General features: G+C 39.4%; 3 protein-coding genes across 3 annotated transcripts; 1 reads left to right on the forward strand and 2 right to left on the reverse strand.

The window, feature by feature from the left end:
• Window positions 1-9,865: 9,865 nt before the first annotated feature.
• sec63 (SEC63 homolog, protein translocation regulator) lies at window positions 9,866-29,935 on the reverse strand. Its single transcript, XM_037685401.1, has 20 exons — window positions 29,696-29,935; window positions 28,319-28,418; window positions 22,801-22,915; window positions 22,533-22,645; window positions 22,366-22,427; window positions 22,049-22,107; window positions 21,915-21,965; window positions 21,675-21,783; window positions 21,405-21,499; window positions 20,646-20,778; window positions 20,221-20,313; window positions 19,233-19,378; window positions 18,685-18,832; window positions 18,326-18,408; window positions 18,079-18,147; window positions 17,835-17,987; window positions 17,518-17,694; window positions 17,215-17,415; window positions 13,039-13,143; window positions 9,866-11,007 (listed from the first exon to the last, which is right to left on the reverse strand). Exons 1-20 carry the CDS (start codon window positions 29,817-29,819, stop codon window positions 10,870-10,872), a joined length of 2,274 nt encoding a protein of 757 aa, XP_037541329.1. The 5' UTR covers window positions 29,820-29,935; the 3' UTR covers window positions 9,866-10,869.
• Window positions 29,936-31,146: 1,211 nt separating this feature from the next.
• iyd (iodotyrosine deiodinase) lies at window positions 31,147-33,525 on the reverse strand. The gene is made up of 5 exons (XM_037685402.1): window positions 33,284-33,525; window positions 32,084-32,281; window positions 31,810-31,969; window positions 31,520-31,676; window positions 31,147-31,329 (listed from the first exon to the last, which is right to left on the reverse strand). The coding sequence occupies exons 1-5, from the start codon at window positions 33,480-33,482 to the stop codon at window positions 31,147-31,149; spliced, it is 897 nt and encodes a 298-aa protein (XP_037541330.1). The 5' UTR covers window positions 33,483-33,525.
• A 3,798-nt stretch (window positions 33,526-37,323) lies between these two features.
• ppp1r14c (protein phosphatase 1, regulatory (inhibitor) subunit 14C) lies at window positions 37,324-59,665 on the forward strand. Its single transcript, XM_037685403.1, has 4 exons — window positions 37,324-37,670; window positions 54,390-54,473; window positions 55,262-55,294; window positions 58,320-59,665. Exons 1-4 carry the CDS (start codon window positions 37,437-37,439, stop codon window positions 58,392-58,394), a joined length of 426 nt encoding a protein of 141 aa, XP_037541331.1. The 5' UTR covers window positions 37,324-37,436; the 3' UTR covers window positions 58,395-59,665.
• Window positions 59,666-64,671: the final 5,006 nt, after the last annotated feature.

The raw sequence follows: 64,671 nt of genomic DNA on the forward strand, positions 1-64,671 counted from the left end.
TGGTGCAGTGGTGTAGTCTACATTTTTGTAATAGGCGGTAAACTTAGTTTTACATTGGACATTGGACACCACTGAAGCCACGGAGCACGAATGTCCAACGTCCAACGTAAAACTAACTTTACTGTGGTTGGTGCATATACTGTGCTTAGAAACCAAAGTACACTGGTTAGTACAATGTAATCGTCAATTTATGTTGATTTGTAAGCATATTGAACATTTCCAAACTTCTCTAATGCTTATATTTGAATAAATGCACAACAGACTTTATACAACAGTTACCTTTGTATTAAAAACATGTTATAGAATGTATAAAACAGCATCAAAGCAAAACATGTTCAAATATTAAGTAGTAAGTACAGAAGTATTCATTATACAATAATTTGCTGGATAAGCAAATATAATAAACAAGCGCTGCATAGAGATAGATTGTTACGGAAGTGTTTAACTGCTGTTTAAATGTATCAATGACACGTATCTAATGATATGTCATGTATCACTGGGCGCTTTTAAGTGGGTATACTGAAATTCTTAAGCTTTTCTAGTGGATATACTCCGTATACCCATGTATCGTGTAGACTACACCACTGATATACAGTATATGTATATGCATTCACATGTAACCTTACTCCATGCTGTTTTAAATTACTCCTCATTACTGATGCAGAGAAATGAAACCAAATTTTTAAGAAAATACTTCTACCTGGCCCTACTCTTCCACTTGTTCACTTCCACTTCACTTCAGACTCGGGTCCTCTACCAGAGGCCTGGCGGTTTGAAGGTTCTACGCAGTATCTTAGTTGTTCCTAGGACTGTGCTCTTCTGGACAGAGATCTCTGAGGTTGTTCCATGGGATCTGTTGGGGTCACTCTTCCAGTTTGGGGGTCACAGCACCAACTGCTCCAGTGAGCACTGGGACTACTGACGCTTTGACTCTCCACAACTTCTGTTTCCTCTCAGCTCTTGGTATTTCTTGAACTTCTCGTGCTCCTTCTTTCAACCACCACTATCTATCACCACTGCCTTCTTCTCTTGCTTGTCAACCACCACAATGTCTGGTTGATTAACCGTCACCTGTTTGTCAGTCTGGATCAGGAAATCTCAAAGTATTTTAGTCCTGTTGGCTTGATAGTTTATCATTTTAAGTTTTTTCTGCTTCAGTGATACCTGCCACCATGAAAAGTATGTGATTGTGTAGTTGTCTTCATAAGTGCAAGTGTGTGTGTGAGAGAGGCCCATAAATCATGAGAGTAATTACACACTGAGATTAATCCTGATGTCTTTACTCTATCAGCCCTGTCCCATTGCAGCGCATCACATTACATGCAGAGGCAGACTTGGAGAGAACAGATAATCATCTCTTACTTAAAAAAATGGGATATTAGGTGTCTGGGGGTGGGGGTGGGAGGCATTTACATCAAGAGGCTGCCTCATCATTTGCTCCAGGAAAGATTTGCTCCACTGAACTGTATCCTTACACAAAGCATTTGGGGCCAAAGCCTCATTTGTTTACGGCTAATAAAGCAATTAGGTTATTGATGAACCTTTACACCCAATTTTTATTCTCCAACCTCAGAGACATTGCTTTGTTTTGTATAAAGCTGAGTGTTGGAGCGAGGTGTTTGAAAGCTGTTGGTGTTATAGTGACGGTAATGTAGCAGCAATCAGCAGTGATTAGCATAACTTAATCGCTGGCTTCAGGGATTGAAGATTTGTATCAGTTTCACCAATGCAGAGGGGAAACAGAAATGAGTTATGCTAATGCTTCACTGAACTGCACACCTACTCATACACAAAAGAATATTCACTTCCACTATCAGAAACAAAATCAAATGCTAGCATATACCGGTAATATTCTAATAAGAAAAACAATTGATTTTCCTCAATGAAACAGGTACTGTTGCTTGAAAACTGTTCACTAGTGTGTGGTTGTGTTTGAGGTCCCCCCCCCCCCACACACACACACACACACACACACACACACCATGTTATTTATTCAATGTAATAATGTAACAGCCCCCATGAATTTATTTACAACTCATTCAAAGGCATCACCGTGGTAACAGACAGTGAACTTGGATCCTATGCCAAAGTCACGTGATAAAAAGCGAATAAACAAATACATAAACAACTGCATGAGTAGTAAACAGCCAGGCTCAAATGCTCTGCCTCTCAGCATATGTGACATTAAAGCTACTGTTAAAATAAATTCCTAACTCTCAGGGTCCCAGCTCCTCAGTTTCTGCCCTACTGACTCTGACCCCACCCCCAAGAGGTGTCAGCAGGCCCAGCATCTTACGTCACGGCGCTCCAGACGAAGACACAAACCTACGTCCTTATTGAGGATGTCAGCAGACAGCCAGGTATCAGCTAGACAGTAAAAGTGAAACAAACAAAAACAACTTTATTGTTTTGCAGCTGCTGGTGTGAGTCAGAGTCCAGTTGTAGGAAACACGTCTTCTCAGGCAGGTGGCGTGAGAGCCACCTGTTGGAGCGAGAAGAGATGACGTCACAGTAACTGGTGGGAAGACAGCTGCAGAGGGAGGCCTTTAATACTGTGACAGAGGGGCAATTCAGGCTCGTGGTCCAGAAGGTGAAGCAGGGGTCATACACAGGGAGTCAGAAGTCCAAGAACAAATCCAGAGGGTGATCCTTAATCTAATATTCGTGAGGCAGACAACGTAGTCGTACCAGGGTCAGATGAGCAGAGCAGAATCAGATGAGGGGCAAGCAGAGCGGTAAATCCCAAAGACAAGGCGTGAAGTGAAATCCAAAGAACAAGGCTCGAGTGTCGGGCATGAATGAGAACAGGAACAAGATGGCTGGATATCTAACACCATAAAGTAGTGATGTGTCCTTCTGTGTCGAGGTTTTGAAGCGTATCAAGTAATCTAGGAGGATTTATGTGGAGCGTGTATCGAGGCGTGTATTGATGACGTATGTAGTGACGTTCGAGGCCTTGCTAGCGGGCTGTACCATGTGACCGATTCAGGAACTGACTCGTTTGTATTTGCGAAATTTAAAATATAAGGGGCAGAGAGAAAAATCCATCATCACCATCATCATAAAGACAAATTAAGATCATTTGCAGATCAAATTTAGACTTTATTTGAGGTCCTCAAATTATTTCTTTTATTCAACTTAAAGCTTCACAAACCAGTTATGTTACTATAATCCATCTACCTGTTTTACATTTATAGTTCACTTGATGGTGCAGTAGAGCAAATGAAGCATCATGGCGCGTCGGATCATAAGTCGAGCTATTTCATGGAAAGCCTCAGTGCTTCATGAAGCTTCATCTCACCATCACTACCATGAAGGGTGTGAAAATCTGGCAGGTTGGGAAGGTGAGAGGAATCCTTAAATAAGGGCAGGAAGAGGTGCAGTGAATCAGGGCTGATGAGTTGAAAGTGCAATGTGGCTGTGGCTGAGAGGCAAAGTTTGAGAGCAGAGCATGATGGGGCAGAAAAATGACATGGAGGAGCAGAAACAAGACACGAGGGGCTGTGAGTGAGGCAGGGGGCAGGGGGCAGGGGGCAGGGGGCAGAGGGCGTGATCATGACAATATATGTCAAATATTCCAACAAGATAGTGTGCCACAAGTTGCAGTCTGCAATGTTCAATGAGATGATCACTGAACATGATCACTGAGTTTACAATTTGCAGATTTTGAGGCTAAAGGTGGTATCTCACTGGGCTGGGATTGTTTGAAAACAAGTTATCAACTCAAATTACGCAGTCTTTGCATCCAACAAGCCATGTGATTTATTTGAACGCTGTCTAATTTTGTGTTCACTGCTTCTAAAACTGCATTTTTGGCTGTGCACATTATTTTGTTGTCCACCTCTGCCCACATCATACCCATCACAGCCAGTTTATACCTATCTAGGAAGCCACTCTAGATTTAATCTGCAGAAATACACTTTTAAAACGAAGATAGTCTTATTTGGACCAGTTTTTCAATGATTATTTGTTAGACCTGGACATTTGCCTACAATTATTTCTGTCAAAAGAGAACTCGGGGCGTCAAAATGCAGCTTTTGAGACGCAATTCGGGTGAGTTGGAAATGAGTTGGGGACACCCACAATGACTCAGTGACTATTTTGAGAGAAAAACTAATGCAAACTTTTTGTTGAACATGTTCCAACGCAAGTTACAGGACTGCACTCTTCTATGACTCAGGCGAGAAAACTGAGAACCCATCAATGTTGTGAGACATTCAGGAGACTCTCTGATGAATGCTGTCGGTCAACTAGTCTCAGCACAGTGAGAATCTACCGTAAGAAAACAAAGGTTGAGTCTTTTATCAATCTGTTTGACATGAGAAGAAAAGAAAGGATCAAACTTTGAGGTGAGGTGGTGACACAAGACAATTCTGTGTGCTACAATCCCTTACTCTCCTTTCAAACGCTTAAAATATAGTTTGTCATAACAAATACACGTGTGCAACTTTTCTATGGAACTATTCCAAACTTCCCACACAAGAGTCTCACACTAATCTACACCTCACTCTGTCCTGACAGTATGCACAACTCAAAGTCTAATTACAAACCACTGAAAATGTAACTGAGAAAAATATCAGGAACAATATGTGAGCCAAATGTGTGTCTGCTCAGATTTATTTATATCAATAACTTTTTTCAAAGTTAGAGTCAGAGTTTCTTTATTTGTCATTCGCATCACATGTGGTACATGTGGTGGAACTAAATTGTGTACACAGGGTCCCAGTTACAGTACATCCAACAATAAAATGTAAAAAGAAAAACAGTAATAAGATCTAAGACATGAACTAAGTAAAACACCAACTAAAAATACGCTAAGCACTAACAGCATAAAAACAATACGACGAACAGCAGCACAAACATGAGTCTGTGTGAGCAGATGAGTATGAACGAGCACAGCAACATGAAACAGATCAGCAGCAACATGAAACAGATCAGCAGCAGCATGATGTGATTTTTCACAGTGATTATTCTGGTTAGAGATTCATGAGTCTAACAGTTTCAGGGTAGAAGCTGTTCCTCAGTCTAGGGGTTCTACACTTAACTGCTCCTTAAACTCTTTCCTGAGGTGAGCGGGGCAAAAAGTGTGTGTGCTGGGTGAGTGGGGTCCTTCATGATGCAGGTGGCTCTTTTCCTGCATCTAGAGGTGTGGATGGCTTGTTAACTACTGTAATTTTAAGGTAAAATGTTAGTAGCAATGTGTCTGGATTTTAAGTGAAGGTTGATTTTTTTTTTAGCTGTTTTGATGGCCTGTGGTCAAGTATTTTATTAGAAACCAGTTAAAGAATTGTGAAACAAATGAAGACAAAAAAAAATAATAATAAAACCTGGGTTTTATTTTAAAATGTTCCATTAAACTCTGTTCTGACTTCATTGCATGAATAATTTAGAAGAAAAAAAATGTGAAGAGCATGGCATTTTATGTTTCCTTTTTCAAAAGTGTTGTCTCCTTGTGTGAAGATGAATTTGACACCCCTACATTTGAAGGTCACACAGCTTTAATGAAAAGGTAAACTAAAAGCCCCATTCTGAGATGTTCGAGAAGAAAAACAGGAGAGATGCTCATCAGCTGAGATTGTGGCAAAACCTTCTTGTCTCTTCCATCCTTCAGCTGCTCCCTTCTACAGGGTTTGCCACAGCAAGCAAACTCATGAAGGTTTGGTAAATGTTTTACACCGGTTAGCCTTCCTCACACAACCTAGGCTTGAACCTGCATCCTTGAGATTATGAGACCACAGAAATGACCACTGTGTTACTTGATCTACATAGTATACAGCAAAACTAGGGATGCGTGATATTGAATTCGTGGCCGATATCCGATATGCCGATATGTTAAAACTTATTAGGCCGATAACTGATACCAATACTGATAATTTTTTTCCTAGACCTACTTACAGAGACTACATAGCTTTCTCTGCTGTGGAATTAAAAAACTACATTATTCTGCATGGTCTTTGTCAATTTGGCCTGCTACCGAATGCAGATGTTAAAAAGGGGGCTGAAAATGGTGTAACACTTTGACTTGGATTATATTTAATGTCAAATTTGTTCATGACATTTACTCTCTCTAACACAATGACAACACTCGAACAGTGCAAGTTTGTAAATTTTAAACAAATCTAAACTCAATGGCGCTCGTGATGTCATAAGCGCATTTTATATTTGTGAGTTATTTTGATGGAATGGCCGATATCCAATATTTATCACTAATATCGGCCAATACTTATACCATGCTGATAATATTGTGCATCCCTAAGCAAAACCATCAAGAATGGTTCATAAAAACACATATTTTATCTGAAGCTTTATTTATTTAATTGTTTAAATCTATTGCTATCTCGGTCTCATACTATCAAGCGTACTACTTTCTACACCATTAGTTAATTTTAAATTATTTGTCAAATACTTCTGATAATCAGTTTTAAACCCTTCAACCCTTTGGCAAAAATAGGTGGATTAAAAAAAAAACTGGCAGAGTGATGGCTAGATGAAGAATAAAAGAAAAGGCATTAAAAGAGAAACAAAATGAGGGACGTGAGTGTGCAGAGGTCATGGAAATTGTGTCTAGGCTAATGGGAGACGATGGCTGTGCTAATGATAAAAGTGTTGGAAATAATGAGTCTTCTGTGCTGTAAAATGAATGACACTTGGCCTCAAGGGAGCTGGATGTAATGAAGTTCAGGCTCTTTGTATACGACCGAACAAAAAGAAGCCGAGGAAAGGAAGCTAGGAAACATGCAGGAGCTTTGACCCTGTAATATATCTTCCTTTCTGGTAATTATTGTTTACCAAAGGGTGGGCTTTATTTGTCACCTTCAGGCCCAGCGGGAACAGTTAGATTGGTTTGCTGTCTTCAAGGCAAAATTTTAATTTCCACCCTTATAGAAATGTTGATAAAGTTCTAAAGCGTTGTCTGATCACAAAACATTTTAATTACAAAGAGCCTATGTGCACACAAAGACTTCTAAACACAAAAGCTTTAGGGATTATCATTAAATACTGTTTGACGAAGAAGAATGGAAAGCCATATTGTTATAAGTTATTAGTTAGGTGATGAAATTAGTTTTATTTTAATTGCAATCAGAGATTACAGGGTGACTGTTTTCTAAATAGACACGTCTAAAACTGTCCTCCAGCAGCACAGCAGGGATCAGGAGAAAAGACGATGATGTCATTCAGCAGGAGAAACAAAGCAAGATAAGCTTAATTATCAAAAGTAGACAATTCTTGTCTTTACTATAGTGCACTCTGAGTTTTAGCTTAATTTTTTTTTCATCATAATAAAGACCAGGAATAGTTAAAGGGGTCAGACTGTGAGTGGTGCAAACATCATGTTGGGGATCTTGAGAAGCATCCTTTCATCCATTCACCCATCACCTGCTTCCTTTTCAGGTCGCGGGCGGTCACAGATGCCCATATCCAGCGGTCAATGTGCGAGAGGCGGGGGACACCCTGGACCAGGGATTTGCAACCTTTACAATCAAAAGAGCCATTTCTGCCCTTTCGTTCATTAAATTAAACGTGTCCAGAGTTACAAAACCTGTTACAACTGTGAACTGGTAGCCCGCGGACCACTTTAACATTGTTGGAGGGTGCTTTTCTAGCCAGTACGGGTGACATTATAAAGCTAAATATCTAATGATTTTTAACTTTTGTTGATATTTTTACATTTTAAGACAAAGTAAAAGACAAAATTCTTGTAAAGAAGGAAATATAATATGTTCTTGCCCAAATAAAACAATGCAGGTCTATGTGATTATTATTATTTTTTTTATTATTGTGGAAAAATTAAGTATTCTACTTCGAATAAATAAAGCATATTGTGAAAGTAAATATGTTTTACTCTGTATTAGTTCTAGTATTCACATATTTGCAAAGGAAATGACAAAAAAACCTGATAAACTAGCCTTTTTTGTTGCTATAAGAACCAATAAAATTCAGTTTAACGTTTGTTTTGATCACAGCTTGAAAGAGCCGCTGCAGAGGGACTACACAGACCCCTGCACTAGACCGTGTTGAATGCCAGTTCAAGCTGGCGCTGATTTTTGTGTCTTTGCTGATCGAGGAGGCAGTGAAGTTATACATGTTTTACAAATTGAAGAACTAGAAGAACAAACAGCACTCTGCTGTCCACCATCATTACTCTTGTGGCTCTGCACATGCAGAATAACTAATGACAGACTACAACCATAGTGCTCATGTGTGAACTCCTCTGCTTTCAGGTAAATTGTGGAATCCCATAAACAGATCCTGGAAGTTTTATAAAACTTTGTGAAGCTAGATTTAAAGTTTTATCCTCAGAGGATCTAGTCACTGTTGTTTAGTGGTACCCGACCCTGGTCCTCAATGAACACCATCCTGCATGCTTTAGTTGTTTCCCTGCACCAACACAGCTGATTCAGTGATTTAATTACTTCCATCAAGTTCTGCAGAAGCCTGTCAATCACCCATTTGTTCAAATCAGGTGTCAAAGCAAGAAAACAACAAAAACATAAAGGATAGTGTTCATCAAAGACCAGACTAACGGCCAAAAGCAACTAGGTCCCATTGACTCACCCAGCCCCCAATTTGAGGCACCACTGAAGGAGTGACACACCTTGAAGATATATGAGCTAACAAAGTATTCACCCAAACTGTTGACAGATATTCATATAAACAAACAAACAAAAATATATATATTAGAAACAGGTGATGTGAGGCTTCCAGGAACTGCACTAAAACAAATGCTCAATGGACAGCGCTTGCATTTAACCATCAACAACCATCCACAAATCATTTAAAAGATTTTATTTGAAATGATTTTAAATACAAATAATATATATTTTTTTCATTTACAATGACAGTTCTTTTGTAAACAAAAGTGGCAGATCGATAAGTCGTTTGTCTGGGATGAGACGGTCTGAGGATCGGTCATCCGGATCAGTTCTGTAATGGGAGGGATGGTGTCCTATCTAACCTTGCTGCAGTCCCTCCTTCCTTCCCCACTCAGCATTAATGCATTGATTACAGATGGCTAAATACTCAGAATACAATGAATAAGTGTTAGCAAACACCTGCTCTGAACCGTTACAGTAGTTTGTGCCTGAGCTGGTGGGAGAGCTGGCCCAGCAAGATTTAAATTCATCTCTTCCACACGAATATGACACTATGAACTATATATTAAAAAAAAAGTTAATGTACGGATATTTGTTGTGATTACACATTTCTGTAAAAACTAAAAACTGCTGAGACGCAGACAGTGAGAACCCAGAAAGTCAGAAAATTTTTCTCCCAACAATCTTAACACACAAACACAAAAGTTAGAACGCAACTAAACAAAACTTGTTACATCCGTTAGAAGAAAATCTTAACAAAAAATGCTTCAAATGAGTCATTTCCTTATTTATTTTTTGCTTTCCCTAATAAAAAAAATAAAAAAAGTCTTCCAGGTTTCCATCCTAAAAGCTTTCTGTGCTTTTGAATGGTTTGGAAGAAAAGGTGCTAGAGAAAGTAGGTCGTCTGAAAGTAAACGGTACTTTCAACGGGAGTTTGACCAGGGCAGGAACATCACACTGAAACCTCTACTCAACTGGAGGCCCGGGGGCCAAACCAGGCCCACAGGAGAACTCGGTTCATTTTTAAATAAAAGTAGATTTTAAACCATAAAACAAACTTCCTGAATGAATAACTGCAGGATGTCCGGCCCCTGAGCTCTTGGCTGCAGTAACTGTGGCCCCCTGAGCAGTTTAGTTGAATAGCCCTGCTCTACATCGTCACATTTCAAATAAAACTGCAAAGTAACTCCTCTTTGAAGGTTTTTAGATGGGAAGGTGAATGAAATAACTGAACAGAACACTAAGCAGACTCCAAACTGAAAAACACTACTAATTATGACAACGACAACAAAAAAGTCCCCAGAGGGCTTGTGGTGTTTTGAAGGTGGATTCATAAGGCCTTTATCAGACATGGATTATTCACTGGAATGTACAACAGACATGACAAAGGAAAATGAAGAAGAACCACATGTGTGCACACATCTGTACATCAGTATCTGTCCCTTTAAGGACTGAAGACACAACTTTCATGTGCTCTATGAAAACAAAGCTCGATCGTTTCTTAACACTGCAGGTTTCGTTCATTCTTCCACGCTATGAGCAGGTCAGGCTGAAAATCGTTCCTTCAGGGACAAAAAAACAAAAAGTCCAGGATCTTTCTGTAGACACCTCCTTGCACATACAGAGAATATACTGTTTGTACAAGTGAACAGCAGGTATAACGTTAAAACAAAGAATAAATTGTGCCCCCTATGCAGTGAAAGGAGAAAACATTTCTTTAATAGCTCCAAAGTTCCCAGACAAAAGGCTAAAGCTCACACCTCTGCAGATTAGGTTTACAAAGTATTATTGGTGAGGAAAACAGTGACGCTGAGTGACTTTAAAAACAGGAGCAAGAGTGATGATGTCATTTCCATACCAAGTCATGTTTGTATTAGTTTTGCAAATGGAATTAGCTGTTACATAATCCACTCTTCCCTTCAAGGAAAAGAAGAGCCCATAATATACTAATAGGTCCTCCAGTCCAAAGTGTGTTCATCTCTCGTATCTGTACAAACACATACTGTACACACTCACACTCACACTCAGGCCAGTTAGTATTCACAGGATTCACTCCCGCCAGCAGCGGACAGCGAATGACCGAGTCTCTGTAAAAAGGTGGAACTGGGGCAGGAGGGTTGGGTCGCAGTTTGTGGGAGGGTGGAGGGTTCTGTGTGTAGAAACTGTCCCAGGGACTTCTTGTGTTTGTGGCAGGCACAGCTTTGCTTCTCCTCGTCACTAGTGGATGGGTGGCCAGTCCTGGTGGGGGAGGGGCCCAGCGTGCTTGTCTACACATTCAGTCGTTGTCCTCGTCCTCGTCGTCGCTCTCCTCGATGCCGTCGCTGTCCTCCTGCTCATCGTCCTCCTCCTCCGTGTCGGGGATGTCCCACTGCGGGTGGTTGTCCATCACGGCCTTGGCTTCGTGGACCTCCAGCTAGCATAAAACAATAAGTTTATAAATACAAGAAACTAGTTTGTTGCATCACTGCGGGTCATGTCCTACTCAGCACTTCTCAGTCATGTGACTGAACAAACATTTCTGTTTTTACACTTTCCAAACTGAGCACATTTCAAAGAACTCTCTTAGTCTGCCCACAACTGCTCAGTGTATTCAACACGTGCTAAAAACCAGAACAATAATGGTGCCGTTTTGATCATTTCCTTTTTATTAAACATCTGGAAATGTTTGTCCTGACTCTGCTGTCAACAAACATTGGTCATGTAAATAAATAGATTTTCAAGTTGTGAAGCAAAGGCCGCCACAAAAACTGAAAACCTTACAAGTCAATGCAAGAAATTTGTTATTTTTAACTAACAATGTTCAGTCAGGTCATCTGGACGGTAGAGTTGCATTCGGGCCTAAAAAAAAAAATCAGGCCCTGTCCGAACCTGTCTCAATTTTTCCGAGCCTGAACTGAAACTGAAGGATTAAATGTAGGCCCAAACCCAAAAAACTTTTTTTTTATTAAGCTTTTACTGCTTTTGTAAGCAAATTAGTTTGACATGAAATTTTTAAAACGTATTTCAAAGAAAGGATGATGTAAGATTTCTTGTTTCACCAAATGGATATTAACATACAAAACAAATAGCCTAAAAAAAAAATCAACTCTAAAGATCGGCTATTATACAGATGAACAAAAATATTTTTAGAGTAAAATTATTTGGAAAAATATAGAACAAGGCTATTTTAATTGAACGCGCTGCTCGCTTCAGCTTTTGTAGATTCTGCAACTTCCTTCACCGCAGATGAGAGCAGGTGTGGAGATGCATGCGGCAGGTGATCAGCTGATCCATCTGAAGCTTAACTGGAAACTGTTTTTACCTTTTTCAATTGGCCAGTTGGACCTGCCTCCTCCTCAACAAGTACATTAACATAATTTTATATTGCGCATTCTTATTTTGTTTTATTTGTGCTGTATGATTCTTAAAATCACATCAAAGCCCGAGAGCGGCCCGGCCCACACGTTATTATGGCTCGGTCTGACCCGATTCGGGCTAGAAATGACAGCTCTACTGGACGGTTTCTTTTATTGCCGAGACGTTTCGTCCTTCATCCAAAGGACTTCTTCAATCTGAGGAGCTACCAAAAAAACTGATTCCCACAAACGGCATACTCCATAGTGGAAAAAACAGTTTGCTGGTGCTAAGATGGCCTCCAGGGCCCGCCCTCTCCCCCCTCAACTCCTCTGAGGCAGCCAAGCCAAAGTGGTTCAAAACACCAAAGTTCATGCTCAATAATCCAGGTATAAAATCCAGTAATGTTCAGTCAGGTCATCTGGACAGTTTATTTTGTTGGTTCCTCAGACTTAAGAAGTCCTTTGGATGAAGGACAAAACATCTCAGCAAAAAAAAGAAACCGTTCGATGACCTGACTGAACATTGTTGGATTTTATACCTGATTACTGAGAATAAACTTTGGTGTTATTTTTAACTAGCTAAAATAAAATTCACAACATAAATTTGTTTAGTGTTACAACCGAGGACGTCAAGACGGGAGCAAAAAGTTGTATTTTCCTTCACATTTTGATGTTAAATACTAAACTGCACTAAAAAATTAATTAATTAATAAGTGTTTGGTGTAATGTACATTAACCACCATTGATTTAACTTGAGAAATGATGTTTCCTCCTGAAACACATTCAACATGTGCTGGTATAGGAGGGACATCATTTTATGATCTTCAAACTAAACACGTTGAAGATTTTAAAACCATTATGAAGTTTTTATTTGAATGGCAGATGCCGGAGCAGAAAAAAACGGCTGTGGCAGTTGTGGATATTTTTCTAAATTGCATATTTAAACTAGACTTTACGTATTTAAAATCACTGGCCAACCAGCAACTGGTGAGTCTGTAGTCCAATGACTTAGAAAAAGAACCATTATTTGGATGAAGATTATTACTTTAAATCAGGAATGTAATGCAGAAAATCACTAAAAGTCACTTTGAAATCCCATCACTTGTTACCTTCAGAGGTTTGATCTGGTCCAGTCCCATGTACGAATCAGAACGGAGGATGACGGAGTACTGGTAGTTCCCTGTTTTAGAAGGGGCTGGAAACTTGAGCTCCACCTGGAAAACAACAACAAATACAGAACACCATGAAATTGCATCATTTTGTGAATTTATTTTTTATTTTTCATGCTTAAATTGTATTGCTTGTCAATGGTATAATACTACATATTAAAATTATTTCAAAATTTGAGTCAACACAAGATGTTATAACCAAAATAGAATTATTGTTTTTTTATTATAGTGCAAGATTCCCCATAGTATTTTCTTGAAACACATGTTATTCTTGAAATATGTTTTTTAAAATATTGGAGTAATAATTACTCAACCCTTGTTCAAAGATATATTTAAGAAGAAAAAAAAATCCATTGATATAACTTGGCCCAGTCAATAATTAAATTGAAAGCTTCCAATCTGATATGTAAAAATTAGGAGTTTGATTTGTTTAGTATATTAAATTTATACATATAATCTCAGGTTTTATGTTGAGTCACAAACAAGACTCAAAAAGTCAAACTCAAACTACTTCAATTGTCCAAACACAGACCAAAATAAGACAAACTCTGATGGATCAATTTTATATCAGCCGATAATGATTATCCACTTTTTAAACATCGTCCATGCCTGTGCATACTTAATCAATTACTAAATACAGCAGGAAAATAAAGCAGCTGCTACAACCAGCTTACAGTATATATATTTTTTTATCTTTCTTTAAGTGAGACTGCTTACTGAGCAGATCAAAAGTTATGGCCTGGGAAAACAAAGACCTTGTTTTAACTTTGACCTTTATTTGTGACCTTGACCTTGGTGCTGGGGTGATGAAAGGTGTACGGACACTCCGTCTAGTGATGATGACGCATATGTGTATGAAGTTTTGGTAACTTATCTTGAGCAGATCTTAAGTTCTGGATAGGGCAAGTGAAAGTTTACAGATGCACGGAGATTACACCCCATGTATAAAAATAATACTCATATCAATCAACCTGTAGCCAAAAGCCTGAAGACTTTCACCAAACTGATAGCACTGACGTGACAGCAGGCTTATACTAACTGAAGCAGTGAGAACAAAACAGACCAGAAAGTTTGCTTCTCATTAAAAAGTGAAAGCTGGCCAGCACAAGTGTTTTTACAACAAAACACCTAAAAGAGCAGGAGTACCATATCACCTTACAAATTAACCATCAGAAGGGCAAACTCAGGTGGGTAATTACAAATTAACCAACCCATGATGACAGGGCCCAAGTGTAAATATTGGACCTACGCCACCTCAGGCTGTGATTATTAGTTTGTTCAATTACATAGAGCAAACGTCTAACCATCAACACCGTGAGGCAATTACGCGAGCATAGAATAAACACAGAGCATGATGGCTGTTAACAGCCTGTCCTGTTGGTGAAAGCAGCCAATCTGCCACACACAAGTCACACAACAGGACCGCTCAGAGGAAGCTGTTGAGGTGACAGACTAATTGATTGCTAGCTGGTGACCTGTCATGCATGAAAGGGGCACCTCTTGTGATTAGTTCCTTCAGAGCGCTGACAGCCGGTCATCAGGCGTTACGGAGAGCCCTCATTAAGCGTTTACCTTGCTGTCAATCTGAGCTGTTGCTGGAGAATACTAGAGTCAAGAGGTGAAACTGTTCACAATAAACACACACCTCTCTGAGGAAATAATGACAAATACAAAAGGTTGCCTAGCAACAGAATAAATGAAGGGCTACATTGCTATGAAATATATAATGGTTTTAATGCAAAAAAAAACAAAAAAGAGCTGTAAAATAAAAAATAAAAAATAAATAAAAAAAACAATACCAATAATCCAATATTTTTCAGTCAGGTCATCTGGACGGTTTCTTTTTTTTGGTGCTGAAATGTTTCGCCTTCGATCCGGAAGGCTTCATCAGTCAAGGAAACACACAACACAAAACTGATTCTTCCCCCAACAGCTTAAGTGGAACAAACCAGTTATGTTGGTGCTAAGATGGTCTCTTTGACCTTGACTGATGAAGCCTTCCGGATCCAAGGTGAAACGTTTCAGCACAAAAAAAGAAACTGTCCAGATGGCCTGACTGAAAAATGTTGGATTGTATACCTGGATTATTGAGCATGGACTTTGTTGTTTTCAACCAGTTTGACATGACTGTCAACAAGGAAGAGGGCCGGCAATGGATGAGGGAGTGTGACAAAGAGACCATCTTAGCACCAACATAACTGGTTTGTTCCACTTTGGAGTAAGCTGTTGGGGGAAGAATCAGTTTGGTGTTGTGTGTTTCCTTGACTGATGAAGCCTTCTGGATCGAAGGCGAAACGTTTCAGCACAAAAAAAAGAAACTGTCCAGACGACCCAACTGAAAAATGTTAAAAGATTGTATACCTGGATTATTGAGCATGGACTTTGTTAATTTCAATAATTGTTTACCACCCCAGAACCCGCGCCCGCGTCCACCCCAAACCCACCCAGGGACAGCCAGGTCACCAGACCAGTAACCCATGTCTGCCGGTACAAACCGCCCAGAAGCCCGCATGCAGCCAGCACAGGCCATCACCCAGAACCACCAGAGCCACCTCCCCAGTCGGGTACCACCGCTCCAGGCCCATGACCCCCCCAATGTCCCCAGCCCCGACTCCCCACCCTTTCAGCATGTTTCTCGTTCCACAGTTTTCATGCTATTTCAACAAATCATATCAAAATGTTTAGCTCATTCAGGAGAAGGATGATATGACTTTTGGTATTGGTGCAACTTTAGCTTTTTGAAATATTTAGCCTTTTCTGCCACTTTTTTCCTCATAGGAAATCAACTGAGGTCATTTTACATCCTTCCGATCGTTAGATATGTTTGCAACCTTTTACTGCTCCTTTCACATTTTGTTCTGCTTCAGCTTCTTTCGGCTTCCTTCTGCAAATTTAAACTTTTTTCCAGCTACTTTCAGCTAATTTCGGCTGTTTCGTCAGGTGTTTTGTGATCCTTTTAGATTCTTTCCAACTACAACATGTTTGTGCTTCTTGTAACTTTTTTTTTGTTGCTAATTTCAGCTTGTTATGCTCCTTTCAACTAATTTATGCAAGTTTCAGCTTTTTCTGCTATTTCAGCTACTATTGGCTGTTTTAATGCCAATTTTAGCTTCTTTGGCTAATTCCACATATTTTTGCACTCATTTCAACATTCTTCTGCCTAACTCGACTAAAATGTGCTCTCTCTAGTCCACTTCCTCCTGGTAACTTAAGGTTTTTTTTCTGTTTTAGCTACTATTCAGCAGTTTTTCTTCCTTGCTAATTTTAGATTTTTTTCAGATAATGTCCACTTTTTGTGCTAATTTCTGCTTCTTTCAGTCTAATTGGGCAAACATGTTCTTTGTGTTTTCTTCTGTTAATTTAAGCTTGTTCTAACCTTTCAGGTAGCTTTTTAGCATTTTTCCATTTAATTTCAGCTGTTTTGAGATAAATTCAAGCTTCTCGTATTAATTTCTGTTACTTTCAGCTTTTTTCTGCTAATTTCAGCATCTTCTGTTCTTTCAGCTACTATTTAGCTTTTTTGATGCTAATTTTAGGTTTTTCAGCTAATTCTACATTTTTTCCACTTCCTTCTAGTAGTTTAAGCTTCTTTTTGCCTTTTCAGCTACTTTTCAGCTATTTTTTCTAATTTAAGCTTTATATTATATACAAAATTAGTAACTTGGCTAAGTTACTAATTTTGTATACTGTGTACTCATTTCTGCTAATTTACATCTAATTCAACAAATGTGTTCAATCTGCTTTCTTCTGCTAATTTAGGCTTATTCTTCCATTTCAGCTACATTTCAAAATGTTTTTTAGCTAATATAAACATCTCAATCTCAATCTTTTCTCAACAGAACACGTTTAATTGACCTTTTATTAGTTTAGCAGATTTCCAGTTTCTTATTTTATTTTTTGAGCTACTAAGAAATAAGTTGTCTATTTATATATTTCTGTGCTTAGTACAAGTTCTTTGAAGGTGTGGGTGGGTATTTTATTCAAATTCATGCAAATTTGATAATAAAAAAAAAAAAAAAAAAAAAAGCTATAGGTCATGCTGTAAAGGTATTTCACTTTCCACATTTTACTCTATAAATGCGTCCAACACAGAGAACCTTAGGAACATGATCCCACCTCTTCTGTGTCTTTTAGTGTGCAGACGTGGTACGGCATGGAGACGAGGGTCTGATCTCGGCGATCAGCGATGTACAGCCACCACCACTCTTGCTTCTCCTCGGGGAAGTAGAGGCTGTAGGCGGGATGCGTCACCTTTGATTTTGTTTCTAGCAGCGCTCTCTCTCGCCGTTGGATGCTTTGCTGTAAGGCCTCCCACTCCTGACAAGGTGAGATGAGTGGAGGATTATAAACCTATCACGGTTACTGAACACAACTGTTCTGTATAGCTCTTGTTTTAGGCACCAGTAAAAGTTTCCTGACCTCCTCGTCGTCTCCAGCCACCTCATCGACCTCCGTGTCGCTTTGTTTGTCGCTGTCTTCGTCTCTCTCGCTCGGAGAGTCCTTGTTGGCTTCTGCCTCATCTGACTCGCTGCCTTTGTCTGAAGCTTCATCCTCTTCTTCCTTTACTACCGCAGCTGATGGTAGAGCAGTGCCTTCCTGGGGCACCAGCACAACAAATAACATTTAATTTGCAAACAGTCATTTTCTTCTCTCCTCCATCACCTGGCAGTTAAAGATGTCTCAAAAGGTCAAGAAGCAGCTTGACTTCAGCTGTGATTTATGGGACTGATGCTTACGTTTCCTGTCAAGTTGCCATTGGCCTGCTTGGTTTTAGCAGGAGCAGGAGTGGCCTTCTTCTTGATTAATTTCTTTTTCTTGGACTTGGCCGTCTTCTTAGCTCCTTTATTTTTGTTCTGCCACACTTTGGTTTTAGCTTTACTCGAGTCTCCCTGTTATAGCAAACAAAACAGCAAGATTGTCAAAAACCACAAAATGTAACAAAAGCAGTAAAATCTCAACGTATCGTTGTGTTGCTCTTACTGTTTCCTCTGTACTGGCAGCCTCCTCTCCTTGACACGTGGACGGTTCCTGCTCTTTTTCAAACATATCCTACAAACAGCAAACAAATCGTTTGCCAATTTGGAAACTTGCAGACAGTAAACAGCACCCTCTAGTGGTCATCAACAGAAATGCATGCATCTAGTTGTATTGATTGGTTGCATACACGTTTCCTTTTGTTAATTTAATGCAGCGTTCAAGTTGAGGTTCAGCCAAATTAAACACCTACCACCATACGCTTTCTGGTTAAGGTAACTGTTACTGTGACAATAGAGCCTGCTGTGATGTTATTGCTGTCCTCATCATCAAGAACTGCAAAGACACAGAGGGAGAATAGTTGTTAACACTTCAAACTATATAAAGTATGACCACACACTGGGACAAATATAAAATAACTATATCACTTATTTTCCATCAGTTCACCAGGTAAACAAAGAGTATTAACTAAACTTAAATTAACCCATTTATGGTTTTCCTTCATCTCTAGTGATAAAACATTCATCCATCCTTCTTGCTGTAAGGCAGCAGCTCTAACCAATGTGCCCAACAGATTCTGTTACAAATGTTTTTTTTTCTTTTAGGACTGACCCTGCAGTTTGATGTCCATGATGATGTGAGGGAAGCTGCCCAGCACCACCATGACCTCATCATACTTCTCCTCCCCCAAGAAGCGCATCATGTTGCGTCTGTCAGAGTCCTTCAGGCTCACAAGGTCCTGCAGGGTTCGCACCTTATACTGAAGAGCAGAAGGACAGAGAGAAAAAGTTTAGTGTACTAGTTTACAACTTAAATATGAAGGAGTCAAATCTGAAATGGCTCACGGTTCTATGAAAAACGGTTTCTTAGAACATTTGGTGCGACTGTTACCTTCTCAGAAGGATCTTGTCCTACTAGTGTTTTTTGGTTATTAAACAAAATTAATAGCTTGTGGTGACTGAAGGCACATAAAACTCCAACAATTCACCTTTTAACCAAATAAGATACTTATTTACAACTTCAATCCAAGCTATTGAATTATAATTTCTTCGTTTATTTTATCACAAAAAAAAAGATAGCTGATAGTTTCTGTTATTGAATTGTTGTAAATATCTAAGTCAATCGAGTCAAAAATAAAATAAAACGTGTGTGATGCGTACCTTTTTAGAAATGCAGTAGCGGAGGTTCTCCTCTTCAAAATGAGGTAGCTGCAGCAGCGGCGACTTTGACTCCTGCAGACCCTGAACTATCATCTGGGTCAGCTTCATGCAGTTCTCGATGCTTACCAGTCGAGGAGCGTGGAAACCTGACGGGACGCATCATGTCGGCATGAAAGGGACAAAAAGCATCGGCATGTTTGACGTGTTGACGTGTGTGTAGGCCTGTCACAATAACAAATTTTGCTGGGCGATTAATTGTCTCAGAAATTATTGCGATAAACGATAATATTGTTTGAAATTTGACAATAATTAGTAACTGTAAAATCTAAGAAGAAATGTTGGTTCATTTTTGTGTGTAGTACATTTTTTGACCATTTGATGGCAGTATTAGACTGTCTGAACCGAAGGATGGATAGTGAGGGAGCAAGCAGAGTGCCTCTAAAAAAAATGGGAGGGAGGTACCTTGATGTGACACGGGCTGTCTCTTTCCTTTTTTTCCAGTTCTCAAAATGGCGGACGCTCGGTTTGGTTTGAGCACATTAGCATATCTTTTTTCACACAAAGCTTTTAATTAAAAAAAAAAAAATCAGTAAACAAGCTCTCAGCTTCTTTTTGCAGAAAAAAAACAACTTTTTACATGAAGGCACAGGTTTCAACCGTGAATTTTGGAGCTTTGACAAGACGGAGGTTTTTTCTTCGAGGTCGGCCTGTTAGCTTAGCTCGTAGCTTAGCTTCTCAGCTTAGTTGCTTTTAACGATCCAAAAACACGACTTTGGACGGTTAAAATTGATTTTAAAGAGAAAAGGAGGGGTCAGTGAAGAGCACCGGAGTTGAGCTTTTTGTCATCCAGTGTCTTCAGAAAGAGACAGACATGAACAAACGATAGAGCCGATAAATGAAAACGAGGTCGATAATTTTAATTTATCACGCGATTAATTGGTTTATTGTTTATCGCGACAGGCCTACGTGTGTGTTTGTGTGTGTGTACCTCCTCTGCTGTTGGCCATCATGGTCAGCTGACAGCCCACGTTGATCATTTCCTGAAGGAGAGCTGGACTCTTCCTCACCACAAATCTTTGATCTGGTGCAGAAACACACAACTTGTTCTAAGCAACTCACTGATGACTTGTTTAATGATCACAATGACTTTATCAATAACATGAACAAGAAAAGATCTTTTCCCCAACTTTTACCTCCACTGTGTCCTTTAAGTGAAATTAAAGCTCTTGAAAGCTTAATGCAAGTGTTTATTTTTTACGATTTTTTTTAGAACTCTGAGCAATCGTCACCATCTTCTGCTATTTTGGAAAAGACTTGTGTTGGCATAGGCTGACAAACACATTTCATATTAGAACATACAAAATTATTGCCAATACATTTGACACCTTAGTGAGGGGGTAACAACATGCCTACCTTCCTCCAACTCCTCCGACACTTCCATGCGGGCCAGGTGAGACAGCACCAACACTCTGGCCTTTAAGCTGTAAGGATAACAAAACGGAGGCTCCTTCTTCTTTACGTTGATATTTCCTAATTCACGGATCAACTGCAACACAGCCAGGATAAACTCTGTAGGATTATTCATATTCAAAGCCACAATAATTATATTCATTACATTTTCCACCCAATAAATCATAGTCATCTACAGAAGCAGCTAATTCTCGAGTTGTTTGTTGCTTTAATGTTAGCACGAAGACTGTTTACAGAGTCTGTTTGAGTTCGTCCTAAACGTTTCAGAAGAATCCCCTCAACAGGTTTCGCAACAAAAATGCAAAGCATTTCTTGCTAAATAAATCTGGAACAAAAACCTGTCAAACAACCAAGAACTGTGGTTGCCTAAAATGCTGCACTGGGGAGGGAACGAGTCTCTGAGCGATAAGTGATTGTAAACATTTTCAATTCTATGTTTTAATGAAAGGAAAGGGCTTAAATGACACCTTTTCATCTTGAGATTTAGTTTTTATATCAAATTTAGATCCAAGAACACTAAAGCAGACTTACTTTCAATCTTATTTTTAAGAAGAGATGCTGGAACAAAATGGTACAAATCTCCATATTTTATATTCTACATAAATATCATGACTCTTAAGAGTCTTAGCTTCACAAAACCATTTAGACATTTCATCTCTAATTAATTTAGCAGCTAAAGCAAATGGTCACTGCTGTTCATACCTGCGGCACTTCAATGTTGTCTGTGGGTCTGATGGTGGCTTCTTTATTGCTGCGGGGCTCAAACTCAAATGCTGCTGTTAATACCATGGTTAATCCTGGAGGAGGAGATTGGATCAAAATCAGTATAAAAACAACAAAACCTACATATCTGAGCCATTACTCTCGTAACAAAATGTTATCCATTAAACTGAAAAATGTCATCAGATTGTAGAATTGAATAAAACACTTTAGAGCAGCTTTAAAAATCATAAACAACTGAATAATGCTTACGCTTCATATTCATATTCGGTGTTTTGTACATAAAATGCATAAAGAGCTGGGTGGTGCTGATGAGGATCTGGTCTCCGCTGTATCTGATGGAGCGGTACCACCATGTGCCCTAAAGTACAGTTGCAAAATAAAACAATAAAAAGTAGGAACATTTTCAAACTGCTACATCACATGCCCTTCAAGTGATAGTCTGTATGAAAAAAAAAAAGGCCTTATAATAAATAATCGCTCAGCACGTACCACAACAACAGGAAGGATAACCATAAAGGCCAGTCCATACACCAACAGCACCTACAGAAACAGAACCAAAGTGTCAGAGCAGCGTCAGCATCTTGTAGTAAAAGTTAGAAATGCTTCAATCAGTAACTGTATACCAGCATTGAGTTCTTCTGGTCAACAATCCAGGCTGGAAGGGCGATACCAAAGCTGGTGGCTAAAAAGAGATCACAACAGATTTATTTTTATCATTTTTACTGCAACATAAAACAGCCAATCATTCAACACGAGTAGCACCAGTATGTGCGCTATAATCCACAACACAGCACAATGAGACTTATTTCTTATTCTTGTTAAAAACGAGTTCAAATCAGTTTTTTACTGTTTCGTGTCTGTTCTCGTTTACCACAAAACAATAAAACGTTGATCAGGGCCACAGAAGGTGAATTTATGCAAGCAGCTGTACGTTACTTACCTCCTGGACCGTCTGGGTTGCCATATGTTTCCCAGTTTTGTCGAGACTGTTCATTGGTTAAACTGCAGTGGGGGGAAATATTTGCAAGTTAATCCTATATTCTAGAACGCAGACAGTAATTTAATATTTGGCTACAATGAAATTAAAAAATTCTGATTGAAACTTACGCAGCGTAGGCTTTGGCAATTCTCATGAAGGTGGCCTCATCACCACCTTTGTCCGGGTGGTGCTTGAGAGATAATATACGGTATTGCTTCTTAATTTCTGACACTGATGCACCCTGGAGACAAAAACAGCAACGTGTTACCCCATCAACTGGTATAATTAAGTGTAATTTATAGCACGCTGTGTTGACTCAGAAGTCGAGAAAGATCACAGGTTTCGGATTTTGTGATCTTTCAGGATTTCGAGACTCTGTGCAAAACACAAGTTTACCGGGTCTAGGTTGAGAACTTCATATGGATTGTATTCCTGGTACTCCCGGTCCAGTTTGGAAACCTTGTAGGCTAGCAGCAGGAACACAGCCCACCCAAACAGCAAGGCTGCTTTCCTAAAAGGATTTGCATACAAACAGGAGAGGGGAGCAAACATCAGTCCAACAGATGGGTCTCTATTTTGAGGAAACTCTTCACAGTATGGCTTGCAAGTTGTTGTTTTAACCACAAACACTTCAGTCAGCTCACTTTTAAAGACCTATAAATATTTATTCCAGAATATAAATGGGTGTTGGCATTTAGACCTCATTCTCACTTCCTGTGAACCTGTTTTTTTTTTAAAGATTGTTGAGTTACTTTCAGCTCGAGAAAGCTGGAGTGATGAAAGTGAGAAAAAAACAAAACAAGTGCTGCAGAGTGGTAAAAATCAGCAAAGGTCGTGAACATATGACAAAAAGAACAGAAATCTTACAACTTTATTTTGCAGTGGATGTTGTTTCTGCAGTACACAGCAGTCAGCTTCATATGTTTTTTTTATTTTTTTTTTAATCAGGGAGCAAGTCAAGACAAGGTTACAACTAGTCCACCTTTGAACTAAGCTTTGTTACATGGTACTATTTCCATTTGTCCCTATGCTTTTTCTGAGGTTTGGTACCTCCAATTGAATCTGATTGTTTTAATCAATGTTTATGCTAAAACAAATTTTCTAAAATCCCTGGAAGAGCCAAATTTATTCTCAATTATTCCCATTAGAGTAGTCCCTCGTTTATAGTGGAGGATTCGTACCCTGAAGACCCGCGATAAGTGAAAAACCGCAAAGTAGGAATAGTAGTACAAGTAATAAGTAGTATTTATATATGTATACAGTAGTCCCTCGCTACATCGCGGTTCGTTTATCGCTGACTCGCTCTATCGCGGTTTCTCAAAATAAGATTGGATATGACACACAATTGGCTGATTGATGGATGAGCCACACGATCTGTATGAAATTTTTATTTAAAATAAATTATTTTAAATTATTTAACACCTTCTGCAGCTTTTTGCAGCCCTTACTGCAGGATAAACTTCCTGCTGCAGCTGATCAGCTGCAGAGCAGAGAAGTGGGCGTGGCTAAGAGTGCTTGCAGGTGGCAGAGGAGGCAGGGAACTGAAATCATGACATGCTGTGCTCTTTTAGAGCATTGAGAGTTTAAACACACTGTTTGGAATATTGAAAGAGTATGGGAAGGGTTAAAAAAAAATAAACTACTACTTACTACTATTCCTACTTGGCGGTTTTTCAATTATCGTGGGTCTTCAGGGATAGATCCCCCATGATAAACTAGGGATTACTGTATATATTAAGATTTTTAAACCCTTCCCACACTCTTGTAATATTCTAAACAATGTGTCTAAACTCTAAAGTCATGGTTGAAAAAGAAGATGGCGCCCGTGTACATGGCTTGCAATCCACCTCTGCTGATGGTGTTCGGATTATTTGTGTTTTGTTTGTTTTTCATCTGGGACATAAACTCACTGCTGGTGTATGACCGACAACAGCTTCTGGATCTTCGATTTTCTACCGCCGAGGTTGCTTATTTGGATCATTATGAGCGTACCGCTGGACAACCCCCCCCCCCCCCTTCCCCCGCTGCTGGCGGACATGCCCGTTTACCTCCTCTGCGTTCCTCACCTGCCTGCCCAGAGATATTGCTCCAGACGCCAGGGAAAACGTGCTGGGCGGCTGGTAAAGCTTAAAGCCCTGCGCGTTGCATCTTCCTCTCCAGCTGGTGGTCACGGTTTCCATAGCCAGCTTCCCGCGTGCCCGGACCAGGTAAACAACGGGAGTTGTCGGCTGGTACGCAGCATGGGCCAACCCGGAGGTGCCGTTATAGTAAATCTGCGGCCACTGGCGCGTGCTCCCTCCACCGCTGCTGGGTCCACTTTGGACAGTATCCGGATGTGTTTGGTCAACGCAAGATCTATTACCAACAAAACTTTTATCCTCAGGGATTCAAGAGCACGAGTTGGACTTTCTCTGCATCACAGAGACTTGGATGTCTCCGGGTGAGTCTAGCGCTTTGACGGAATTATTGCCACCAAACTGTCTGTATTTTAACGCACCGCGGCCATCAAAAAATCAAACCTTGACCCCTCAGTCGTATCCAACTTCCGGCCTGTCTCCAGACTCCCATTTGTTTCTAAACTACTAGAGAAAATAGTCGAGTCCCAGTTGAAGTGCTTCCTGGAGGATCATGCCATCTTAGAACAATTCCAATCTGGCTTTAAACCTCTCCACAGCACTGAAATTGCCCTGCTGAAGGTTTTTAATGACATCTTCAGATTCACAGATACCGGTGATTCTGTGCTGCTTGTCCTGTTGGACCTCACAGCCGCCTTTGACACCATCGACCATGAGATCCTCATTGCTAGGTTGGAGCAGTGGGTGGGCATCACATGATCAGCCCTCTATTGGTTCAGATCTTACCTCACTGACAGATCCTTTTGTGTCTTCATCAAGGATTTTAGTTCCGCAGAGGCAGAGCTTAAATGGGGGGTTCCGCAGGGGTCCATCCTGGGTCCCCTCCTATTCTCTTTATACCTGCTACCACTTGGTGCTATTTTCCGGAAACACAACATGCCCTTTCACTTCTACGCCGATGACTGTCAAATTTACTTCCCCCTAAGACACAATGGTACATACTCTATTCAACCTGTGCTCGACTGCCTGGCTGACATCAGGAACTGGATGGCTTTAAATTTCTCAAGTTTCAATGAAAAGAAGTCTGAAGTCATGTTGTTCCCTCCCAACGACACGATCACAAACCACTGCATCGTCCTCTCCACTCTAACCCTGTCAGAAAAACAAAGAGTCACTAATCTGGGCGTGATAATGGACCTTTCCCTGAAACTTAACAATCATGTAAACATGATTGTTAAATCATGCTTCTTCCAACTGAGGCGGCTGTCTAAACTGAAGCCCATATTGTCCAAAAAGAACCTGGAGACAGTAATACATGCATTCATTACATTCATAACATCTAGGCTTGATTACTGCAATTCGCTCCTGTTTGATATCAGTCAGACCTCTATAGCACGACTACAACTGGTCCAGAATGCAGCAGACCGATTTTTAACCAGTGCAGGCAAAAGAGAGCACATTACACCAGTTTTGGCCTCACTGCACTGGTTACCGGTTCACTTTCAAATCCAGTTCAAAATACTCATGTATGTCTACAAATCACTGAACAGCCCCCCCTCTGATCTGCTACAACCGTATGTCCCACCACGTTCCCTGAGGTCAGCGGACCAGTTGCTCCTCACAGTTCCAGGAACTCGTCTTAAGCGCAGAGGTGACAGGGCTTTCTCTGTAGCAGGACCAAGACTTTGGAACGAGTTACCTCTGCTTGTCAGACAGGCCCCCTCCCTCTCGTTTTTTAAATCCTGTTTAAAACCCCACTACTATTCAGTAGCTTTCAACACCAGATGATCTGTGTTTTGAACCTGTACGCTCCACACTGGTTAGTCGTCATATTTATTATCTGCATCGGTTTTATGTCTATATTCTGATTTACCTCATTTTGTATATTTCTTTGTGTGTTGCCTGTTTTCCTGTCTGTACAGCGCTGTGGTTGGCCTTGCCGCTGTTTTAAGTGCTCTATAAATAAAATGGTAAGGTAAAGTCATGATTTCTCTCTCTCCGCTGCTCTCAACCACCTGCAAGCGCTCTTGGCCATGCCCACATTTCCGCTCTGCATGGCTGTTCAGCTGCAGGAGGAAATTTATCCTGCAGTATGGGCTGCATAAAGCTGCAGGAGGAAGTTTTTTCAGATGCTCTGTGCTGCACAAATGTGCAGCAGGTGCTAAATAATTTTAAATTATTTATCTTATATAAAAATTCCATACCGATCGTGCACCTCATCTATCAACCAGACAATTGTGTGTCATGTCCAATCTTATTTGAAAAACCATGACAGAGCGAGTCTGCGATAAACAAACTGCGAAGTAGCGATGGACTACTGCAGTTCCTGTTAATTCTCATGAAAAGTTGGCTTGAAACACAACAATGAAGGCTACTTATATGACAGATCTGGTGGGCAGGCCACATACTGATGAAGTCTTCTGGATGGAAGATGAAACATTTCTCCCTTAAAAAAACTGGTCCAGATGAAATGATTTAACCGTTTTGTTATCTACCTGGATGATTGAGCCTACAAATGTTTTTTCCAATTTTAAAAATTCTCAGAACTTTGCAATCCTTATCACAACTCATTGTGACACAGAACTGAAATGTGCAGTAGATGAAGTGCAGCGACAAGGATAATGTTTGGTCTAGAAAGTGACAGAATTTTTTTTTAAACAACTAGTAGCAACAAAAATTACAACTGTAAGAGGCGCTCATGTAAATAAGCTGTTTTTAAATCCGAGTTATTTTAGATAGAGAAAATGTGCTCCTGATTCGAAGAGTCATTAAAAAAGCTTTACCAATTTTTTCTTTTATCTCCAAACATGAATGCAACTGGTACAACACACAACCCTACTTCAAGCAGGAGAAAAAAGGCAACTATGTGATAATAAAGTGCTCAGATTAGAAAGATGCAACATTTATTTGACAAGACAGGCTGAAGCTAATGTTGTTCAGTTGTTGTAAATTACACATCACATGTCAATTTCTGACATTTCTTATTTTATTTGTGCACAGATGCCAAGTTGTTTCCATGACAAAACCTAAGAAATTATAGCCTATGCACAGCAGCATCTGTTGCTATGCCAACAGCTCACCAGCCTTCGTCCTCCGAGTAGCTCAACCAGGAAGACAGTGTACATTTCTACAATAACTCCCATCACTATGATACAGGACTGGTGAGGAAACTGATACTGACACTTCAGAGAAACATGCTGTGCTATCTCACCATTTTGGCTCAAAAAACGCAACCGTGGGAGAGGATAATTTATAAACGTTGGAGGTTAAATGCTGGTGAGTAAACACAGGACGATGATGACGGAGCAAGAGTGCAAAGTGGGCGAATAAAGACTAACAGTCAAGAAGCTGCTATAAACCACAGGGTGAATAAATAACTGGGAAAACAGTGTGACGTTAACAGACATGTCAGGCATTGCAACAGATCACTAAAAGGTTTACATATAAAACAAGAAAACGGAAGATTTGGAGAAAAAAGGAGAGAGTAGTCAAAGCAATTTCATTGCCTACTTACACCATGTTAAACATGACTGAGCTTTGTTTTTACACAAGAATGGATGTCACTCTTGTAAACACACTGAATGAAACTAACTCCATCATAGAGAAGGCGTTAGACTTCATAAAGAAGACCATTTTAATCTGCACTTTGATAAGTGTAATCAAGACATTACCATACCAACTTAAAATGTTATTCATATCAAACTCCTACAATCCTCCAAGATATCAGCTGCAATAATAAAAATCTTGAAACGTTATCAGCTGATGAGTGATGACCTGTTTAAGCAGTTTATAAGCAGAACACAACGCAAAGTGGGACAAACACAACGTTATGGACTCACTTTAGTGTTGGGACAATGCTTTGCTGCGACTTCATCAGCCTGAGCCGATACCACAGGCACCTGCCGTGTACCCTCCGCAGGCTCTTCAGCCGCAGCTGTTCTGTTGAGACAACGGATAGGGTGAGGTTACTGACTCTCATCATGAGCTCTGCCAAAGCAGTTATGACTGATTAGGAAAGTACCACTGTAATCAAAAGATATACACGGTATTATCAATGGCAAGAAGATAAAAATACCTGAAAAGTTGAAAAAGTTATTAAACAAATTAAATATTTCAACTTTGTTGGTTTCAATTACATAAGAGCATATTATACTTGCAAATGTTATCTTGCGTAGTAATGCCTTTTGACTTTGACGATGAACTGTTGTTAATGTAATTTGTGTTTTCCTTCTTTGTTACAGTATTTTATTGTTTCCATTCCCATGACCCCACAAATGCCTGCTGGTGCATGCCAGGCCAGCACTGTAAATAAGAATTTATAATAATATGCTTTTTATGATGTGTTGCTGATAAAAGTATAACAGATAAGAACATATCACACTGAGGTAAATTAATGCAAACCTGCAATGTTTTTTGTGTGTTGTGCTTTAGTTTAAACAGGTAAGAACAAACTATCTCCAGCAGGTGGAATGTATTTGAATAATGTTTGAAAAAGAAAATCTGGCAAAGATCATGACACAGAATTTTAGATGCATCATACTTGAGTTGATCATCTACTGCGTGTCAAGTTTTCTACTCACAACTCTCTAGGAATCACATTGATGGCACTAAAACCCATAATAATGTATGTTGCCTTTAGAAGAGATGGGAACAACTGTAGCTGCTAGTGCCCAAAAATCCAGTTTTATATTGGTGATTTGCTAAGTTGTATCAACACTGATTCATCTACCGAGTTAAGCGACTTAAATGATTAACAGGTCAGAGTTAGTGGGCTTAAATAAAACAATATTCCTTTTAAAAGTTGCCATGTAACTGGACTGACAAACAGCAGCTAATGTCCAAAAGACAACAGTAAGATATTTCAGAAAGCCTGAAGAAATTCAAATTTACAACAAAGTCTGGCTCTGGGAAATAAACATGTACAGAAAATAAACAAGACTTTAAACAATACTGTATATTAGCATAACACAGTTTTAGGGCTAGATGAAAGACGTGGGCATCAACTTGCTGACATTTATTATCAGCTTTGCACATTATAGGGTTGGGCTGAATTAACTGTGCCCCAAAGTGAGCACTTGAATTAAATGGAGACTTGACAGAATTCCGGCTGCGGATCATTTTACACGCCAAGATGTTACATAAACATCTAAAACATCTGAGGTTAGTTAGTGAGCTAAGTTAGTTTGCACCGGCTGAGAAAGACTGTCAGGCCTTACCAGCATTCTGATCCCGCGGCCAGAGGTAATAGGTAGCCGGGATCACAATAAGTCCGACGAAGGACGTAAGAAAATAGAAAAAAGTGTTGCCGCTGTCATCGTACTGGAACTGCTGTCCGGCCATTTCGTAGCGGCGCAACAGTCGCCCTTCTTCTCCACCGCTGCGTGCCTCCCTTCAGACACAGAAAATGTGTGAGACCTGACAGACTGTGTTAGCTAGCTGTTAGCATCAAGCCTAGAGAGCTCGACGCATCGGTGTACGTGGTGTACGCATGCGCAATGTGGTTTCTCTTCTTCTATTACTCTTTTCTTTGTGATACTGACCTCTACAGGTAGCAATGGAAATGACACATGAGCCGTGTAAGAAAAACGTATTTAAGTTTAATTCGATGATAAACAGATTGTTTAACATATTTTTGCTGGAAATATAACATAAAAATGTATATAATAAAGTAGAAAAGTTTCATTGTTATTCAGTAAGCACAATTACTTCACATGCAGAAATACAGAAAAAAATGTGGGTTACATTTTACAACAGTGTTTTTGTTTTAAAAAAATAATAATTTCATTTTGATTTTTACATATTTTATACTTTGGTAGATACTGAATCAAACAAATTCTGCAGGTGAAATAAGAAAATTTGTTAAAATCTACAGTTTTCAACTTCAACAAAATGTAAAAAATATTTTTGAACCTTTCAAACCGGGATTTGTCGACGAGTCAAATTTGTGTTTTATATACAAACTGACTCTAGAATTATTAATGGCTTTTCAAGCCTAATTATTTTACAAGTCTCACTGTACAAAAACAATTGTGTGGACGGTACCTAAGTACAGTATATTATATAAAAAGCATCCATCAATTTCTTTCACTATTCTTTTTGTTGACATGTAGCCTCAAATATAATTAATATCAAAGCACAAATTTCAGAAAGAAAGAAGAAAAAAACAACAACACAGAGACAAGTTTGCATCTGTTGAAACTTGGTTTGAACTCTTTGACACATATCAGGTCTGAGAGTGTGAGTTCCAGCATGGCTGCTTTTTAATAAAATGACAATATCAATATTGTATATTTTGTATTTAGATCACAAGATTTTAAAGAGGTACCAGCTGTATCTTTCTGAAAAATACAACAAATAATAATTATTAAAAAAAAACTTCAAATCATGTCCACAATTAATTAAATGTTTTCAGACCTTGACCTCACTGAGCAAATAACAAGCTTCACATAATTTTATGTAACTCTGAAACATGAGGGTTTATGTAAAAAAAATTAAAAAAAAGTCTTTATTAATGCATTTCAAGGAGCAAAACAGTTTTCAGTGTCAGCGGGCCATTCTTATAACAAAATTAAAACACACAATAGCCTTCTAGTCTTGGCAGATAAGAGGAGTCCTTTTAGACGTTAAAAAAGGTTTGCTTTATAGACACTATTCCAAAATCATTTGTTTAGATGTGCACCATAATATCATCCAGATGTTTGCGTTTCAAGTCTGGCACGGTGGCGTCAGCAGCAGGATAACCCACAGGCAGCAGCAGCAGCAGCTTCTCGTTGGCGGGCCGTTTCAGAAGGAGCCTGAGCTGGGGGCCACAGTTGAGGGGTGTCGATGTGACGGTAACAAGTCCCGCGTTCTGACAGGAAAATGTAAAACAATTAAAAAAAACAGAAATTTAGCTCTCTTACCAGATGATAAACTTAATTTGATTACGCATGAAGGAAATTCAACTTGATTAATGCTGAGGCTGTTGGAGAGAGACACAAATAAACTCAACAATCTGGGATTTTTTAATCTACGTTTCACAGGATTAGGTTATTTCTCACCTGTAAGGCAGCCAGCAGTATTCCACAGGATATGGAGACACTGATTTCATTGTAATAATGTGTCTTTTTCTTGCCATTTGGTAGAATCCCATATGCTTGTTTAAAGATAAGGATCAGGTATGGAGCAACATCCAGATACTCTTTAATCCAGTTTGTCCTGCAGGAAGAAGAACAATGGCATTAGAAATTGCAGAACAAAATGAGCAGAATATGGGTTGGAAAACCATTTATTGTGTTTTTAGTGTATTGACACAAATGGGATTTTGTGTAAAGTAAAAACAACGTGTCACCTGAGTTTGGACAAATCATTGACCCACTTATCCCCCATCCTCTGATGGTAGTTCACCTCCTCCTCTTCCTCCACTATCAGTCTGATCTGATGCTTCGTCTTGGGATCTGACACCACAACAAACGACCACGGTTCTGTGTGGGCTCCGCTGGGTGCTGTTCCTAATCAGAGAAAGGCAGGCAGAGAAGCAAACAAACAAAAACAACAAAGATCAAGGTCAAGATCCTTTTTTTTCTTCTTAGCTTTAATCAAAGACTGTGAATTGATTTGCATGCCTGCAGTAAGAATGATGTTATCGATGACTTTTCTCGAGACCGGCTCAGAGCTGATGAATCGAACAGACCGCCGCTGGTTCATCAGGGAGTAAAAATTATCGGACCTCTGAAGCATCGTCTCCTCAGGGTAACGAGGATGTGAGTAGGGCACATGTGCAAACTCCTCATCATCATCTCCATCCACCCACTCATCCTCATCTAAAAGAATGACCAGTAAAAAAAAAAGAGTTAGTTTTTTTAAATGAAGGTATTTAAAAGAAAATGAAAAGAAAAAGAAAGAATAGTGCACTGTCTAGCACAGAGGTCTGCAACCTGCGACTCACATTCGGCTCTTTGGTTCCTCTGCAGCAGCTCTTACAAGCTTTGCCCAAAACTAACAGAAAACTGAATTTTATTGGTTGTTATACAAACAAAAAATACGAATTTTGGCAGTTTTCCTGTCATTTCTTTTGCAAATATGTACTGGAACAAGAACAAGGAGTAAAAATACTCACTTTTCCTTTATGCTTTATTTATATACTTAATTAATTTTTCCACAATTAAAAAGTTACATAGATTTGCATAGTTCATAGTTTTTACAAGAATTTGGTCTTTTTATTTGTCTTGAAAAAATATCAATAAGTGCAAGCCATTAGATATTTTTAGCTTTATAGTGTCACCCCTAGTGGCCACAAAAGCCCCCTCCAGCAAATCTGAAGTGGCCCACGGTCCACCAGTTGGTAACAGTTGTAGCATGTTGATGCGGCTCTGAACACTTTTAGTTTAGTGAACAAAGGTGTAAAAATGGCTCGTTTGATCGTAAAGGTTGCAGACCCCTGGTCCAGCATGAGCCATGAACAAAGCAACGTGATGTGCCAGAGTTATATCAACATAAAGAAAGATGGCAGAATATTTAAATAAGTATGTACCCTGGTAATAATTGTTAGTTTTCCCAACAAATTATGTCAGTAAACACTACTGATGTGTTATTTTTTAATACTAACAGTTAACTGAACAGCTGCTGGACTTGAATAAACCAATCACAACTAATCCCATACAACAAACACAGGCCACCACCTGCTCAGAAACCACAGCATATCTACCAGTTCAGACTGACCTTTCCAGGAATGATGAAATGAAATCAGTCGTTAAATTACGTCAGCCATGCAAAAATTGTACAATTCGGACAAAATAAGGAATTCTTCCTAGGTTTGTGCTCACCTCCTCCTGCTGCTGTAATTTCTGTATCATCCAGTAAGTCTTGGTCCACCCAGGGTCTAAAGTCTGTTTTGGAGGTCCCTTTGGTTTGTGCTGGGGCTCTGGAGGTGGTCTCTGCATCCCTAGATCTCAGAAACAAGAAGCCTATCACCAGGCACAGGACCAGAGCGAGGACAGGTGTGAGGACGGACAGGAGAGCCATGACTGAGGACCCGGCTCGCTTCAGCTGAGTCCTGATGTTATGACACTCCACTTCTCTTATCTGAAGTGGGTCCGTCTACGTCAGAAGCAGAATGACTCTTGAACCTCACATTCACCCGATCATCAGAAAATCAGGCCAGCCTGCAGAGTTTAAAATCTGTATTACAAAGTCCTGCGCTGAAGTTAATATTCCACCTCATTCTTTCTGAGATCAACTCTGTTTATAAAAGCAAACAATCAAAAAGCAAAACCTCGAATAAACCAGTTTAATTCTACAGTTCCATTAGAAAAACTAACTTAACTTTTTGCTGGAAAATAAACAAAATGTTGTGCCCATTTTACCTCGGCTCATGTAAACTTGTTCCACTTGAGCATTTAGACATTTGAAAAAGTTCCGTTTCAAGTTCTTGTTTGTTCAGATTATCTCTGAAACCCTGTGCATTTTTTCTTTTGTAAACAAACATCCTTTTGTTCCAAAGTTAAACATATGTGGCCATTTGGACACACGAACCAGTGATGAAACTGTAGGTAAAATTAAGAATGGGGATGCTCTGAGCATTATTTGAATCTATGTTTGCAGATGAATACTAGTTCTAGAAATTTTCTTCACTTACATGGCAGTTCCTATTGTACAATATGTTGTCCAAAATGCATTATGTTGCACAGGAACAGTTGTTAGTTTTTCTCTCTTCTGGAATAAAGCATGTACAAAGTACTAGAGCTGGAGGCCAGGGAACTACTGCGCACATTCATAAAAGTTGATGTGGTGGATTTCAATCTGGCAAAAGGTAGAAGGTGTTGAAGAAATAGCACTGGACAGAGAGTAACCATTGATGTCCCAGGCCAAGTAAGAGGGAATATTACAATGTGTGCAGTCATCTCAGAACACAGCCTCTTAACCTTAAAACTGTCTTGGTCCATTCAACACATGGCATCTGCTGTTTTTTTAAGACACACTTAAGGGACATGATCCTTGAGAATGAGAGGAGTCAAAATCACCTGAACAAGTATGTTGTTGTATGGGATAATGTGCATTTTCACCACTCACATCTGGTCAGACAGTGGTTTGCAGAACATGAAAGGATGCTAGTGGACTATCTCCCACTACTCCCCATTCCTTAATCCAATAGTGTAGTTTTTCTCTGCCTGGAGGTGGAAGGTATGACCACATGTCCAAATGGCCCTGCTAGTGGCCATGAATGCAGCATGTGATGACACAGCAGAGTCCTGCAGAGGGTGGATTCCCCACTTGAGGAGATACTTTCCTTGCTGCAGTGCCAGGGATGATATTCGCTGCGATGTTGATGAAAATATGTGGCCAGACAGACAGGAACATCTGGATGTGCAAGAATGATTCACAGTACTGTGCATGTTGTATGGTCCAATTCAGTTCCAACGGGCTGCATTGTTGTTTATAGTTTATAGTTGTGCGCAGCTCAACTCAAGGGCATTTCTTATGTTTGTTGTAAGGAAGTTTGTACTTTGCTTTTACTCAATGCTGTGAACAAGTTAGGATTGTAAAGATCATATGCCATAAAAATGTGAAACATGCATGTTTAGTGTCTTGAACTCATTTACAGCACTAAATACTTTAATGTTTAACTTAACTGTAGATATCAAATGGCTATGCAAATCGTGTATAGTGCTGTCTTGAACATTTTCAGGTAGCAACACAAAGATCTGACTTTTATTTGCCTTGGAAAACTTTTACAGAGTGAACTGTCAACGTGAAAACATAAAGCCATTGTGGTGTCAGGACTTGTCATTTTGAGAACACTGACACTTTCATTGACATGAATACTTGCTTTTGAGGAATGAACTATTCGTCTCGAGCTAGTGACACACTTTTGCATGTTATCAACTAGGTTTTGCAATTTGTACTAACTGTTTAGAGAAATGCACCAACTGCTGAGCAAATTTAAAATCATGTGAGAAATGCACCAGAGCAACTGAGAAAAAGAGTAAATGTCACTGAGAGGGGTGCGTTATTTGATGATGAATTAAAATTTGTTTTTATAATGCATTCTAATGTGGCCATTCCCCCCCCCCCCCACCCCCCCCCCCCCCCTCGCAAAAGTACCTGTAAAACCGGGTTAAAATTAAATCTCAGGAAGTCCCACATTTCACTGATCACATCAACTCTGTGGATAAATGCATCAAGTTCACACAAAAAGATGTAAACGATGACAGGTTGGCTTTTTGGATTGGGAGGTCTCAGTTTCTGATGGATGACAACTGACCGCAAACCCACCCACACAGAGCAGTACTTGAGGTTTGACTCCCATCACCCTCTGGAGCACAAGTTAGGAGTCATCAGGACTCTGTACCACAGAGCAGACAGCGTCCCCACTAGCTCAGGAGCCAGGCAGAAGGAGAAATCCTACACACGACAGGTCCTGGAGCAATATAGATATCCTAACTGGGCCTTCCTGAAAGCAGAGAAGAAACCCAAACAGGACTCCAACCAGGTGAAAAGGAAGAACCCAGACCAGTGGTCATCCCTTATGTTGCAGGAGTATCAGAGAAATTGAGACTTTTTTTTCTAAACATAACGTCCCAGTGGCTTTTAAACCCCAAAATACATTACGGCAAAGACTGGTTCATCCCAAAGATCCAGTCCCCCGGCACAAACAGAGTAATGTTGTGTATGCTGTTCAGTGTCAGGAGGGCTGTGATCAGTCTTACATCGGGGAAACTAAACAACCACTGGCCAAAAGGATGGACCAGCACAGAAGATCAACATCATCAGGCCAGGACTCTGCGGTCTACACTCATCTCCAGGCCAGCGGTCACTCTTTCAGGGATGAAGATGTTCATATCCTGGATGGAGAGGAACGATGGTTTGAGAGAGGAGTAAAGGAGGCCATCTTTGTGAAAAGAAATCGTCCATCGTTAAACAGGGGTGGAGGCCTCCGGGTTCAACTGTCCCCCTCTTACAATGCTGTGAATGCTAGTATCACTCAGCCCTCTGTGAACAGCACGTGGTAATCAGAGCACTTACAATCGGTCGTTAGGCTGATGATCCTCCTTTTACATGTGCTCGGCTGCACCAGCATCCATATGAGGAGGTGCTGTTTATAAGACTGAGTTTGTTGCAGCTCCTCAGACTGAAGACGTCTTTTGACTAAAAGACAAAAAGTTTCAACAAAGAAGAATCCGTTCTTTTTTACTCACATGAGTAAAAAATGCAGAAGTTATTAAATGAAAGTGTTTGAGAATTTTAAAGTATAAAATTGTCAGTTAAAATAGGGCTTACAGATAAAATGTGTGCACGTTTACTCAAAAATATTGGTCGTAAACAACCCAAATAAAACAAACCTACACCAAATATATTGGACTAACAGTAACAGCTCGTTTTTACAGTGCACACAAACAGAAAATGAGTGGAGAAATCACATGGAATTAAAAATAACTGTTGATCCAAACCCAGTTTAAAGAAAATTGGGAAGTTCAAGACTTTTGCACAATTCTTTAAATTAATTTGCCTGCTGTGTTCAAGCACAAGGTGGCAGGAGAGAGGAATTAATCCACCCCAACACATCAACTGCTGGTGCGCATGGAAGCCCATTGAGGGAAATCAGCTAACACGCTGCAAATAATAAACTAACCCCCACTTTGAAATCAACATTTGTGATAAAACTTGCCATACCAAAGTAAATTTAAAGAGTTTAAATAAAGTATTGGCAGATTCTGTGCAGGTTCCTCCTCCAATCATCCATCAGCAGAAGAGCAGAGTTGGATTTCATCCTCCAAACAGCTCCGTCCATCGTCGTTTCTTGCAGCGCGCGCTCCTCCTCCTCCTCTCTGCTGCTTTAAATAGCAGCTGTTTAAAAGCTCCTCACATTCTCCTCCTGCCTGCAGTCCAGCTCCGCAGTGCGCCTCCTCTTCATTCACACTTTTTATTTAGTCAAGGAACCCCCTACCACCACCAAAGCACCCTCTTATCCCTGCCAACATGTCGGCCGCCAGTACCGAGACCACCGCCTCTCCTCTGCCCCCCGACGGCAGCCGCGTCTTCTTCCAGGGCGCACCTCCGCGAGTGGGCTGCGAGGGGTCCATCACCGAGGAGGACCAGAACCACAGGAGGCAGGGCAAAGTGACGGTGCGCTACGACAGGAAGGAGCTCCGGAAGAGGCTGCAGCTGGAGGAGTGGATCATTGAGCAGCTCGTTTACCTGTATAACTGTGAGGTGAGTGTGTGTGTGTGTGTGTGTGTGTGGGGGGGGGGGGGGGTGGTCCTTGGCACCTGCATGACCACATGGAGATAGGGGGATGCAGAATAATGTGGTTTCTCTTTGTGCCTTAATAATAATAATAATAATAATAATGATGATGATGATGATGACCATGATGATGATGATGATGATGATGATGATGATAATTCATTTGTCGATGAGGGCAGAAATGTTGATGTGAAGGGACAGAGAAGCTCTCATTTCACGTTTTTACGCACCAAACGCGTCTTTTTTTTTCCCCAAGCGTGCAAATATTAATCCACCTCCTCCATCAAACACCACCAAAAGCCAATTCCTAATTCCAGATGATTTATGAGAGGACCTGCTGAGATTAGCATTTGTGACTTTTCTGTTCCAATTATCTTACCCTTAAAATAAATGTTTGTTTGTTTTTCTCTCGGGTGCATCTGCGCGTTATTGGCTGCCCAATTACTGTGCGCCGTCACGTCCACGCAGGACTCTTTAACATTTATTTTAAACAAGTGTGTATGTGTGTGTGAGGGGTGGGGGCGTGGGAGGTTACACTACAGTATGCTGCCATGCAGATAGCCGTGAAGCAGGGGGAGGGGGCTGAATAAGGGCAGTAGGTTAAAGGATGTGCTGATGCTGTGACTCTCCTCCAAAACCAAGCACCTCCTCTGACTCTTGGTTCTGATGAGGTTTGTGCACATCTAATAATTCTGATTATCAGAGCGGGTGGGCTGTGCTTGTTTGCAAAGCATGCAAACCTGCAGAAATCACAGTGGGACACTGAGCATTACAGCATCTGTTTCAGTCATTTCTCCCTCTGCTGCACAGCACCGTACTGCAAATGTATCTCCCTCAGCTAACAGACTCTGCATGTGTGGATACAGTTTTTATGGTTTCCTGCAGCTCCACGCATCTACCTCCCCTCTGCTAAAGAGAAAGGTGCTAAAATGGCATCTGTTCGGTTGTTGTCTCTTCACCAGTCCCCCTGTGGTTCGTGTAGCCCCGACAGAGAAAGTGGACTGGATTAGCATTTTGAAGCCAGCTGAGCTCAGATGTCAGGTTTGTCTGAAGCTTCTTCCTGCAGACAGGCTGAATGTTTCAGCGTCGGAAACATGTCATGCTAAATTTACTTTTATCTTCCTGCGTGGAGGTTTTCAGGTGGGGCTTCATTTGTGAATGCAAATGAAGAGTGCAAGTAAATCAGTGCAGGACGCAAGACTCTGAGATCATCTTTTATTGAGCTGTTTTTAACTCGTTTTTGTTGTTGTTGTTGTTGTTAAAAGGGAATGTTATTTTGAAATAAGGATCTGTGGAAAGGTTATGAATAATTAATATCTTACCTGTTGTAGATAGCTCTTTAAACGATGCATGTTTCTAAAATGAAGCCGTTCAAAGAGCTATCTACAACATGTAAGATATTAATAACATTTCTGCAGAGCCCAGTTTCAAATGATCTGGACTTGCCTCAGATCTTCCAAGCACCATGAAACCTCAAATATTTCCACAGGATGATCCCCTGACTCTCTCAGCTTTCCTGTATTATGTGTCCGCTGTTCGAAACGCAGGTGGGAAAGCAGAAACTGACACCAGTGTATGATTCTATCAACATTGTTTCAGTGCATCAAGGCTTTCTTACAGCGGCTCATCATCACTTTCAACAATTAGCAGGAATGTTGTGCAGGTGGTTTTTACAGCTTTGCTGGTAATATTTGCTCACATGATCATAAACAGGAAGTCCCACTCTCTCCATGTCTGGAGATACCTCCACACTGAAAGCCATGGGAGTGCAGTTTGTGTGTGAGAGAGAGAAATGGTGGAGGTGGGGCTGCTGATTTGACCATGCTGGTCCGGCTTAAAGGTCACCCTCTATATCAGTTTCATAAGAAAACCTGATACTGCATTACAGAGTAGTTCAAAGGTTCGTGTGTGTGTTTGTGTAGGAGCAGGTTGTGTCCTGCAGCACAAAAAGAGGCTCAAATACAGAAAATGTTAACTAAATAATAATAGCTACAAGGTTTTGAGCCTTCGAGAATCCCCAGCAAACTGTTTTGTTTGAAACTGAAAATTGAGCTCTGACAGAAACAGTAAGTTGTGTGAGTTACTGGTAAATTTCCATATGAATTATTGAAATTATATGTTCAACTTGAACACAACAGACTGGGTGCTGGGTAGTTTTAGAACAGAAATGGGTGGACTTTTTTGTTTTTTGTGTACAAATGCACTAACCTTGCTTTAACGGTTTAGTGATGAATTGGCATTTATGTTTGTTGTTTGTCCAGTTTTAAGATTTTTGATAAATCCTTTAATTAGGGTTGGCTTGTTATAGGCTTAGACTACTAGAAGACAAACTGACCTAATTTCCTTCAATGAATTGTTAAAATTGAATATTTTTCATTTGATACTATTTCTATCTTAACATGTGATTCTTGACCTGCCATTGTGTATCCGTTCCTCTCAAACCCAGCCGGACTAAGAAGATGGATGCTTGTCCTGAGTCTGGTTCTGCTAAAGGTTTCTTCCTCATGAGGGAGTTTTTCCTTTCCACTGTCGCATTCATGCTTGCTCAAGATGAGAGTTCTGTGATGGAGGTAAACTCAAAGCAGTCTGCTCCTCAGATAAATAGTGTTAAATTATGATTTTTACATATTAATGTTTCTGTTCAGTGCCCTGAGACGACTTCTGTTGTGACTTGGCGCTATATAAATAAACTGAATTGAATTGTTAGTGACTATAAAAAATTAAATTAGTAAAGTAAGTTCACAAATTTGTAAGGATTTTGACGTTAGGTTGTTACAATATTATACCCCAGCTGAAGGCCCAGCTCTTATAGCCATGGTTCATCACTGTTTTATAATAAATTGACAAATGGAAAGAGGCATTATTTTTTTTTATTTTTATAAGAAAATGTATTGATGATTGATCAATTTAAAAGTCATCATTGACCAAAACAAAGGAGGGATATTGCATTTTTAATGGAAAACTATATATTCTGTGCAAATTAGCCATTTTTAATAGTTAATTTACTTATTTTTGTGTATCTTTTGTGTCCATAGCTCTCTAGCTTATTGAAAAACAAAATGTGAGCTCTGTCAGAGATAGATGCCCTCCTGCTCTCCAGAGATATGTTGCCTTTTTTTATTTTGCTGTTCAAAGGATGGAGAGAAGAGAGGGGAAAAGGTAGAGGACGAAGAGCGTAAAGAGGAAGTCAGGCCTGATGACAGTGTAGCTCCTAATAAAGTGGAAACCTTGACATTATCATGCTTACCTTGAGCAGACACTGGTGGAGGTTATTTATACCCTGTTTACTGGATGGGTTTTCAAAACCAGTGTCAAGAGCTGACAATATAATGAAGATGCACTAACATACATCTGTTCTACTGTAAAGAAGGGGCAGTTCATAATTAATTTATCCTAATGATAAAGTTAAAAGGCTCATCAAAGATGATTGATAAGTTAACATTTTTACCTTGCAGTAATAAATTCTCTGTATGTTTGCACACGTTATTTTGTATTTCTGTTGGGGTGCATGCTGCAGAAAAAGTGAAGGTTAAAGATTGCACATGATTTTTAGAGTTTCTCAGAAGATAATGCCAGTTGTCAGTAATGGAAGGGAATTTGTAAATCCAGTTAGTTTGTTTCTTAATTAAATGTTGATAGTCAATAGCAGGAATGGCTTAATGTTGAAAGCACTTGGGTTCTAAGAAATTGAAAAAAGCAACATTTTTGTGTTTTTACACAGCCTGCTCTTCTATACAACACTGCACAGGCCACTAGTGATGACATCACAGAAACATTGGTGAAATCCCACAAACTGTAAACATGTTTATTCAGTAAAGAGTAGGCACAGTTACCTTAATGTTTACTCAATTTCTTTTAGATACACCCTTGCTTGTTGTTGCAGAAAGTGGCCATTTTGTGGAGTGGCCACACTGTTCTAATCACAGATATTTCTTTATTTATTTGTCATACACAGCACATGTGGTACATGTGGTGGAACGAAATTGTGTACACAGGGTCCCAGTTACATCCATCAATAAAATGTAAACGAAAAACAGTAATAAGATCTAAGATCTCAGGACATTATTACCTGCAAAGTTCCATCAATGAGGACTGAACTAGGCAAAAGGGTCTTCTCCTACTCTGCTCCTGTTTCCTGGAATATCTTACAAAAAGATCTGAAGCTCTCGACCTTGTCCTCTTTAAGTGGCTTTAAGAATCTGTTGGACTCCTGGCAGGGACCAATGCAGACATGATCCTGTTTTTAGTTTTCTACATTCGCCTTAGAATCTAGCTGTTTTTTGTTGTTGTTACCTTTTCCTTTTAGCCATCCTATTTGTAAAAAAAACCAAAAAAAAAACCTGCAGTATGACTTTTTATAACTGTTTATTGTTGTTGCTGTTGTCCATTGTTGTCATCATTCTTTGTTGAAATCAGGTCTCTCTTGTAAATGAGTCCTCGAGGCTCAATGGGATTTACCTGTCTAAATAAAGGTTGATTGATTGATTGAAGATATGAACTAAGAAAAACATTAACTAAAAATACGCTTAGCACTAATAGCATAAAAACAATAAACACAATACGCCGAACTGCAGCACGAACATGAGTCTGTGTGAGCAGATGAGCGCGAATGAGCACAGCAACATGAAACAGATCAGCAGCAACATTGAAACAGATCAGCAGCAACATGAAACAGATCAGCAGCAACATGATGTGATTTTTCACAGTGATTATTCTGGTTAGAGATTCATGAGTCTAACAGCCTCAGGGTAGAAGCTGTTCCTCAGTCTAGAGGTTCTACACTTAATGCTCCTTAACCTCCTTCCTGAGAGGAGCGGGGCAAAAAGTGTGTGTGTGTGTGTGCTGGGTGAGTGGGGTCCTTCATGATGCAGGTGGCCCTCTTCCTGCATCTGGAGGTGTAAATGTCTGTGATGGTGGGGAGGCTGACTCCAACATCTTCTATGCAGCCTTCACCACTCTCTGCAAAGCTTTTCTTTCTGCAGCTGTGCAGCCTCCATGCCACACATTGATGCTGGAGCACAGGATGCTCTCCACTGCACACCTGTAGAAGGAGGTGAGGACTGAGCTTCCCAGACCAGTTCGCCTCAGCCTCCTGAGGAAGTAGAGTCTCTGATGCGCTTTCTTGATCAGGCTGAGGTTGTCATTCAGGTGCACACCCAAGGACTTACAGCTGGAGACCTCCGGAGACAATTTTTTGAGCTGGAGACAATTTTTTGATGGACTAAGTACTCAGGTAGTCCTTTAAAAATAAAAAAATAATAACTAATGAATGACACAGCCAGTCAGTCAGCTTTTAATCATAATGCCCTACTTTTGTTAGCCTCATCTTCAGTAAAACAGTAAGTCAAAGATATCAGACACTCTTGGTGCATGATGTGTTGCCCTCAGGTCTTCGGTGTCTGTGGTTTTGTTTGGAGCCACACAGTCGGTGGTTCGACAATATCACTCTGGTCATCGGCAGACTAACGTTGGTGAGCACCTGGGGGTATGTTTCCACAAACAGATGAGAATGAGACAAATCTTACAGGTCAGTCTGCATATTCAGAACAAATGGAGCAAGAGAAGTCAGAGATAAAGCATCTTTTTAGACGATACAGATGATTCAGCTGCTTTCGTTTTCTGCGGATCATCTCCACTTCAATTAAATGGGTTGATCGTTTGCATAATGTTTTGTATAAGAATTGCTTCAAGGCAGGGTGTGTGTGTTTGTCAGGTCGACCAAGAAATCTGGGTTGTGTTACTGAATTCTGCCCTCTGACTGTCAACACGAACGATTAAAAGCTTAACGTCCTTCATTCCTCCTCCTCTTCATCATTAATATTTTGTCTTCTGCTTCACCTATGACACTGTCAGAAAGATTTTCCCCTAGCTTTTCGTTCATGTGGTTCTTGTGAAACAGGAACAACCACTTACATAGGAACATCTCAAGTCACTGAACATTCAGTAGCATGCCAAGGTAAACTCACGCATCAGAGCTCATGTCCAGGAGCGTTATTTTACAGTCAAAGCTACTCAAACGAACAAGAAATCCTTCTCAAAAAACAATTTACACAGTCTAGTTGTGTCATAACAATCATTAGTTTAATTATTATAAGCTGACAGATCTACATGCTGGGAGATTAAACCAGTCGTTTGCTTTTAATGAATGACCCTGATGTGTTCATGGAGCTGGCGAGGACGGACACCATGTTTACTGTATACAGCATGTGCTTGGAAAGGCAGACAGATGCTTTGCTTTTATTCAGCTGACATTTAAATCGCACAGACAAAAATAGATCCCCGCCGAGTGTCCGTCAACACAGTTCACACCGTGGACGTGCATGTGCTGCGAAACGAATCAGAGGCGTTGACAAGGAGGCCTCTCGGCTGGCAGATACTCACCAGCTGCTGAGACTTTCTGGCAGCACAGAGAGTCAATTTCAGAAAATCAACACCGACTACAAAGTTTGCTGTGTGTTTAGTTCACCCCATATTTAAGCCATGCTACTCTTTTCATTTGTCTTTCATTGTCTACACCCATCCTCCTCTTTTTTGACCTAACTCTTAAGTCTCTGGGAGCATCCGCCCACCTGCTTTACATCCTCCTCCTTCCAGGATTAATGCCGCTGAAATCCCTGTAGCGTTTACAGAGACGAGCCACATTAGCTATGCAGGCGACCTTTAACACATGCCTCGGGTTTAATTAAGTCCACGACCAGAAACTTGCAAGCCACCACAGAATATATCTTCATCTTTACCTGATCCAACCAAGATCAGTTAAATTCATTTACATTAATTCAATACTTTGAATTAATGTTTACGGAACAGAAATAAATGGCAACCAAAGATGACAAAGCCTTCAAGTAAAAGTCAACAAGAGCCTGACTAAAAGACTGGGTGTACCTTTTTCACACATGCACAATGACTTTCTTGTCTTTCTGCCATCCCAGGAAGATCCAGCTAATTACTGGTTTCATAGTCAGCAAGCTGTGACAATTTTTAAACTGCATGGCCGCATTCGAGCCCTGACTCAGTCGTTAGGCTCGGAGCTTTGAGGAGATGCAAAGCAGCATCAGCATTCACAGAGGGAAGAAGGCAGAGAGAGATGGAGAGAAGGCGGTAAAGGAATGAGTATGAGGTTGTTTTGACTCTCAAAGTCAGACATTTGTGTTCTGATATGGGCGTGTTAGCCACCTTTGCATGCATCAAGTGACATGCAAAAGAAATAAAGACAACCCAGCATTTCCCCTGTTTCTAGACTTTGTAAGACAAAGGGTGTAAGTGTCAATGAGATTAATAATTTTTTTTTTTTGACATGCATAAAACAAATCTTTAGTACGCTTAAAACATAATAAGTGTTATACCTATTTAAAAAGTATGCTGCTTTTTTTCTTCAGGGCTTCCCAAAGACCATTTCCAGGGCTTACATGTTAAAAACAAAAAAAAGCATATTTTCTTTAACTACTGTACATACAAATTGAAATATTAAGGAGCTGTGGTAGCTCAGTGGTCAATACCACAGTCTTGTTATCCCAAGGTTGCAGGTTTGAGCCCAGGTTGCATCAGGAAGGGCATCCGGTGTGAAACAACTGCCAAACCTTTTGTGCGAGTTCACTCGCTGTGGAAGAGAGCAGCTGAAAGAAAACTAACATGAGCTGAGGTGTTGCACAAGCGAACGAAATGTTTAATGCACAGATAACTAAACTTCACTAGGTTTAACATTTGTTTTTAACGTGGACATACTTTTTTGGGGTATTTTTTAACATTTAACAGTCAAACCAATCAAAGCTTTATTTAAATATCTGGTGTAATAAGACTATGTTTTATATATGGAGGAGTTTAGTACGTTAAAATATAATTAAAGTGCTGCGGTCAGAATGAAAGTGTCTTAAATCTGTCGGAAAGTCAGAATCTTTGTGTCTTTCTGCTTTTTATGATAGCTTTTCTGATTTTCCTCTGATTTACATAAATCTGTGAACGCTTCGATGATCAGGCTTTCTAACTGGTTGGCTGCTTTGACCTTGCAGTATTGATGTTTTTTTTAAGCCCAGTTTTCCTGGAAGCGTTCGGCTTGCAGTGAGGACAAAGGTCTGGTTGGGTCTCAGCTGTCAAATAATCAGCCTCCGGCAAGAACTGTCTGGCTACTACTACAGCAAAACAAATCCTGTGTTCAAAAGACAAATGCTGCCATTTTTAAAGTTGCCTCTTACATTCATACAAGGACATTTTTTCTTAAAGGAAAAAGTTAATTTGATTTTGTGTAGCAATACCTTAAGATTTTAAGCGTTGGGGGCAGAAGCAGATTATACAGAAATCTGAGGAGATTACTCCTAACAAAGAGGATATAGAAACGTATAAAGATTAATTAACTGTAGGTTTATAATGCCCATGAAACTGACTCTTAGATCAATTTCAAACTTAAAGAGATAGTTCAGATTTTTTGAAACGGGGTAAGGTTATGAACCTTTACATCACAATCAATTTGGCATTATGTGGTTATTTTGGCAGAAATGTTATATTTCTATTGCAAGTACAATGAGCAGCTACTGATATTTCAAACGACCCTATATGCTATGCAAATTACCATGTATTTCAAAAATCTAAAGGTTTATAACATGAAAGCTTCTTAGCACTGTTATCTCACAGCAAGAAGGTCCTGGGTTCAATCCCCAGTTTGGAACTGGGGTCTTTTTTGTGTGAAGTTTGCATGTTCTCCTTGTGTTTTGAGTTTTCTCCGAGTACTCCGGTTTCCATCCAAAGTCCATAAACGTCAAGGTCAAGGTCAAGGTCAAGGTTTCTTTATTGTCATTTGCATCATATGTGGTACATGAGGTGGAATTAAATTGTGCACACAGGGTCCCAGTTACATCCAACAAAAGTATGATCTAAGATATGAATTAAGAATAGGCTAAGCACTAGTAGTACAAAAACAAAATGCCGAACATGAGTCTGTGTGAGCAGATGAGTAAGACATGCATGTTACGCCGCCTTCAGGCCCAGGCCTCCCTTACAAAATAAGATATTTGGTCTCAGTGGGATTTGCCTGGTTAAATAAAAGTTAATAAATATAAAATACAGAAACCTTTATAAAATCTGTGAGATTCACAGATTAGGGAGACAGTAATCTCCTTCAGGTACCATCTCTGGCAAACAGCATTTGTGAGGGAATCTCCAGAATGTCACGAAATGTTCCCAAATGTTCTGTTTCCCTGCTTGAGTCACACAGACTCCCAGTTTTGTTGACTGAATATCCATCTATTTATTTTTACCCACTTCGTCCTTTTAGGGTCATAGGGGTCACTGCTGCCCATGTTCAGCCATCACTGTATGAGAGGCAGGGTTCACCCTGGACAGGTCTCCAGTCCATCACAGGGACACATAGAGACAAATGAGACAAACAACCATTCATTCTCTCACTCACACCTAGGGACAATTGAGAGTTAGCAATCAGCCTAACATGCATGTTTTTGGTCTGTGGGAGGAAACTGGAGTAACTGGAGAAAATTCACGCATGCACAGAGAGAACATGCAAACTCCACCCAGAAAGGCCCCCGGACCGGGATTTAAACTGGCAACTTTCTCGCTGAGAGGAAGCAGCTCTACCAACTGTGCCACCATGCTGCCCAGTATCCAACATGTTCAAATATATTTTATCTCAAAAATAGTCAGAATTGTCGTGGGGATCTTAAGTTTGTGTCTTTCTTGATTTTGTCGATGGCGTCTCCAATTCATCTTAAGAACACAAGAGCTGACACCTGCACGAGAACCCTCCTCTGACACAAAACATGTCTGCAAAACACGCCAGTGATGAATAATAATAACTGTAATAACTGGTCTAAATGTGCCTATTTTCATTTGAAAAGTGTTCTCAGTGGATTAAATCAAAAACGTGAGCTGAGGTGGCTACAATGTGGTTAAATGAGGATTCAAAAACTGGTTGTGCAAAATGCGGCCATATGTCCTGCTGACTTGGTTGTAAATGCTCCAAATTCTGATACTTCAACTGAAAAGTTGCGTATTTTCTCACAATAGAGTAGAGCTGTCATTTCTAACCCGAAACCTGACCCGGCCCGGACCAACCCGGATTAGGGCCAGGCCAGGCCAGGCCGTTATAATATGATCAATGGGCGGGCCAGTCTCGGGCTTTTAATTAGGCCAGGATCAGCCGCAATCCAATTATATGATAACATGGCCTGCCATACTTCATCCATCAGTCGCACATAGTCATTTCACCATGAGCTGACTGGCTTTGAAAGAGGTAAAAAGTTAAGTTAAGCTTCAGATGGGACTGGACTGCCAGGCAGCGACCCATCGCCCAAATGGACGTTCATCCTGCCGCTGCACTCAGCGGACGCGCGCGGCCGATGACCCAAACAGGTGAGATCCCAAAGCAGACGTGTGTGTCAGAACTGTCCGCGTGTCTCAGTAATTCAGAAGAAAGCAGTCAGAAACAGGGTTTAAATGTTTTTTTACGGCCATGAAAGGACAAACACCGTCAGCTTAGAATCTTCTGCATCTTTAATTCAGCTGCGCGTCCCTGACCGTTAATAACTAATTAAAAATGTTGGAGGTATTTTCGGGTTTGGACCTGTAATTACTGTTAATTCGTCGGGTCAGGTGGGGTTTGGAAATTATGACTGAGTGCTGGGGCCGGGTCGGATCAGATTTTCTGGGCCTGAATGCAACTCTACAATAGAGTCAAATTTGACTCACCAACTATTCTCTAACAGTTGCAGCCCAGTGAGATACTAGCTTTTGGTTTTGGTCCCAATTGAGCTAGCTGCTCCAGTCAGAATTAAACTCTTATTTCAGCAATCGGAGGTTGTTCAAAAGTCTATCTGCAACAGGTAAGGTATTGCTTGTTTATAATAAACATTCCCCAGGATCTGACTTAATTAAAATACCAGCTGAAACATTTCTTTATGTGAAAAATTAAAGCATGACTAAATAAAAACAACTAATGCAGAAACATTTTGGGATCATCAAATGTAACATTTGACACCAGTAATGGGCGTTCACAAAAGTTTCTACTAGAAATTCTCTTCTAAGCAAAGTTTATGAAATACATTCTGCCTAATGGAGGCTTGTTGTGAAGCAAATGACTTATTTTTAGCTGAAACTTTCCCTTGAACATTTCCTCCCTCCACCTCTCCTGTTTCTGGCAGCTCTCCTTTTTGATGCGTCTCCTCTGGAGTTCACCTGAATCAGCGTGGGAAAGAGATTTTGCTGCAGCTGCTGGCTTTATCCTCTGAAGTCACATCACCTGTGTTTTTTTAAAATGGGTTCAGCAAACTGTTTTGCTGGAGGGCAACGGGGAGGAGTGTGAGGAAGGGACAATAAATTTGTTAGACATATTACTAGAGTTAACAGAACCCACAGCAAGGTTCGCCCCCCTTATATACTCACTTGTCTTTGTTTTTTCCTGGACAGTTTTTAGTCGTTGTTCCGTTTGACTCTTCATCTCTTCCTCCCCCTCCTGTAAATTCTCTATAGTATTTCTTTAATTAACTTGGTCTCAGAGGATAATGTCATCCCACCTTGAGCTTCCAGTCACTTTGATGTGCCACAGTGTGAGAGAAGGATGCTGAGCTGGAAGGTTTTTGACAGTGATGCACAATCCTCCTCTTCCTCTGCATCATCTTCATCATCAGTGACCCACTTACGTATCTGTGCACTCTCCATCGCACTGCATTTTATTTTGTGTGTTTTGTTTCCCAGTGACTCCTCTGTTCATTTATCACTTACCCCCTTTTTTTGTTAGTTGCATACTTTCAATTGTGAGCACTATGACTGCAGACACACAAAAATGTTTTTGCCCATGCGTGTGTGTGCACGTGTGTCTGTTGGCACAATACTCCATAAACCACAGGAAAAAATCTTTTATAAAACTTGCAGAAAGTAATTAGTGGATGCACATCTGGAACTGATCAAATTCTGGAGTCAATCTAAATCATATCTAATTTAAAATTAGCCTTCACAAACATGGCTACAGCTCAGTCAGCTTTACAGATACGGAACTAAAATCTGATGAGGTAGTTGCTGGGAGTCATTCACATCAAGTATTCTGAGTGTGAGACAGTGGTGATTTTAGCCTCTTTTGGGGGGTGCTCAAGCACCCTTAAATTATGACTCAGTACCCATGAAAGTTAAGGAACGACCATTACGATTTTATAAGGAAACTCAGTTGTTAAATCTTAGATTCACCAAATTATGTAATAAATCTTTGTGAGAGAAGAGGAGCGCTGCGTCTGTAGCATCTTAGCTAGCGCGTCTAGCATAGTATTGTAATATTGTGTGTATAGTATATATAGTAGTATAGTATTGTGCATCTAGCATAGCATTGTAGTATTTAGTATTGTGCACTGCAATACAGTTGTCGGCATTTGTCAACCGGGGTGTGGTTGGGGGTGGGGGTGGGGGGTTAGGATGTGTGAGAGAAGCAGTGTGTGCCCTATTCACACAAGGAGAGCTGTTGGTCAGGCTACTTCTTGTGGCATGCTCTCTAAAATAGTTATTGAATCAAGTGTTTACTTATGTAGGTAAACGAAGATGTTTAACAACCTGTTAAAATACACCAGAATTCAGGAAATTACAATCAAGGATTCAAGGTTCTTTATTTGTCATACACATATATACATGTGGTGGAAAGAAATTGTTTACACAGGGTCCCAGTTACATCCAACAAAATCTATTTTACATCTATTTTATTCAAAATTTTATGGGGTGGACACCCAGACCCCGTCACTCCATCAATGTGTCCCCCCTCCCACATTGCAAATGCTTCTGGCGCCAATGGCCACCATGTTATTCAAGTCAAGAGCCATTGTCAGCACTGGGGGCTGAGCACCCCTAAAGGTCAGATTCTAGAATCGCCCCTGGCATGAGCGCTTGTGATATTACATGAAATCACACATATTTTTATGTTTTGATCAGAACAGCAACAACTTGATCATTTTCTCCATACGAGATGATCTTAGTATGAACATGATAAACATTATTTTAAGGAATGCTCGGCCTTTATTTTTGTATCCGTTTTGGTGCTTTGTGAGTATTTTACAAATTACTTATGCCGTTATGTATCGCTTGGCCGAGGTTTCGCTTCCCACCCTGGCTAACTTCGTATTTAAACCATACATTTGCACGTGTTGCTTCTTTTTGTTTACATTTATATTTTAAGTTTGGGTTCATATTTTTTAGGTGATAGCAAATTATAGAAGCCTTAAGAACTACAAGGTTAAACTATTTCAGTACTGATAAAATTTTTACCTGTTAGCCAGTTAGTCTTATCCAGCCCAACAGAGTACAAAGTATTTTATGCCTATATTTACTTTTGTGATGTCTTTGCTACTGCCGTCTCGAGATCTGATTCATGTAATCTTATTTGTTTGTGCTAATAAGTACTGCTGCAAACAAGCTGCAACCAGAGAGAAAATGTTTGTTTTATATTATATTCATATATAGTGTGATGTATCAATATAATGTATCAATATATCATATAGTGTGATGGTGTCATCGCAAATTATTCTGGAATATTGTGATATGAATTTGAGGCTATATTGCCCATCTCTAAAGGACACAAAACAGAAAAAAAATTCAGTTCCCATTGAATTATTAATGGTTTTCTTATCTTTTTAAATGTGTTTCAATACCATAAGGATGGTTGGAGAAGACACTGTAAATTGTTTTTATGTTTTTCTGTTAAATTTTAAATTTAAATAGAAATCAAATTCATATAATCAAATATAAATCAAAAATAAATCAGAATACACACAAAAAATCAAGTTAAATAATAAATCAGGGAATCGTTTTTTTTATTTTTTATTTCTCAGTTGCAGCATTAAATAGACAGTTGTGTGTCATTTCTCCGCTGCCATTATGGATCATCAATAAGACATTATTTTAATTTTGAACAACTATTATTTTAAGCATCTTTCTTAGCAGCCAAGCAATTACCTCCTTAGCGGCTATTAAAAAAGCTGGTTGTTCAAGTTCATTTAAACGCACCATGAGTGTAAAGGAGTGTGACGCAGAGGCAGGTGGAGTGACCGGTTCACTTCTTCAAACTATTTAAATAGAACTTGTGTTGAGTCACTTAAATGAGCTTTGATTCACCTCATGACGGATGAAGCAGACTGAAAGTGCTGCTGAGCTGTCAGGGAAAAACAAGTGCATCCTTCACACACACGCTTCACTGCTTCATGCTTCTCTTTCACACACACACACAATCTTCACAAAGTTGCCTTCAGCACAACAAACACTTGCTCCTTGTTTTTTCTTTTGCACACAGTCTTCTTTACATCAGTCACACACCAAGTCTTTCATCGACGCCTCTTTAGCATGTGCAACAATAAGCCCGTGTCTATAATAACATACTGCCTTTTATATGTAACTTACACAGATGTGCACTTTGGTTTGTTGCTTCCAGGCTGGCTGATTTAAACTATTTTAGTCATCCCCGCTCCACCAGGACAGTAATACCTGCTTGCTTTAAATGTGTACTTGATGTTTTTTTTCACATGCATAAGTGCAGGGCATGCACACCAACAAGTTTCTCTAAGGAGAACATTGACAACTCGTCAGCACAAGCGAAAATTTGATTGTAGTTGGAGGTTTGCCTGCAGTCATGCTTCACACCTCGGCCATGTTTGCAGTCGTCACGGATCACAGAGTGGAGGGTGACAGATGGCGTGCTGACAAGTGACACACACATATATACACACACACGCAGGAGTCAAAGTGATTGAAAACCCAGACAGACTAAGAGATTGATTGATAGTTTATCTGCCGTTTGCCCTCAAACCCTCCAGGAAGTAACTCTTGTGGATTAGTCCGCACGAATCACAGCTTTTAACTGTTCCAAACAGCAGACTGGTTACCAGTTTGTCCCTGGCAGACCGGTTTGGATGTTTGACGAGTTTCATTTGACCTAAGGCCATTAAACTCGCTCAGATTCATCTGCAGACTTTTACGCTGTTAGTGCTCGACAGAGTTAGAGTTTGGCAAGAAGGCTGATAAAATGGTGGAGAGGATACCAGTAACCTGAAAGAAAAAAAAACATGCTTGGATGATTTAAAAAAAAATATGTAGCACTTTGATTTTGGGAAGACAGTAAAGAAAATATAACGGGGCTGTTCAACTGGTGGTCCGGGGGCCAAATCAGGCTCATGGTGAGCTCAGTTCGGCCCACCAATGGGCTCATTTTTAAATAAAACTAGATTTTAAATTGTAAAACAAACTGACTTAGTGACAATAACGGATGCATTTCTGGACCCTGAGCTCTTGGCTTTCAGTAACTGTGCCCCCCTGAGCAATTTAGTTGAATAACCCTTGGATATACTGTAATGTAGGATTTTTTTTTTTGTATGTTTGAAACTGATAAATGACAATTTCCATTACTTTTTGCATAAATTTGATGTTTAAATAAAAATATATACAAACTTTATAAGAAATCACATGAATTTTACCAGTTACCTTGAGAGTTTTTATTTCCATTTTGCATAAATATAAGAAACTATACAAGTGTAAGTTAATTATTTTTCAACTACTGTTTGGTTTTTCTCCAATACTTGTGTTTTTATCCCCAAAATTAGAGCGGTGACACAAAAATGTTCTATCTACCGGTAAACGCCATGACAAAACTACTTTGTATTTGGAAAAAGAAGCAGTTAATATATTGAGATGTATGCATTATATTCTGAGTTTTTATCAAAATGGCTGTTTTTGATAATTTTGACTAATTCACGGGGGGAAGGGGGGGGGAATCAAAATTATTTAAGTTATCCAAGATTTCAGGGAAAGGATTTTCTGTCTGTCGTTTCACAGCAGAAGGTTTCATCCCGCAAAGTCAAATGTAGATGTTTCTATTCAAACATTTAGTTCCTGTTTTATAATTGTTAATACTGTTCTTCCAACTTTGAACACATTGGACCAAAATATGGTAACTAAAGTCTTGTTCTTAGCTTATTCGCAGAGCTTTGGGTACACTGTATTTGTCTTAAACACAGAATGTTTGGGGAAGAATTGTTTAAAGCCACTTTGACTTAACTAAATGATGGGAACAATGAGAAGAAGAAGACAAAAAAAAAAAAAAGACAGCCGAAGGAGCAGGATGCAGGTTATAATTTCCACAAGACTTGTCAAAACATCTCATTTTGTGGAGCTTTGCATAATTTTATGCCAAAATCTGACTTCAAAGTTGAAAGCTGATGAACGGTGGGTTTGAATGGGTCTTACCGGAGACATCTGATAACAACACTGTTGTTTCGCACAGTGCCTTGCAGAACATTCAGGATGAAACATTTAGGTTAACGTTTGCAGAAGAAACAGACTGAAGATAATTATTTCTGGTCTAGTGGTGATGCAAAGTCTCCGAGGCTGCTTTTTTTCAGCTTTCCTGCCTCTAAAAAGGAAAACATTTGGAAGAGGCATCATGCGGTAGATGGGAGGGAGTGGTTGATCCTCCCTGTATGTTTCCACGGCACAAACCTTGTGGTGAAATAAAGCGAAGCATTGAAGCGGGACCTTTTGAAGTGGTGCTGATTTGGACACACCTCTAACCACTAAACAGCCCAACCCCGGTGCAATGACATATCCATATGAAGAGGCCAGCAGACTGTATGATCAGCAACAAAAGACACATTTTAGGAGGCAAAACAAATAATCTTGTCTAATTCGTTAGTTCCCTAACAAAGTGTGTTTGTGTTTCAGGAAGATGAGATGCCAGAGGTGGAGATTGACATTGATGAGTTGTTGGAGGTCAGCAGTGAAGAGGAGAGAATCAGCAAACTGCAGGTACAGTATTGTTCAGCTGCTGTTCAGTGACGTACGGCACATTTAACAACATGCAGCAGCTAAATATCTGAGATACTAGTTTTATTTTATTGTTTTAGTTGGTTTTTTTTTGTTTGTTTAAATCTATCATCATGGATAAAAACAGCTTTTTTTTTTTGCTAAACATAAGATCGATCTTATCTTAAATTTACTCACATATCACTAAGTAAGGTCATCGTAAAGCTTTATTTATCTCACCAACTACCCAAACTTCTGGATGAACAAACTTACAGAAAGCAAACGCAGCAATTTATATGACTATTTTCAATTCCAGATATTTTATGGTTGATTTGCAGCTGTTTCATTTACAAAGTAAAAGAAATGCCTTCTTTTTTGGATTATAAGGCGCATTAAGTGAAACAAAACAGTCAGATGAGTCAATCTTTATTCAACTCATTCACAATAACCACATAAAATTGGTTTGAGATCATTGAGCACAACCAGAATTAATACATAAGTTGCACCGGATTATAAGTCTCACTGTCGATTTTTGAGAAAGTTAAAGGATTTTAAGTGTGCCTTATAGTCCGACAAATACGGTACTAGCAGAAGTGTACCTGCTTGTGATAACCATTCTCAGGAATACCTAGCAATACTAGTCCTGCATAGTTTACATCCTTATAAATAAATACAGGCCATACTTGAAATACACCTGTAGATGTAGCTGTGAGTGAAAATTACAAAGTAATGTTTTGAAAACTTGGATGCAACAAGTCTAAGCCCTGAACTGTCTGCCTTTCTTTATACAGGAAGCACTAACAGACTGCTACAAACCCATAGAGGTGAGTTCAGTTAAGGTGGCATTAATCATATCTGATCAAATGTTCAAGATCAAATGTGTGAATTGTATTTTATTTTGTGTATGGTATCATCGTTCATCATATAAACACAATTATCTTTAAAGGACCAGAGAATACTCACAACAAACACTAACATCCTGTTTGACATTGTAAGCAAAAATGATCAATGTGCACCCAACAATTTGTCATTTAACTTCATAATTTTCTTACTTGTGATATTTATTAGTGCCATATGAGGTTAGTGTTTAAGATCAAACGAGGTCATGCTATAATTAAAGATATGACCAGTCAGTCACATTAACTCACCACATGTCAACATTTCCCTGTGTGATCTCCCCATCTGCCACCTGATTGCGTGTGTGTGTGTGTGTGTGTGTGTGTGTGTGTGTGTGGTGGTGGTGGTGGTGGTGGTGGGGGGGGGGGGTTCACGTAAAAAAACACTACAAGGTTAATGGGATCCAAAGCTGCAGCTGCCTCTAAATGCCACACCTGAAACTGCATGCATGCACACACTTGTACAAAAACAGTTTATGACACAATGCTCTGCCTGCCCCCTACCCTTGACTATATTTATCTAAACTGGATGCCTGGTCCTAACACTTCCCTCAAGTCTGGCTCCTGGAAGAATATCATGAGCTGCAAACAAGCAGTGAAAACAGAGCTGACTGATAGACGAGTTCAGTGTGACTCAAAGATAAAACAAGAGAGCAGACGTTAGAAATAAACCAGACAATGAGGTGAGAGGAGAGGCCATTACACACACAGGGTTGTTGGGGGGGGGGGGGGGGGTAAATGAAAAGACAACTGCTGGGTGAATGATGGATAGCAGGTACAACAAGGGAGCAGAGGAAGGGGAGGGGGGCGGTAATTAGATCGTGAGCAGTGTCATACCACAGATAATGAGGCCGTTTATATTCCAGTGAAGTTTTCACCTCAGTCTATCAGTCGTCCTGAAACAACCTCGTCCCAGAATTCCCTTCTTTCCTTCATAATCCAATTTGTATGCTGCGTTTTAAAAGACAACGATCTCACAAACGGAGCGTGTTGGTCATTTACTCCTCTTTTCGGCTAGTTATCCTCACACAGAATGCTCATTTCATAATGCTGCAGTATGGAGCCATTTTTATGTCTAGAGTCTACAGGGAGTATCTCTGTGACCGATGGAGACTAGTTGGTGATTCAAAACCTAAGAAAATAGTCCGTTTTTCTGTTGCGATCTCACTGAACTCTGAATGTTTGCAACCAAGCGACCAGAGAGCCATGCAGCTGCTTTTTCTTTGCCAGATTTTTGAAACTCCTAACTTATTTGCATGTTCAAGGCTTTAAAAAAAGCTAAATTTTAGGCCCCACAACGTTCAGTCTGGTCATCTGGATGATTTATTTTTTTTGTTGAGATGTTTCGCCCTTCAAACAAAGGACTTTCTCTCAGAGGAGCCACAACAAACTCAGTCCCACAAGCAGCACACTCACATGGACCAACCAGTTTGCTGGTGATAAGATGCTATGCTTTTGTGTTTTGAACCACTTTGGCTATGGCTGCCTCAGAGGAGTCACGGGGGAGAGGACGGACTCCAGAAACCATTTTATCACCAGCAAACTGGTTGGTCCACTTTGGGAGTGTGCTACTTTTGGACTGAGTTTGTTCGAGGATCCTTGGACTGATGAAGTCCTTTGGATGAAGGATGAAACGTCTCAACAAAAAAAGAAACTGTCCAGATGACCTGACTGAACATTGTTGGATTATTTACCTGGATTATTGAGCATGGGCTTTGATCAATTTTAGACCAAAAACGTTATTTTGTTGCCAACCTAGCCCCCACATTGTACTCACCTTGGTGGCTGCTTCTGTGTTTAATTTAATCGACTGGCATACAGCTTTTAAAACCGTTTTTTCAAGTAAATATGTGGTGTTTTAGATCTGGGTTTAAAATTTTTCCATTTCCTGACATAGGACATGTCTTATGCAATAGTGCTGAAGAATTTACAGAAAACTAAATTGGGACACATTGAAAACGCTGGCGACAACTTTGAGATTTTTTTTTAAAACCAGTTCAAAGTTTAAAATTTAAATTTTAAACTAGTCACTAGCAGTTGCAACTCCCTTAAGTTTCCAAGTTTTACAGCGCCACAAAAACATGTTCTACTTAAAGCTAATCTGTGCTTACCTCAACATAAGTAGACAAAAACAGACATGAGGTTTTCATTCTGTTTTATTATTGTCATGTATAATAGACTGGAGCTGCAATTACCTCCTAAATTTGGTTTTTAGAAAAAGCTTTGCTTACTTTTTAACTTCTTTGGTCAGTTTCCAATCTAACTTTTCCAGATGTTATAAATTGCTCCTTCAAATATAACTCATAGTTTTTTAAGGATCATTTTATAATTACCTAACGCAAATTTCTTGTTATCTTTCAGTAACAAACCAACAATTTTCAGTCAGGTCATCTTGACAGTTTCTTTTTTTTTTCTGAAACGTTTCACCTTTGATCCAGAAGGCTTCATCATTCAAGGAAACACAACACAAAACTGATTCTTCCCTCAAACAGCTTACTCCAAAGTGGAACAAACCAGTTATGTTGGTGCTAAGATGGTGTCTTTGGCACGTTCCCTCCTCTGTGGCTGGCCCTCTTCCTCGTCGACAGTCATGTCAAACTGGTTCAAAACCAAAAAAGGTGAAACGTTTCAGCAAAAAAAATAAACTGTCCAGATGACCTGACTGAAAATTGTTGGATTGTAAACCTGGATTATCGAGCATGGACTTTGTTGGTTTCAGTAACAAACCAATCAAAACAAACTTGTTCACGTCTTCACTGTCAGGCATGTAACGTCAAAATCATTCAAATATGGAGAATCGGCAATAATCTTTTAATCTGTAAAATTCAGACTGAAACTAATCGAAGGTTGTAAATTAGGATGTTTTTCTTACTGCAAGCGCCGAATAATCTTTGAGCACTTCCTTAAAATCCATGTCTGAGTTTCTAACTTGTATCTCCTTCTCTTCCTCCAGGACTTCGTCAACCAGTTGCTCTGCAGGATAAAAGGAATGAGAAAACTCAGCACTACGAGCAAGAATGGCTTGTAGTGGTTTTTATCATCAACGGATCGTATACAATGTCATTTCAGCTCCACCTTATCCACTCCTCAGCCTGCAAACATACATCATGAAACCCATGAATTCGCACTAGCCGTTGGTTTTACTGTCACACAGGATGTACAATAATAATAATTAAATATGACTGCTGACATAAAAACACAATATCATTAAAACAGCAACAAGGTAATGTTAAGCCCTGGAATGTGCCAGAATGTGCTTTAATCTTAATACTACCACCTAGTTCTCCGTTTCAGAGCAACGTTCAAAGTTTTAAAAACAAACCCATAATAAAAATCAGCCATACAGACTGAAACACGGGCAAATCCTATAGAAAAAGGGTGGTGTTACATGGTTGTAAAATTTGCAGCAGCACTAAGTAAACACAGTGCTTTGTAATGTTTTTTTTAAATATTCGGCTGTTCTGCTGTTACGTCTTTTTAAAAACTGTTTGTCGCCATTTTTTGTTCGTGTAAGTGAAATGTGGTTTCTCGGCCTCTCGTTTGTTAACTTTCTTCTCTTTACTACATCGCCACTTGTAATGTGAGGGAGATTTGTGGGTTTGTTTCGAAGCACAACACGTTAATGCATCTGTTCTGTTGTGATGTAAAAACTCTGGGGGGGAAAAGGGACATATTTGCAAACCTATAGCTGAAATACTGTTAATGTGTTGTTACAAACTATTCTGGTGTACTGTTTCCCACAGCAAGGCATGATGGGTGTTGCAGTTCTCCGGATGAGGCTGCAGAAACCTGTATGACTGGCAGCCTTCCAGTGACCACGTTATTTGGATGTCTGATGACCATTCTAGCTGTTTTTCCACGTTTCGTTCGCTTGTGCTGACTCTTTTCTTTGACAGTGGGAGATGTTGCCTTTAAGGACTTTCAGGATATGTTCAGATCGTTTTTTTCTTAACGCTAACCCTTAACTACTGACAGCCTAAAAGTTAATGTGGTTAGGTCAGAGCCTGAGGAAAACATGAAATGTTGATGCTCCAACCAGGCAGGTTTTGTATCGGAAAGTGCGCCAAACTGGGAGTTTCGCATCTCAAGTCATTTGTGAAAGAGACTGCTCATACAACTGCAAAAAATATCTGAGTAAGCACACATTTTAAGACATTTCAAGCCTTTATAGATGCAAAAAAAACAAATAAATAAATGCTACAACTCCATAATCCCAGGTAAAAAAAAAAAAAAAAAAGAGTAAACTTAGCTATTACTTGTTAATAGCCTTCTGTGCGCTATGGTATATGAGAAGCCGTATAAGACATAAATCAGAATTAGCTTGCACACACACCTATGAAACACAACTTTCACATACTATACTGAAAACCTTACACACAACTGAAAAGTTGCCTCCCATAGCGCACCAACAAGATGGACAAAAAAACAAACAAACTGTAAGCTTTGGTACAATCACACCTCTGGTATGAAGTTTCATTTCCAAGCAACATAACCCTGAACCTGCAATGCAACATGAACCCTCAGTTGCCAAAGAGAAAAGTTTGGCAGTATTCGTTTTGAAGAACACAATGCTTACTCCACCAGTCTTGCATGCTAACACTGGAGATTAACGTTCCTTAAGGTATATAATAACCTTATAATCAAGCAAAAAATGACTTTCTTTGACTTGTCTCTAATGTACGCCTTTGTAGATCATTTTTTGTCGAGACAACGTGAGTGTCACGTTGGAGCGAATTCAGGAATATTATAAAATGGTGCTGTTTTGGTGTTCTTCCCAGAATTTGGTTGGTAAAGATAAAAAGGCTTTCACTGTTGACTAATGCCAGAGAAATGTGTTTGGAAGGAATATGTCTGTCTGAAATGGCATCTTTGTATGTTTTTTCTTCTCTAAGTGACCTGGGAAGGCTTTATTTTAAAGTAATAGTCCAGATTTTTTGAAGTGGAGTTCGGTTGAAAGGCTTTGAACAAATATCTTACCTGTTGTAGATAGATCTTTAAAAGCCTCAGTTTGAAGGAATGGAGTTTAATTTGACAGGATTAATCAGCTAACAGCTAGTCAGTGGATGACTAAGACCAAAAGGAAGGGTACTGGGGGCCTTTAAGATGGCAGAAATCTAAGGCTGTTTAACCGCCACAGTATCTACAACAGGTAAGATATTGTTTATTAAATTCTCCCAGAACTCCTATTTAAATGATCGGAATTATCACCAGTATGACTTAGAAATGGTTTAAAAAGAAACATTTTCCAGTTCTGTGTTCAAGAGGAAGCTAAGTTATGTCATGGTACATAACAGGATTTATAGGATTTTATGTCAAGCGTCAGTTCAGGGACAAAAGGTTGATATTTTACAACTTACGGTTCTGCATGTGGAGATTATTTTGAAAGTCTTCATACTAGAAAGCTTTACACGTGCATGGTTTTTATAGCATGTTGAGGGGAAAACGTTCTTGGCCTAAAGGTTGTTTTTTTATTTAATGAATCAAAACACTTTCCTTTTTTATAACTTTATTATAACTGCTAATATTAGTAGAATTAGGAATATGAACAGTTGCGTTTTGAGCTGAAGTTTAATTTCTGTACATCCAAAACGAGTATTCTTGTTTCTAAAGTGTAATGTAGTGTGTGATTTGTTTTTTTTTGTTTGTTTTTGCTGGAAATAAAACGCAGACTAACTCTGCATTGTTTAAAGTAATGCCTGTAATTGTGATTATTTTATTTTATTTTGTTGCAAATGAAAAATCAGACTATTCATTCAAGTCTTTATTACAAATATAAAGTTATATATGCTTCGCTAATAAACAGGAATGCTTTTATGTTTGTGAAGCTTTTTTATTATCTAAAAATATGATCCATGTTAAAAGATAAGGAGAACAAAACAAAACAAAGAAGAATAGGGATTTGATTAAATAAGAAGAATAATTAATGAGCAACACAAGTATGTAAATCTTTGGGATTACAGCTATGAAGTGATGCAGGTGAGTGACACAGTTAAAATAAAGATAACTGAAAACATCGAGGGTAAACAAAAACGACAAAATCATGTCTTAAACGGGATTAAGTGCTGAAAACTTGCTGAGTGAGTTCCACAGTGGTTTTGTGTTGAATTTAATGTTTTAGTTTAAAGTTTAAGGGCAGTAATATAAGATATAAATCAATTAAAGGATTAACATTCCTTGAAGAAGCGCATGTCACTCACCTTTTGTGCCACAGCTTTTAAAAGGTGGAGTTATAACTGGTTTGGTTTTAAACGATAACATGAAGTCACGCTATATTGCAACACTTCATGCAATCTGTTTGCACTCAGAGAACGTGTTCTGAATGACTCGGCTGCTTGCACGTTGAAGTGCGACTCAATTTCTGTAAAACTGTCCGAATTCGGCCTTTTTGTGTTTGTACTGGCAGTAGCAGCATTCTTAAATTAAAAAATAGTCAGTTTTTCCATTAGCATTTACAAAAAGCAAAGCTTAAAGGACTCAGCTGCCATAAGAAGTTAAGTAAAACTAACTTAATTTCTTAGAGTTTTAAAAAAGAAAAAAACTCAATATTCTAGCTTCAGAAAGTTTTTTCATTAGCAGAGCATGATGGGGGTAGTTTCATGGTTTTGAACTTGTTGCACCTGGACAGCCAAAGATTCTTTGTTAGGAAAAGTAAGAATTTGTTTAACACTTTTCAAAAATAAATAACAAAAAGTTTCACACAATACTAAAACATTAAAAGAGAACAAAATGTTGCTTTTGATTGAATAAAATTAATCAAAATGAAAGTTACACGAGACATTTTCATCAGTTTTATTTTTTTTATTTTAGTGAAATGATTCTCAGTGGACGTTTAAAGAAAGTACTTTTCATTTTAAAACCAAAATCTTGAAATTTTGTAGTAAAACCCACTGATATCTCAAAGATGACGCAAGTTTCATTCAAAATAATGACCTCAAATTTCTCCAGGCTGACCGATCAAACACTACCAGAATGGTACAGCTACACCAGTTAGAAAACAAACAATAAAATATGATCCAAAAACAAATTTCCAATATGGGAACAACTAGTAATATTATACAGTTTCATATCGTAGTATAAATATTGTAAATTTTTAGTTCAAAACCCTATTGTGCATTTAAAATCTAAATAAATTGTATTCTTTTTTTTTAGCTTTTACTGAAAAAAATAGTTATGTTTATCATGTTTTTGGTGAAACAGCAAATAACATGAAATATTCACAGACTTTAGAACTCCAATGTGCCAAAATAAAGCAATTTTTTTTTGTCTGGTAAATACCATTATTGTTTGCCATAGTTTTACAGACTATAACTTAAAATCCTTTAATTTTCTGAAAACACCGACAGTGAGCTTTATAATCCAGTGCACATTATGTATTAATTCTGGTTGTGCTTACTGACCTCGAACCAATTTTGTGTTCATGCTCATATCAGGTCTCTCTTGTAAATGAGACCCCGAGGCTCAATGGGATTAACTTGTATAAATAAAGGTTGAATGAATCGTGTACAACTGAACAATGCTGAGAGTTACTGTGAATGAGTTGACAAAAGTTTGACTTATTTGACTGTTTTGTTTTGCTTAATGCGCCTTATAATCTGGTGCGCCTTATAAGTTAGATTTATTTGTCATGTGCAAAATCAACACAAGGTCAACAATGTAATGAAATGCTTAGGACAAGAAAAACCGGCTTGACACGCCAAAAGAAAAGAAAACAACAGCAAGAAATATCAAACCATGCAGCAAAAATACTAAAAACATACTAAAAATATATATACTACTAACATACTAAGTAAAACATATTAAAAATACTACTAACATACTAAGTAAAACATTAAAAATACTAACATACTAAGGAAAATATTAAAAAAATACTACTAACATACTAAGAAAAACATTAAAAATACTAACATACTAAGGAAAACATTAAAAAAAATACTACTAACATACTAAGAAAAACATTAAAAATACTACTAACATACTAAGGAAAACATTAAAAAATGCTACTAACATACTACAAAACAAGGCACCAAAGGTGAAAAAGAAATATATCTACAGTGTGATTGGGTTAGCAATGAGGTTCTTTCAACATCATGGTTCTGTTCTGTTAGCGGCATGGTGTTTTTAGCAGCTTAGAAGGTCTTGTTAGCAGGTCCGGTCCGTAGCTTGATGGTAATAAGGACCGCAGCAGCTGCCCTCACAGACTGCAGTCCAGTATGTATGAAAACAGATCTGTTCATTGAAATTGCGCCTTATAGTCCCAAAAATACGGTATGTTTCTTCAAGCAGGCAGCTTATTTAGAGTCTCTGAACTAGCTCATCTCCAACATAAGCAACAAAGCTCAACATTTACCATGTTCTGTACCTTTATCTATCTTTTTTACTGTTAAAATAAGTTTCTGAAAATCAGACAAAATTCAATTCAATTCAAAAATACTTTATTAATCCCAAAGGGGAATTAATTGTTGTTGTTGTAGCTCATCCTGGTTTCATTAGAGTTGTTCTAGATACTGATGGCTGTGGGCAGGAAGGATCTCTTGTAGTGGTCTGTCCCACAGCAGATCCAAAGAAACTGGCTGCAGATGCTGATCCCTCCACCCAGACCCAGCAGACCTCTTGGTGCCCTTGGGCAGCAAGACCATCTGAATGCCGGGCAGAACTCCTCCCCGAATGATGGCCATCCCTCCCAGGAGCCTGCCGAGCTCCTCGTCGTTGCGGACAAAACTGCAGGTGCTGGACTTGAGCCTGCCTCCAGGTAAATGGGAATGCATCCATGGCACCTCCTTTTCAACTCATTTGGGATTTGGTACTGTAGTTGCAGTAATTTTTGAGCTTTTGAGATGTTAATTAGAAGCTTCCAGTTGTAGAAAGCCACCTTGTTGTTATGGTTACGCATCATAACAAATGTCCAAAAGTAAAAAGGTTTCAATAAAAATCCTTCCATCTGCACAGCATCCAAAACCAGAAGAAATATCCATCCAAAAAAAGTGATTTACATCCAGAAAAAAAATAATTCAAGTTGTCAAAAGCAAAATCTCAGAATGAAAGTAAGACAGCTACTCCAACCATGTTGGAGTAGCTGTGTAAATATCTTTTTTTTTCCCAGCAAAAGATAAAAAATGCTTTTATTTAAAAAAAATTACAGAGTAATTTTTTCACAGCATTGTTTCTGCACAATAAGGGCCATATTAGAGTTGCTTGGCTGGCAGTGTGCACCTCCTCGGAGCAGAGTAGTGTGACAATAGTTTAGTAGGACAGCCCCGCATGCTGTCTGCTTCTGTAACGATCTCATGGGGGGGGGGGGGGGGGGG

This window comes from Nematolebias whitei, chromosome 12, assembly GCF_014905685.2.
Source record: "Nematolebias whitei isolate Nwh7 chromosome 12, NemWhi1, whole genome shotgun sequence".
NCBI lineage: Eukaryota > Metazoa > Chordata > Actinopteri > Cyprinodontiformes > Rivulidae > Nematolebias > Nematolebias whitei.

Bases quoted from the DNA above. Each gene is read 5' to 3' on its own strand.
- sec63 (XM_037685401.1), bottom strand. From the start codon at position 29,819: ATGGCCGGACAGCAGTTCCAGTACGATGACAGCGGCAACACTTTTTTC. The intron at 28,419-29,695 runs GTAAGGCCTGAC...TTGTCTCAACAG, and splicing joins GCCGCGGGATCAGAATGCTG to AACAGCTGCGGCTGAAGAGC. The intron at 13,144-17,214 runs GTGGGATCATGT...GTTGTTTTCCAG, and splicing joins CACTAAAAGACACAGAAGAG to GTGGAGCTCAAGTTTCCAGC.
- iyd (XM_037685402.1), bottom strand. From the start codon at position 33,482: ATGGCTCTCCTGTCCGTCCTCACACCTGTCCTCGCTCTGGTCCTGTGC. The intron at 32,282-33,283 runs GTGAGCACAAAC...TCATTCTTTTAG, and splicing joins AATTACAGCAGCAGGAGGAG to ATGAGGATGAGTGGGTGGAT. The intron at 31,970-32,083 runs GCATGCAAATCA...TTCTCTGATTAG, and splicing joins TAACATCATTCTTACTGCAG to GAACAGCACCCAGCGGAGCC.
- ppp1r14c (XM_037685403.1), top strand. From the start codon at position 37,437: ATGTCGGCCGCCAGTACCGAGACCACCGCCTCTCCTCTGCCCCCCGAC. The intron at 37,671-54,389 runs GTGAGTGTGTGT...TTTGTGTTTCAG, and splicing joins TTTACCTGTATAACTGTGAG to GAAGATGAGATGCCAGAGGT. The intron at 55,295-58,319 runs GTGAGTTCAGTT...CTCTTCCTCCAG, and splicing joins ACTGCTACAAACCCATAGAG to GACTTCGTCAACCAGTTGCT.